Source organism: Humulus lupulus, chromosome 8, assembly GCF_963169125.1.
Source record: "Humulus lupulus chromosome 8, drHumLupu1.1, whole genome shotgun sequence".
In the NCBI taxonomy this organism is placed as follows: Eukaryota; Viridiplantae; Streptophyta; class Magnoliopsida; order Rosales; family Cannabaceae; genus Humulus; species Humulus lupulus.
The window spans coordinates 147,813,627-147,885,715 of record NC_084800.1 but is presented as its reverse complement, the minus strand read 5'-3'; the positions used below and the strand labels follow the sequence as shown (position 1 = coordinate 147,885,715).

Here is a 72,089-nt window from a genome sequence, read left to right as displayed (position 1 = left end):
ATTTATTTTTATAACCCGATAACCCAAATAAATATCTAATACCTAAAATACTCCTTGACTCGCCCCAAGTCATGTATTGGATCCCGTTGTGACTTTCCCGCTAACTGGCTCCCTAGGATTGCCTCAAGTCGCATGCTGCAAATTTATCCACATAATAATGTGGTCTCCAAAATTATAATATATAGTCACATAAGCATGCTTATCACAAAATCATGCATTAAAATCATTTAAATCACATATAAACCAATTATGCCCTCCCGACACACTAATCAAGGCCCTTAAGCCTTATTAGTGAATTTTGAGTCATTACATAAGTGGTGAATTACTAAGGAAACTGAGCATCAAAGCGGTGTTTGAGTCCATCAAGCTAATTTTATCTAAGAGTGGGGTCTTTATTGAAAAGGGATACTCTTGTGAGGGCATAATTAAATTGTGTATTCATGATAATATTTTTACTAATAATAGTACTTCTACTTCTTGCTATGTTGTCAATTCCAATTCTCCTTTATTATGGCATAATATACTTGCACATATAGACAATAGTACTATTAAAAGAATTGTTGGATTCGACATGTTAAATTGTGATGTTACCAATGTTGATAAATGTAAAGTATGTATCAAATCTAAAATAATCAAGAAACCTTTTCTTAGTTTTGATAGAAGTACATACTTTCTTCACTTAATTCATAATCATTCATGTGAATTGAATGTCATGTGTAACTAGAGGTGGAAATTTGTATTTCTTGACTTTTATAGATGATTGTTCTAGGTTCACGTATGCTTATATATATATTTAAGAGTAAGGATGAAAATTTTAATGCACTTAAGATATACAAAATCGAAAAAGAAAGTTAATTAGATTAGAAAATTCATGAAGTTAGAAGTGATAGAGGCGGTGAATATTTCTCAAAAGAATTTTATATGTTTTGTGAGGAACATGAAATTATTGATGAATGTTTAGCTCCACAGGCTTTACAGCAAAATGGTGTAGCTAAAAGAAAGAGTAGAAGTTTCCTTGAAATGGTTAATGCTATGCTATTACATGCTAAGTTGAATTATAATTTGTGGGGTGAGGCATTACTTGTGACGTGTTGTATCGCCCTACTACCCTAGATCCATTACCATGTTATTTGAAAATGTGTATTTGACTTGCTAATCGAGGTGTTAGACCCAAAAAGTGTAATTAAATTAAAACAAAGACTCATTTAATAAAGCTTTCATATTAAAAGATTTGTACTTCCATTATAATTGTAAAAGAGTTACATTGGGATCCCAAAATATTGTTTAAAATGTATTTATAATTCAAAGTTATTATACAGTTGACATAGGCGAGAAAATAAGACATTTATAATGTGGTCCTCAAAACTACCCCATACATGGCGGCCAGGTAGGCCAAACATGTATGCACCGCTCCATGCCCTCAAACTTATGCCTGGTCGGCTCTTCCCTTAACCTTACCTATACCATAGAGCACCTGTCATCCAAGGCCCAACAAAAAAACAACAAAAACATAGCATATAAAAACTAATTTCAGTAAATACATAACTAAATAAACACAATAGACAATTCACAGCAGCGACCTACGTCGATCAAGGTGCATTACCAGGCACTAGATTCACGGTCCTAACCGAGCTGATGAGTATGAAACCCTTGGATGGCCATGCCATGGCGGCTTGCATTCAACATGCTTAATGCAGATCCCAGTTCTTGCCGATCCCAGCCTTTACCGATCCTGACCTTTGTCGATCCTGACCTTTGCCGCTCTCAGCCTTTGTCGATCCATCACAAACACATACATGACATAATGCAAACATACCCTCAACAGGTCAAAAATTACAAATATGCCCCAATTTACAAAAATGGGCCTACATGCATATTTAATACACATAAACATGCATATCTAGTAACATTACAACACAAATCATTTATATTGCATAATTATACATATATTCAACTAATTCCACCTATAAATCTTATTATGCCTTCTTGGCACTGTAATCAAGGCATTCGACCTTAATAGCGATTTCGGGGCGTTACACATGTATTCGAATTCATAAGAAGAAAAATAACATCTCTCTATATGAGATGTGGGAAGGTAGAAAATCAAAGATTGGATATTAAAATGTATGAGGTGCCTTGCTTATTGTAAGAGCACGATTCCTAAAATGACCAAGTTGGGTCCAAGAGCCATAAAATGTGTTTGTATTGGTTATGCTTCCAATAACAAAGAATATATATTATTGGACCTAGAGTATAATGTAATCATAGAATTTAGAGAGGTGGAATTCATTGAGAATTTATTACATGAAGATAATAATTCTTAAGAACCCATCATGGTAGAAGAATCTCAAGCACAGACATCTTCAAGGGTTGTTGAGCAACCTATATTTCCAAGAAGAAGCCAATGACTTAAAGAGTTAGGATCAAGTGAGACTTGCTCTTAAGTGAATTATATCTACCTTGAAGAAGTCATTAGAAAAATTCCTATGGTTTTCAAGGTTAAGATGATCCTAAGACAACCAAGAACCTATGTCTTCAAGAGACTCTACATTTTGGAAAGAAGTGATAACAATGAAATAGATTTTATAATGGATACACTTGGAGATTAGTTAGCCTTCCACAATGTTCAAATAAAATATCACACCGGTGGCTCGCTACAAACTTCTAAGACTAGATTATTAACCAAGGGTTTTAAACAAAAGGAAGGAATCGATTACTTTGAAACTTATGCACTAGTTGCTAGGACAACCTCAATAAGAGTCCTATTTGCACTTTCATCAATATATCACCTTTATGTTAATAAAATGGATGTCAAGATGAAAACCTCAATAAGGAACAATCGATAGGTTTTTTTCTAAGAGGAAATGAACATAAGATGTGCAAGCTTGTTAAATAATTATATGGTTTAAAATAAGCACCCAAACAATGGCATGAGAAGTTTGATCCAGCCATTATTTCAAATGGGCTTGGACATAACAATAGAGACAAGTGCTTATATTCTAAGGCTTGTGATAAGATTATAATCTTACTATGTCTATATGTTGATTTTAAGCAATGACATGAAAAGCATCTTCGAAACAAAGAGGTTTCTTTCTTCCACATTTCAAAAGACCTTGGAGAGGTCGATACCATCTTAGGTATCAAAGTTGAAATAAGTAGTGGTGGTTGTGTCTTAAGTCATTCACACTATGTAGACAAGGTGCTTGACAAATTTAGTCATCTTAAAATCAAGAAAGCAAATAAACCATTCAATTCAAGTGTAAAACTTAAAAATAATAAAGGATGAATGATGGCTTAACTAGAGTGTGCAAGCGCAATTGGAAGCTTAATGTATGTCGCACATTGTACAAGAGTGGATATTAATCTATTACTCACTTTAGGATTAAGGTCAACTCTCAAACTGTTGGGATTTTGTGCTCTAATTAAAATCCAATTTCTTTGTAATCTTATTTATTATCAATAAAAGAATAAAAATTAATTTTTGACTTGGTCAATCACTTTAATCACATGTTTTATTTTCATGATTATTTGCTTAATATAAACTTCTATGAAATCCTAAGCATATAGCTAATCATATTTATAGTGACGTAATCACAGTGGAACATTAATATGATTATATGTTCACAAAATAAGTCAGTCCTAAGATTAGTCAGTGCATAGGATTTACATAGACTTGCCAATCTACGATATGATCAACTTACACATTGTAGAGTTATGTTCTTTCCAGAACATTAGCATATTAGATAAGATCGGATGTATTTGTTACATCGGACTGGACCAATATTGACTGTAGATGAGATAAGTTAACTTACCGTTATTATCTACTCTAGTCATATCATATAGTTGTCAATTCAATATCAATTCTGAGTGGTTATTATTCTAACTGATTGTATTATTTGAGTTCTTTGACTTGTTCGTTACCAGCTTACCCAACGGACTAGCCCATACTTACATCTTGGGAACTCGATACTATAATTGAGTGGGAGTGTTAATCATAGATATGGACATCTATAGCTTCAGATGAAGAAGTGAAACAATGGTTTCGTTTTAGTTTGGTTCAAGGTGCTAAATGATAGATATCTCATTTCAGTAATTAATATTAGTTTACTGAAATATCATTTACAAGGAACTAAGTCTTTTAAGGATAAAATATGAGGGGTAAAACGATATTTGAGTCCCATCTCATTGTAGACCGTCAATAGAGGATTGAGTGATAATTATGGTTGTAAAAATGGATAATAAATAACATATCTATATTGCATATAGAGCATTCTATGAATTCAAGAGTGTAATTCTGAGTCTTTAGTGGAGTCACGTGGAAATAATAAGTTAGTAAATTTATTTGTTAAATTTATGATAACTTATTGGAGCTTGATTTCATAGGCCCGTGGTCGCCAAGGTACCTTGGATAAAATCATCTAGATAGTCTCAATTAATTGATTTAATTATCAATTAGAATTATCAAAGTTTACTAGGTCAATTTTTGATAGTTTCACAGAGTTATGTAATTTAGAGAAGAAAAGAGAAATTAGAGCAGAATTATTAATTACGCTAAATTGGTGTCTAAATAAATAAATAAGTTTAAATCAAGGTTAAAATTATAAATAATTAATTTGATAAAAGTTTTAAATAATTATTTAATTAATTAATCAATAGAAAATAATACAGGTCTTGATTTTATGTCCAACAAGCTTATAATGAAATGAAAAATTTCACGGTCCTATGGCCCATGGGAATTTTGACCTAGGGCTGATAATTGGCTATTATTTTATTGATTTTTTAATTAAATAAGTAACCTAATTGAGCCTATAAAATAAATGTTAAGTGAGAGTTGAAAGCAGATGATCAAAAGACAATCTGAAAATCTATTTTTCATATTCTAGGGTTTTAGAATCTCTCTACCACAAAAAGTCTTTTTCTAAGCCTCAATATTCTCATCTCTTCTTCTTATTGTATCTATCTCATGTGTTGAGAATTTCCTACTCTAGTCTAGGTGATTCTAAGGATACTTTGGAAGGTTGTGAAGAAAATTGAAGAACGGTTCAGTTTCTTGGTGATACCGTGCGACAGAAAAGATACAAGGGTTAGAGAAAACTGAAGGAATGACTCAATCATTCTGCTGCACAATAATATAGATATGATTAGTTTGGTATTTTTTTGTCATATCTTACATATTTACGATATATGTTTTGTTATTTCTTGAAATTAAAGTGAATAGAAGTTCTATTGAGACAAGTGATTGATTTCTATTTTATTGATAATCGAGTGTTTTAAGTATGGTTGTGTCTACTCCAATCCTTTCTAAACTTTTGAAGGAGAAACTCACTGGAGAAAACTTTCTCAAGTGAAAGCAGAACATTAACATAGTGTTGATCGGTGACAACAACAAGTTCGTCATGACTGAGGAGTCCCCAGAAGTTCCAGCTGAAGGACCTACCAAGTCTGTAAGAGATAAATACGATAATTGGCAGGCGACTAATAAAAAGGAACGACACTACATGTTTACTAGTATGGTCCACACTCTCAAGACAAAGATGGAGAATGTTGAGACGACCTATGAAATCATGGATCAGTTCCAAGACCTATTCGGTGCAAAGTCTATGCAGACGCATTTTAAGGCCATCAAGAAATATGCCAATGCTCGGATGGCACCATCTCCTCACATTCGTGATCAACTCATCTATGGTGTGACGCAGCTCAAGAACGAGCTTCGAACTTTTGAGTCTATCATTGGTGGACCATGTGAGGGAGGAGAAAAGAAGACAACTAATACTACTACTGCTGATCCAGCTAAGGCTGAAGCTAACCTAGCTTCATCTTCAAAAGCTGTAAACAAGTGGAAAGGTGGACAAAACAACAACCCTAGGCCTGCAAAGACGCCTAAGGGGAAGAAAAAGAAGAACAAGAAAGGTAAAGATAAGTGATTTCACTACAATGAGAAGGAGCATTGGAAACAGGATTTCCCCAAGTTTCTAGTAGCAAAAAACAAAGGTAATAATTATAGTTCATTTATCTTAGAAACATGTGTTTTAGAGAATGATAAATCTGTTTGGAGTATTGATTCTGGATCTACTAACCATGTTTGTAGCTCTTTACACCTTCTTGAATCGTGGGAGGAAGTTGATGAAGGCGGCTTAAAGCTTAGAGTTAGCAATGGAGCGGTCGTTGCGGTCTAAGCTAGAGGAAAAGCTCACCTAAAGTTCAGAAATAAATTTTTAATTTTAAATGATTTATTTTTTATTCTAGATTTTAGTAGAAATTTAATTTCAGTTTCCATGTTGCAATCAGAATGATTTGTTATGACTTTCACCAGTTTAAATATATCTATTTCCTTCAATGGATCACAATTGTGTATTGCATGTTTGGAAAACAGGCTTTATATTCTGCGACCTAACCAACCCCTCGCGCTTAATAATGAATTATTCAAAATAGCTAAACCTAGGACCAATAAACTTCAAAAGACCGATAACGATAATATGACGTATTTATGGCACTTGAGACTAAGTCACATTGGCTATGATAGGATTCAAAGACTTACAAAGGACGGGCCTTTTGGGGGAACTCACCTTAGGTGAATTACCTATCTGTGAATCTTATCTAGAAGGCAAACAGACCAAGAGTCCATTCTCTACAAAGGGTGATAGGGCCAAAGAACCACTTGGACTTGTGCATTCAAATGCTTGTGGAACTTTTAATGTAGAAGCCAGGGGTGGTTTTGAGTAATTCATCACAGTCATTGACGATTACTCTAGATACTCATGTCCTTACCTAATGCATATGAAATCAGAAACATTTTCAAAGTTTCAGGAATTCCTAGTAATGGCTCAAAACCAATTAGGTAAAATATTAAAGATCTTGCGATCTGATAGGGGTAGAGAATGTTTGGATATGCAGTTCCAAGATCATTTAACTAAACTTGGGATTTTGTCACGACTTACTGGCTCGGGTACTCCGCAACAAAATGGTGTAGCGGAACGCCGAAACAGAACTTTATTAGAAATTGTTAAATGAATGTTTTGTTACTCAAGTCTACCAACTTCATTTTGGGGTCATGCAATTGAAACCGCGAATGGCATTCTCAATGTCGTTCTGTATAAATCAATCCCCAAAACACCCTTAGAACTCTGGAATGGTTGTGAACCTAGTTTACGCCACTATAGAATCTGGGGTTGTCCTCCCCACGTCCTGAGGAAAAAGAAGGGAAAGCAAGAATCACGAACTGAAGTTTCCATGTCTGTTGGCTATCCTAAAGGTACTGTTGGTGGACTTTTCTATAGTCATTAAGAAAAGAAAGTGTTTACTTCTACGAATGCTACTTTTATGAAAAATGACTATGTCCAAAACTTCAAACTGCGTAGCAAAGTAGTTTTAGAGGAGATGGTTAAATAATTAACTCCAAGCAATGTTCCATCGTCATCAATGTAAGTTGATGATGAAATTTACACTCTTCATGTCCATCCGATGCAAGTCAATTTAAATGAAAATGGTACCACTATTCCTGAGCAAACAATCATGGAGTCTCGTTGTAGTGGGAGGGTTTCAAGGAACCCATTTCTCTATGGTTTGGATGGTGAAACCAATATGGTTGTTGGTAACACTAGTGATTATGATTCATTGTATTTCCTACAGGCAATGGCTAGCCCTGAAAACGAACTATGGCTCGAAGCCATGAAACAGGAAATGGAGTCCATGTACTCAAATTCCATCTGGGATCTTGTGGAAGTACCTAGTGACTTTAGTGCCATTGGGTGCAAGTGGATCTACAATAAGAAACGAGGTGTTGATGGAAATATTGAGACTTATAAAGCTCTGTTGATGGTAAGAACTAGTCAACAATCTAAGGTTAGACAACTCAAATTATTCTACTAAAGATAGCTAGGAATAAGATGGAAAGAACTCGAATCAACAAAGAATATAGAACTACAATGTAACAAAGATCATATATTTCTTAAAACGTCTCCTCATACAATTAGTTTTCCAACCCCTTAACCTAAGGGGTCAGAACCTATTTATAGGTGGGCTCTATTGGCCCCTGATACAAGTAGGTCCTAAGGGACATGGACGTATGCAGGTATAGGGTCAAGGTATTGGCTTAGGACATAGTGATGTCTACCCTGACAATGCCCAAGTAGTCGTACAGGACATCGTACTGTGGACTCTAGAATATTGTCGGGGGTGCTCAGGTAGTGCCTCCACTCTCCGTACAAGTTCATAATACCACTACTCATCAGACGCGGATGACAGGGCCACACATCTGACCTCTTCATGATCATACATCCTACATCAGTGTATGTACCTTGTACCTAGTCTTCCTCATCAATTCATGTTTGGCACCTAATGATTATTTGAGATACCCGTTTGGTGTTTCCAAGCGTTCCTCGTGCATATATCGAGGAGGCTCCAAACTATACATGTCATGAGAAACCAAGGCGCAGGGGTGTTTGTGGCGGAACAAGGTTTACACATGAGAATGATAAATTCATTTGGATTATTGATTCTGGATCTACTAACCATGTTTGAAACTCTTTACAACTTCTTGAATCGTGGGAGGAAGTGGACGAAGGCAGATTAAAGCTTAGAGTTGGGAGTAGAGCGTTCGTTGCGGTCCAAGCTAGAAGTAGAGCTCGTTTGCAGTTTGGAAATAAATACTTAATTTAAAAGATGCATTTTTTATTCTGGATTTTAGTAGAAATTTAATTTCAGTTTCCATGTTGCAATTAGAACAATTTATTATGACTTTCATAAGTTCTGATATATCTATTTCCTTCAATGGATCACAATTGTGTATTGCATGTTTAGAAAATGGGCTTTATATTCTGCGACCTAATGAACCCCTCTCTCTTAACATTGATTTATTCAAAGTAGATAAACCTAGGACCAATAAACGTCAAAAGACCGATAACAACAACATGACATATTTATGGCATTTGAGACTAGGTCACATTTGCTATGATAGGATTCAAAGACTTACAAAGGATGAGCCTTTGAGGGAACTCACCTTAGGTGAATTACCTATCTTTGAATATTGTCTAGAAGGAAAACTGACTAAGCGTCCATTCTCAGCAAAGGGTGATAGGGCCAATGAACCACTTGGACTTATGCATTTAGATGTTTGTGGACCTTTGAATGTAAAAGCTAGGGGTGGTTATGAGTATGTCGTCACTTTCATTGATGATTACTCTAGATACTCATGTCTTTACCTAATGCATAATAAAAAACATTTTCAAAGTATTAAGAATTCTTAGCTATGGCTTAGAACCAATTAGGCAAAACGTTAAAGATCTTGCGATCTGGTAGGGATGGAGAATATTTGGATATGTAGTTCCAAGATCATTTAACTGAACTTGGGATTTATCACAACTTACTGCCCCGGGTACTCTACAAAAAATGGTGTAGTGGAATGCCAAAACAGAAGTTTATTGGAAATGGTTAGATGCATGCTTAGTTACTCAACTCTACCAACTTCGTTTGATGATGAAATTCCCACTCTTCATGTGCAACCGACGCAAGTCGATTTAAATGAAAAAAGTACCATTGTTCCTGAGCAAACAGTCATAGAGCCTCGTCGTAGTGGGAGGGTTTCTAGAAACCTAGTTCATTATGGTTTGCATGGTGAAACCAATATGGTTGTTGGTGACACTGGTGACGATGATGTGTTGTCTTTCATACAGTCAATGGCTAGCCCTGAAAAGGAACTATGGCTCGAAGCCATGAAACAGGAAATGGATTCCATGTACTCAAATTCCGTTTGGGATCTTGTGGAAGCACCTAGTGACTTTAGGGTCATTGGGTGCAAGTGGATCTACAAGAAGAAACGAGGTGTTGATGGAAAGATCGAAACTTATAAAGCTTGATTAGTAGAAAAGGGTTATACCCAAATAAAAGGTGTGGATTATGAGGAAACTTTTAGTCTGGTAGCCATGCTCAAGTCCATTTGCATCCTCCTATCCATAGCAGCCGCTCTTGACTATGAGATATGGCAAATGGACGTCTAGACAACTTTTCTTAATGGGAAGCTTGACAAAGTCATTTATATGGATTAGCCAGAAGGATTTAAAGTAGCTGGAAAAAAAAGAAAAGTTTGCAAGTTGAATAGGTCCATTTATGGACTTAAGCAAGCTTCTCGTTCCTGGAACCTTAGGTTTGTTGAAATAATCAAAACTTATGGCTTTGAACAAAATATTGATGAGCCTTATGCTTACCAACTGAAGGCAAATTAACTAGTGGTATTCCTGGTTCTTAATGTAGATGATATCTTACTCATTGGAAACAATGTTAAGAAATTATCAGATGTGAAGAATTGGCTGAGCACTCAATTCCAGATGAATGATTTGGGTGAAGCAATTTATGTTCTAGGTATCAAGATCATGAGAGATAGAAAGAACATGCTCTTAGCTCTATCTCAAGCAGCTTACATAGATAAAGTGCTTGAACTTTTCTCAATGACAAATTCCAAGAAAGTACGTCTACCGTCCCGCCATGGAATTCATCTTTCAAAGAAGCAGTCTCCTTAGACTCCTGAAGAGGAAGATGCAATGAGAAAAGTTCCTTACGCATTTGCAGTTGGAAGTCTGATGTATGCTATGTTGTGTACTAGACCATATATATGCTATGTAGTGGGACTAGTGAGCAAGTATCGGTCAAACCCAGGGTCGGGACATTGGATAGTAGTTAAGCATCTTCTGAAGTTTTTAAGGCAGACTAGGGATTATATGTTAGTCTATAAGGGTGGTGTTTTGAACCTTGTAGGCTACATCAATTCAGACTTTTAGACTAATGTCAATGACAGGAAGTCTACTTCTTGAATGGTGTTTACACTTGGGAATGGATCTGTGATATGGAGAAGCATAAAGCAGTCTGTAATCTCAGATTCCACCATGGAGGCTGAGTACATAGTTGCGTCTGAAGCAGGTAAGGAAATAGTGGCTAAAAAATTTCTATTTAGATCTTGGTGCTATTCCATATATGGATAAACCACTTGTGTTGTTTTGTGACAATACAAGAGCGATAGCCAATTCGAAAGAACCTCGAAGTCACAAGAGATGTAAGCATATAGAAAGAAAGTATCACATAATTTGAGAATATATGGCCAGGGGAGGTGTGAAGGTTATGAAGACTGCATCTGAAGACAATCTTGCAGATTGATTTACAAAGACACTACTAGAAGCTACATTTGATAAGTATATCAATGAAATGGGATCAGTAGATTTAAGGCATTAGTTTCAATTAGTGCAAGTGGGAGTTTGTTAGGATTTTGTGCCCTAATTAAAATCTAATTTCTTTGTAATCTCATTTATTATCAATAAAATAATAGAAATTAATTTTTAACTTGGTCAATCACTTTACTCACATGTTTTATTTTCATGATTATTTGTTTAATATAAACTTCTATGAAATCCTGAGCATATAGCTAATCATATTTATAGTGACGTAATCACAGTGGAATATTAATATGATTATATGTTAAGAAATAAGTCAGTCCTAAGATTAGTCAGTGCATAGGATTTACACAGACTTGCCAATCTACGATATGATCAACTTACACATTGTAGAGTTATGTTCTTCTTAGAACATTAGCATAGTAGATAAGATCGGATGTATTTGTTACATCGGACTAGACCGATATTGACAGTAGATGAGATAAGTTAACTTACCGTTATTATCTATTCTAGTCATATCATATAGTTGACCATAGGTCAATTCAATATCAATTCTGAGTGGTTATTATTCTAACTGATTGTATTATTTGAGTTCTTTGACTTGCTTGTTACCAACTTAACCAACGGACTAGCCCATACTTACATCTTGGGAACTCGATACTATAATTGAGTGGGAGTGTTAATCATAGATATGGACATTTATAGCTTCAGATGAAGAAGTGTAAGAATGGTTTCATTTTAGTTTGGTTCAAGGTGCTAAATGATAGAGATCTCATTTCAGTAATTAATATTAGTTAAGTAACTCAATTAAGCCTATGAAAGGTATGTTATTGATTTTTTAATTAATTAAGTAACCTAATTGAGCCTATGAACGGAATGTTAAGTGAGAGTTGAAAACAGATGATCAAAAGACGATATGAAAATCTATTTTTCACATTCTAGGGTTTTAGAATCTCTCTACAACAATTTTTTTTCTAAGCCTCAATATTCACATCTATTCTTCTTATTGTATCTATATCATGTGTTGAGAATTACCCACTCTAGTCTAAGCAATTCTAAGGATACTTTGGAAGGCTGTGAAGAAAATTGAAGAGCGGTTCAGTTTCTTGGTGATACCATAAGATGTAAGTGTTCTTGGTTTGATAAAATGAATAATAGGTCGTTAGAGGCCTTAAGTAAATTTGATAAACTGAATAAAGCATTTACATCAGAAAACTAGTTTGAACATATAGACGAGTTTGAGATCTCAGTAGTTAAAAATAAAAACACTATTGAAAATAGACTTAAAAGAGAGTATTTGGCCAAAGTGCCTTCTTGACCCAAACTTGAAGATAAGACATAAAAGACTTGACTTGACACTTAGAGGAAGACTTGAGGAAACCCTAACAACCCTACAGGTTGATTGAATCAAAGTATGCATACTTCAGACAAAATCCCCTCCATCTGCCAACACGACTACTAAATTTTTCCTTTACGTACACACACAAAGTAACTTGTAACACCCTACGACCTTAGAGTCATTACCATATGATTGATAAATGTGCCATTAGCTCGCTAGTAGAGGTTTTAGGTCAAAAAGTGTGATTTAATTGAAATAAAGACTCATTTGACCACATTGACTATAAAAGATTTGGACATTCATTAGAATCGTAAAAGTTATACACTTGGGATCCCAAAATATTGTTCAAAAATGTATTACAACTCAAAAATGTAGACACAGTCGACCTAAGCGACAAAATCAATTGTTACAGCACTTCCCACAAAACAACACCGATCGTGGCAGCCAGGTAGGCCGAACATGTACACGCCACTCCATGCTCTCCAACTCATGGTTGGTCGACCTTTCCCTTGCCCTTAGCTGCACCAGTACAAAATTCTCAAGTCTTGGCACATCTACGTTGTACCTACATGTAAGGAGTAGGGAGTAGTATGAGACTCATCTAAAATCTCTTCGGATACCGGAATCCATCAAAACGCAAATCCGACCCTTATACCTCAGTAAACCCATCTCTAAAATAGAATAGTCCTTAGCCACTTCAACCAAGACAACCTCCCTATGTTTCCTCATATGGGGATCCTTCTTACGCGCTTTCTTGATCCTCTCAAGGAGTGTGGATTAAAGAATGTTATTGGCTAGCTGATCAACTACCAATTCAATTCCTACTCTAGGCATCTCCTCAGCTAACTTTTAAGATATCTGCCTCGCACTAAATAATTGCCCTGGGGCCCTTCCGACTCAACGCGTTGGCCACCACATTGGCCTTCCTATAATGGTATAAAATGTCACCATCGTAGACTTTGACCAATTCTAGCCAATGCCTTTGGAACATAGTCAGATCCTTCTGAGTAATGAAATAATTTAAACTCGTATGGTAAGTGTATATTTCGAACTTCTCCCAATACAGATAATGCCTCCAAAACTATAGTGCAAATACCATCACTGCCAATTCTAGATCATGAGTTGGATATCTCTGCTCATAATCATTTAGTTTCTTGAGGCGTAGGCTACCACCTTTCCAACTTGCATCAATACACACCCCAAACCTTGCCTCGAAGCATCGTAGTATACTACAAACTTCTCATTGTCGGATGACAGGCTCAATACCGGAGTGGTGATCAGTCGCCGCTTCAAATCCTTGAAATTGTTCTCACATCTATCTGTCCAAACATACTTGGTCTTCTTATGCATCAGTTCAGTCAACGGTGTGGCTATTTTGGAGAATCCCTCAGCGAACCGCCAATAGTACCCTACTAATCCTATGAAACTCCTAACCTCTATTACACTACTCGGCCTGGGCCAATCTCTCACTGCCTCCATCTCGCTTGGGTCCACCAGAAACCTCTCCTTACTAACTATGTGGCCTGGAAATGTTACTTGGGGCAACCAAAACTCATATTTGCTGCTGGGGAATTCATAATGTCCATACCACGTGTGGAATGCAGTCTTTGGTATGTCCTCCTCTCGAATCCTTAACTGGTTGTAGTGAGACCGCAGTTCAATCTTAGAGAATACCGTCTTCCCCTGTAGCTAGTCAAAAAAGTCATCAACCATGGGCAATGGGTACCCCGTTCTTAATGGTCAACTTATTCAGCTCTCTGTAGTCAATGCACATCCTTAAGGATCCATCCTTCTTCTTGATGAAAAACAATAGAGCACCCACGGTGAAAAATTGGGTCTAATGAATCCTAAATCCAATAACTCCTGCAACTGAATCTTCAATTCTTTCAATCTTCTGGATCCATTCTATATGGTGTCCTAGATATTGGCTCTACCCCTGGCGCCAAATCTATGACGAGCTCAATTTCCTAGTGTGGTGGCAACCCTGGCAAGTTTGCTGGAAACACATCAGGAAACTCGCATACTAATCTGCTCTCATTCGGTCAAACTGAAACAATCCTCGAGGTATCCACTATGTTCGCAAGGAATCTTATGCAACCTGCTTGCATTAGGTCTCTAGCCTTCAGTGCACAAATCATAGGTACTCATGCCCCACTCGATGTCTCCACCAATACAAAGGGTACCTCCACTTTCAATAAAAAGGTCACCATTCTTCGCTTGCAGTCTATCGTTGCCCCGTACTTTGATTACCAATCAATTCGAAGAATCATATCAAAGTCATCCATTGCTAGCTTAATCAGGTCTAGAGACAACTCCGTACTGTCCAAGAGACTACTGATAATGTTCTAACCCATCTCTAAGAGACTACCAGTTCCCTTGTCGCAACCAAAGTCCTGAATCCCCTAACATACATATCGCAAAGTCTACACAAACAATCTATCACTCTAGCAGATATAAACGAATGAGTAGCTCCTAAATAAATCAATGCAGTAAATGAAGAACTGACACTAGAAATTTGACCTGTCATAATCTGTAATGTCCCAAATTCCCTAATGTTGCTTAATGCCTGGATTAGGGGGCCAGAAGGGCCATAATTAATTTAATTTGAAATTACGTGATTAGATGCATGATTATGTGAATTATATGATTATATGATGATAATTGCATGCATGTGGGCCTACTTCTCATTAGAAGGGTATTTTCATAATTTTGATCTATTAAGAGCATAATTGTATATTTATGTGCATGTTGGTGATTTATGGGTGAGAACACATCATAATGTGGATATGTTTGGTCTTTCATTGAATACAAATGAGTATCTATTAGAATAACCATCGTGACTAACATGTCTATCAAATTTCCATGGTCTTCCCGAAAGAATATGCCCTGCGTGCATTGGAACCACGTCACATAAAACCTGATCTTTGTATTTTCCAATTGAGAATGACACAAAAACTTGCTTGGTCACATTAACTTCTCCACAATAATTCAACCATTGGAACTTTTATGGCCTTATATGTTGCAAAGTTGGTAAATTCAATTTTTTCACCAAACTAGTTCTAGACACATTAGTACAACTTTCACCATCAATAATCATGCTAAATACCTTCTCCTTGACATGGCATCTGGTATGAAAAATATTTTCATGTTGTAGCTCCTCATCTTCCTTGAATTGTACATCTAGGGCTCTCCTTGCAACCAAAAGCTCCCCTTCAACTGGATACTCAACATCACTTGCATCATCCAATGGTGGCATAGATTCATTATCCGATTCACCATCAGTCTCAACACCACCATTTTCTTTCAAAATAATCACTCTTTTATTTGGACACTGATTAGCAATATGGCCCCTTGCTAAGCATTTAAAGCATTTAACATCTCTATTTCTAGAAGTTTGGGAATCAGTTTTACCTTGGTTATGGGTGCCTCCATTTGTGTTGTCTTTAGGATCAACATTGTTCTTGGAATGTGGTTTGTCACCTTTCTTGCTCCAATTTTGATTCCATGTTGAAGAAGAACGAGAACTTTGACCCATCTTTGTGGAACCTTTCCTTTTCAATTGACACTCCACTTTTATGGCCATATGTAGCATGCCATCCAACTTAACATAAATTGTACTTCCACCACGTTTGCAATGTCACGATTTAAACCAGCTAAGAACCTGGCCATAATATCTTCTATCCTCCTCCACGTTAGCCCTAATCATGCATATCTCCATCTCCTTGTGGTAATCTTCAACACTTCTAGACCCTTGAGTGAGGCTTTTCAACTTTTGAAATAAATCCATGTAGTAGAGACTTGGAATGAATCTCCTTCTCATAATAGCTCTCATTTCCTCCCAAGTCTCAATAGGTTTTTCAGAATTTCTTCTCCTGCCTAAAGTTAATTGATCCCACTAAATAATAGCATAGTCAGTGAATTAAATGGCCGCTAACTTTACCTTTTTCAACTCAGAATAGTTGTGACAATCAAACACCAAATCAATCTTCTTCTCCCACTCAAAATAAGCTTCAGGATCATTTCTCCTTAGAAGGATGGAATCCTCATTTTAATGTTTCCCAAATTGTTGTCAAATCAATCACTAGCTCTTCTACCTCCATTCCCATGCCCAAGTCTGCCCATGTTAACATTAGAGGCACAATCATCTTCATCCTCGTCATTTGCATAATAATCATCATAATCATATCTATGTTGACTCCTCTATCTTTGTTGCCCATTCGCAGCTATAGGAGGCTGCCCCCTTTATGATCTTTCTTCGACCCTATCCATCCTTTCATGTAGTTGTTCTAGTTCAGCTGTCATCATCAATCTCATCTCTCCCATTAATGCTTGCATTTGTAGATTTGGAGCAACATATTGTTGATCTTCTTCTTGATTTTGAGACATGATTACTGCCAACAAAAATTAAAAAGAAAATAGAACAATTTCTCACCACACTCTCTCACGTGTTTCACTCAAGAATGATAACACTCACACTCGTGTTTACTGAAACTTGACTTTTACCCTCTTATGATCTTACCCTATCTTGGCTTTTTCCACTCTTAAGTTCCCTCTTTTAGTTCTTTATTGAACTTAATGAACCCACACAAAAATAATCTTGTAACAATAAAACACAAAAAACTTGGAAGAATGAGAATTTAAAAGAGCAAAAGGAAAGAAGGAAAACTTTTAAGAACTAAAGAAAATTCAAAGATAAGATTGATACACACTTTTGAGGTATTGAAATTGGAATGATACCCTTATGCAAAAGAAATCAAGAATTTCAGCAATATTCCAAATGTGACTTCTAATCAGATTTTTTTTTCTTTTTTTTTTTTCAAATGCTGAAATGATAAGTATAAACAATGACTTCTGCCAAAGAAAAGAGAACAATTTTTTTCTTCTTCATTTTTTTAATGAAATTTCGATAAGATGAAATATAATGAAATGAACAACTATGAAATAAGAATAAGGATAGTTAATAACCTGATTTAAACACCTTATGCTCTGATACCAAATGATGTGATTCTAAATGATTTGAACCCCAATAAGAATAATAGGACCCAAAAAACAATTTAGAACAAGGAGGCCTTGGCTCGTTCTAAAATCAGATTCTATAAAAACAAAGAACCTTGACCCGTTATCTACAAAGAGGTAAGAACCAAAGGTATAAGAAAGATATGAGACGCTACACTCAAGAAATGAGAAGGATTGTGAGTGACAAGTCAAGGATTTAAACGCCACAAGAAAGATCTTTATAAGTTCTAAAAAGTTTTTTGAAGAGCCAAAGAGAAAACACTCTAAAAAATATATTAATTCCAAATCTGATTTGCAAACTTGTATCTCCCCCTATTTATACTTGGAACAACCCTCCAAGAATATGAAAGGTTACATTTAAAGCATTAAATTGATACATGCATTAATATAGACCAAAACCCTTCAATTCTAGACTATAAGGCTTCTAGAAAGTAGCTAAATAGTTGAATACAAAAAGTCTTATTTTAACCAATCAAAATATAACTAAATGGCATTAATAAAGCATAAATATATGCCCATAACTCCTCTAAACTAAAAGGCCACGTTTTGGGAGGTTAACCAGCCATTTAAATTGCCTCAATAACATTAACTAGGCATTGAACTCCATTTTGAGTGAGTTCTAACTTTATCTTTCCATATTCAGCCCATATTCTTAGAGTAGCCCATTAAGTGCTTCTTTGAACCTTCTAGCTCTTGCTCTTGTAATTGGCCCAATTGGAACTTGCATTGACTCTTTTAGCGTTGCTCCTTTATTCTCATCACTAAGGAAGAAGTTGGAGGATGTCGAAACTTCCTATGAAATCATGGAGTAGCTTCAGGAACTATTCAGACACAAATATGGACAATCTTGTTTCGAGGCAATGATGAAGTATGCTAATGCCAGGATGGCGCCTAGAATGCATGTTCGTGTTCACTTCATCAAGGTGACGAACTACTTTCAGGAGGCAGAATTATACAGAGCCACCACAGGCGAGGAAACTCAAGAGGGGCTTATTCTGAATATTCTTGCTCCCAGTTTTCTTCCATTCACCACCAACTACTTACTAAATAAACTGAAGTACGAAATGACTCAACTCATGAACGAGCTTCAAATGTTTGATGGTATCAATGGTGGGCCAAGAAAGGGACATGACAAGAAGACTACTGTTGCTACTGAGGTTGCTCTTGGAGAAGCTAACTTAGCTTCAATCTCGAAGAACAACAAGAGGAATAAGAGAAATAACAAGAAGGGCAAGACCATAACTACTGCAAAACCAGCTGGCGGTGCTGCAAAATCTACTGGGTAAAAACCCGCTGCTAAGAAAGCCAAAGGAGAATGTTTCCACTGTGAGGAGGCTGGGCATTGGAAAAAGGAGTGATCAACTCTAAAGGCTAGAGCAACCCAAGGTAATTGTGAATCTTTAATCTTGGATGCAGGTGTTTTGGAAGATGATAATTCTGTATGGATTATATATTCTGGATCCACTAACCATGTACGCACTTCTTTGCAACTACTTAGTAATTGGACACTTGTAAAGGAAGGTGACTAAAGCTTAAAGTAAAAAATGGAGCATTCGTGAACGTTGAAGCAACAGCACAAGCTCATCTAAATTTAGGAAATAAATATTTAGTTTTAAATAATGTTTATTTTTTTTCCAAACATTAGACAGAGTTTAATTTCAATTTCTTTATTACATTAACAACATTTTGCTGTAACTTTCACAAGTTTTAATATATCAATTTCGTTGATTGAATATTATTTGTGTGTTGGATGTATGGAAAACAGGCTATACCTTGTATGACCTATCTAACCGTCCACTTTTAATAATGAGTTATTTAAGGTAGCTAAATCTAGGATCGCCAAACGATAAAAGATCGATAGTGATAACAAGACGTACCTTTGGCATCTCTGACTTGGTCATATTAACTATGATAGGACCAAAAGAATAACAAAGGTTGGGCCTTTGAGGGAACTCACAATGGGTGACCTACCTGTCTCGAGTGTAAAACGATCAAGCATCCATTATTTGCTAATGGAGAAAGGTCCATAGAACAACTAGGGCTTAATCATTCAAATGTTTATGGACCGCTGAATGTTCATTCGAGGGGTTGTTATGAGTATTTCGTCACTTCCATTGACGACTACTCGAGATTCTAACATCTTTACCTAATAGATAGGAACTCTGAAACATTTGAGTAGTTTAAAGAATTTATTTAATGGCTCAAAACAAATTAGGTAAGACGTTAAAGATCTTGCAATCTAATAAGGGTGTATAATACATAAATATGCAGTTCCTGTTGGGAATTGTGACCTGAAAGTATATGTAGTAGATATTGTTTTTAAGAAATAAATAAATAAATTGAATTTGTTATGCGTATATTTTATGGTCTATATTATTCTGTGATAATATTATGTAAATATCCGAAAAATTCCTAAGTTCATTTATGTAATCTCAAAAACATATTGGTACGCGGAGATTGTGTTTGAGATAAATGAACTTGAATAAGTTCACAGTAAAATAAATTTATGAAATATTTAGATTAATTACTGCAAGTACGGTCCACTAGTATTATGAATACATGTGATCTAGATCCGGATCACTAGTGTAGTAGGACACTTTAGTGGAGGTACTTTACATATTAGAGAATATATAGAACTGGACCAGATATGTTTATTAATACTTAGTTAAATACCGGTTCGAAGTATGAATTAAATATATCAACTGATGATCATATACAAATAGATCTTAATCCTGAAGTTACTATGAACTCTTGTTTATGTTATATGAGTTATTTGATTCAGTCGTTAGAGTCTGTCAGAATGATCAGGCTAGAAACTTTTATTTTGGGAACTCATTAATGTAAATGGCTGGGGACATGGTACACAAATATGGAATCTATACCTTCTCGTAAGAGATTGAATAATGGTTTTCTTAAGGGTTGACTTTTGGGACTGAAAAGGTTACTGATCTCAAATTCATAATTTAGTTATGAATTAACCTTCACTAGTAAAGTCAATGGTACTTAAGGAAGTAAGATATAATTAAAAGGGTAAATCGGTAATTTTATTCTCAATTAATTATGAACTATTATTAGAGGGTTAATTTGTATGTAATGATTATATCAATGGACGCTTTATTTTATAAAGTACTCAGTAAATGAAAGTCTCATATTTATAGCGGAATAATCATGGGATAAATAAATTAAGATTATTTAATTAAAGATTTTAATATTGGAGCATAGAATTATAGGTCCATAGGTCCCAACAACTGCTCTATCAACACTATTAAAGACAAGAGTAGATATAAAAGGAAAAATGGTTGAAAGATATATTTAAGAAGAAATTTGTTCTTCGGGCCAAGTATGCAATTTTGTGATAATAGTGATTAAGTAATTAATTACAAATTAATTGTAATTAACAAAATCAATTAATATGTAATTATTTTGTAATTTTTGAAATTATATTAAATAATTAAACTAATTTTTGAAATTATATTAAATAATTAATTAATTATAATTTTCGGAATTATAATAAATTAAATATTTAATTTCGAATTTTATATTGGTTTTAATTAATTGGTGGAATTAATTACATATCTTTATTTAAGTGGGAGATAATAACCTGATAAGTTCAAATTAGATTGGAATTTAATTAGTTCAAATAATTAATTTTATTTGATAATTAGTTAAAAAGATATTTAATTCAAATTTGAATTAGTTATGAGGTTGTTAGATTTTTATCTGACAAAGTAGTTTGAATAAAAATAATAAATAAAAATAGAAAAATTAAATGCCCCTAAAATATAGGGTGGTACACGACCACACACAGTCCATGGAGTGTACTGCATAATTTTCAGGGATAGATTTTTCAATTTTATTTAATTAATTAATTAATTAATGGAAAATTCAAAAATTAGTTTTTGGATATTTTAATTAATAAGATAATAAATTAATTAAAAGATAAATTGTAAGTTGGTTACAGATTTATTTTTTAAATATAAATATATTCTATTTAAGTTAGACTTATAAGAAAATAATTAGAAGACAATTATAAGCTCTGTGAAAAAGAACGATACTTTTCTATCTCTCCCTGAAAAGATACAAAACCAATTTCAGGCCTTATTCTCTTGATCTCATGTGTTGAGTACATCAAGTAGAATCATAAATTAACCATCATTTATTCTCTAAGTGGTCACACACTTCTTGAGGTGTAGAGAACATTGTGGAAGATCTTGGTGTGAGTACTTGGGAGTAACTTGGATTGGATGTTCGTTCAAATTATGAAAAGATATCAAGGACACTTAATAGGCATCAAAAAGTTCTATTCTGATATGGAAGTAGTGCCAGATGTGGATAAGCCACTAGTCCTATACTATGATAACAATGGGGCAGTAGCTAACTCAAAGGAACCACAAAGTCACAAGAGGGGAAAGCACATGAAGAGGAAGTATCACTTGCTTAGAGAGATAGTTCATCGAGGAGATGTTGTAGTTATGAAGATAGCTTCAGAGCATAATCTTGTAGATCCTTTCACAAAGACTTTATCCGTGAGATCTTGTAAGGAGCATGTAAGAAACATGGGAATGAGAGAGATGGCTTATTTGCTTTAGGGAAAGTGGGACGTTGTTGAGAATTGTGCCCTAAAAGCATATGTAGTAGACATTGTTTTTAAGAAAAAAATAAATAAATTGAATTTTTTATGCATATATTTTATGGTCTATATTATTCTGTGATAATATTATGTAAATATCAGAAAAATTCCTAAGTTCATTTATGTAATCTCAAACACGTATTGGTACGCGGAGATTGTGTTTGAGATAAATGAACTTGAATAAGTTCACAGTAAAATAAATTTATGAAATATTTAGATTAATTACTGCAAGTACGGTCCACTAGTATTATGAATACATGTGATCTAGATCCGGATCACTAGTGTAGTAGGACACTTTAGTGGATGTACTTTACATATTAGAGAATATATAGAACTGGACCAGATATGTTTATTAATACTTAGTTAAATACCGGTTCGAAGTATGAATTAAATATATCAACTGATGATCATATACAAATAGATCTTAATCCTGAAGTTACTATGAACTCTTGTTTATGTTATATGAGTTATTTGATTCAGTCGTTAGAGTCTGTCAGAATGATCAGGCTAGAAACTTTTATTTTGGGAACTCATTAATGTAAATGGCTGGGGACATGGTACACAAATATGGAATCTATACCTTCTCGTAAGAGATTGAATAATGGTTTTCTTAAGTGTTGACTTTTGGGACTGAAAAGGTTACTGATCTCAAATTCATAATTTAGTTATGAATTAACCTTCACTAGTAAAGTCAATGGTACTTAAGGAAGTAAGATATAATTAAAAGGGTAAATCGGTAATTTTATTCTCAATTAATTATGAACTATTATTAGAGGGTTAATTTGTATGTAATGATTATATCAATGGACGCTTTATTTTATAAAGTACTCAGTAAATGAAAGTCTCATATTTATAGCGGAATAATCATGGGATAAATAAATTAAGATTATTTAATTAAAGATTTTAATATTGGAGCATAGAATTATAGGTCCATAGGTCCCAACAACTGCTCTATCAACACTATTAAAGACAAGAGTTGATAGAAAAGGAAAAATGGTTGAAAGATATATTTAAGAAGAAATTTGTTCTTCGGGCCAAGTATGCAATTTTGTGATAATAGTGATTAAGTAATTAATTACAAATTAATTGTAATTAACAAAATCAATTAATATGTAATTATTTTGTAATTTTTGAAATTATATTAAATAATTAAACTAATTTTTGAAATTATATTAAATAATTAATTAATTATAATTTTCGGAATTATAATAAATTAAATATTTAATTTCGAATTTTATATTGGTTTTAATTAATTGGTGGAATTAATTACATATCTTTATTTAAGTGGGAGATAATAACCTGATAAGTTCAAATTAGATTGGAATTTAATTAGTTCAAATAATTAATTTTATTTGATAATTAGTTAAAAAGATATTTAATTCAAATTTGAATTAGTTATGAGGTTGTTAGATTTTTATCTGACAAAGTAGTTTGAATAAAAATAATAAATAAAAATAGAAAAATTAAATGCCCCTAAAATATAGGGTGGTACACGACCACACACAGTCCATGGAGTGTACTGCATAATTTTCAGGGATAGATTTTTCAATTTTATTTAATTAATTAATTAATTAATGGAAAATTCAAAAATTAGTTTTTGGATATTTTAATTAATAAGATAATAAATTAATTAAAAGATAAATTGTAAGTTGGTTACAGATTTATTTTTTAAATATAAATATATTCTATTTAAGTTAGACTTATAAGAAAATAATTAGAAGACAATTATAAGCTCTGTGAAAAAGAACGATACTTTTCTATCTCTCCCTGAAAAGATACAAAACCAATTTCAGGCCTTATTCTCTTGATCTCATGTGTTGAGTACATCAAGTAGAATCATAAATTAACCATCATTTATTCTCTAAGTGGTCACACACTTCTTGAGGTGTAGAGAACATTGTGGAAGATCTTGGTGTGAGTACTTGGGAGTAACTTGGATTGGATGTTCGTTCAAATTATGAAAAGATATCAAGGACACTTAATAGGCATCAAAAAGTTCTATTCTGATATGGAAGTAGTGCCAGATGTGGATAAGCCACTAGTCCTATACTATGATAACAATGGGGCAGTAGCTAACTCAAAGGAACCACAAAGTCACAAGAGGGGAAAGCACATGAAGAGGAAGTATCACTTGCTTAGAGAGATAGTTCATCGAGGAGATGTTGTAGTTATGAAGATAGCTTCAGAGCATAATCTTGTAGATCCTTTCACAAAGACTTTATCCGTGAGATCTTGTAAGGAGCATGTAAGAAACATGGGAATGAGAGAGATGGCTTATTTGCTTTAGGGAAAGTGGGACGTTGTTGAGAATTGTGCCCTAAAAGCATATGTAGTAGACATTGTTTTTAAGAAACAAATAAATAAATTGAATTTTTTATGCATATATTTTATGGTCTATATTATTCTGTGATAATATTATGTAAATATCAGAAAAATTCCTAAGTTCATTTATGTAATCTCAAACACGTATTGGTACGCGGAGATTGTGTTTGAGATAAATGAACTTGAATAAGTTCACAGTAAAATAAATTTATGAAATATTTAGATTAATTACTGCAAGTACGGTCCACTAGTATTATGAATACATGTGATCTAGATCCGGATCACTAGTGTAGTAGGACACTTTAGTGGATGTACTTTACATATTAGAGAATATATAGAACTGGACCAGATATGTTTATTAATACTTAGTTAAATACCGGTTCGAAGTATGAATTAAATATATCAACTGATGATCATATACAAATAGATCTTAATCCTGAAGTTACTATGAACTCTTGTTTATGTTATATGAGTTATTTGATTCAGTCGTTAGAGTCTGTCAGAATGATCAGGCTAGAAACTTTTATTTTGGGAACTCATTAATGTAAATGGCTGGGGACATGGTACACAAATATGGAATCTATACCTTCTCGTAAGAGATTGAATAATGGTTTTCTTAAGTGTTGACTTTTGGGACTGAAAAGGTTACTGATCTCAAATTCATAATTTAGTTATGAATTAACCTTCACTAGTAAAGTCAATGGTACTTAAGGAAGTAAGATATAATTAAAAGGGTAAATCGGTAATTTTATTCTCAATTAATTATGAACTATTATTAGAGGGTTAATTTGTATGTAATGATTATATCAATGGACGCTTTATTTTATAAAGTACTCAGTAAATGAAAGTCTCATATTTATAGCGGAATAATCATGGGATAAATAAATTAAGATTATTTAATTAAAGATTTTAATATTGGAGTATAGAATTATAGGTCCATAGGTCCCAACAACTGCTCTATCAACACTATTAAAGACAAGAGTTGATAGAAAAGGAAAAATGGTTGAAAGATATATTTAAGAAGAAATTTGTTCTTCGGGCCAAGTATGCAATTTTGTGATAATAGTGATTAAGTAATTAATTACAAATTAATTGTAATTAACAAAATCAATTAATATGTAATTATTTTGAAATTTTTGAAATTATATTAAATAATTAAACTAATTTATGAAATTATATTAAATAATTAATTAATTATAATTTTCGGAATTATAATAAATTAAATATTTAATTTCGAATTTTATATTGGTTTTAATTAATTGGTGGAATTAATTACATATCTTTATTTAAGTGGGAGATAATAACCTGATAAGTTCAAATTAGATTGGAATTTAATTAGTTCAAATAATTAATTTTATTTGATAATTAGTTAAAAAGATATTTAATTCAAATTTGAATTAGTTATGAGGTTGTTAGATTTTTATCTGACAAAGTAGTTTGAATAAAAATAATAAATAAAAATAGAAAAATTAAATGCCCCTAAAATATAGGGTGGTACACGACCACACACAGTCCATGGAGTGTACTGCATAATTTTCAGGGATAGATTTTTCAATTTTATTTAATTAATTAATTAATTAATGGAAAATTCAAAAATTAGTTTTTGGATATTTTAATTAATAAGATAATAAATTAATTAAAAGATAAATTGTAAGTTGGTTACAGATTTATTTTTTAAATATAAATATATTCTATTTAAGTTAGACTTATAAGAAAATAATTAGAAGACAATTATAAGCTCTGTGAAAAAGAACGATACTTTTCTATCTCTCCCTGAAAAGATACAAAACCAATTTCAGGCCTTATTCTCTTGATCTCATGTGTTGAGTACATCAAGTAGAATCATAAATTAACCATCATTTATTCTCTAAGTGGTCACACACTTCTTGAGGTGTAGAGAACATTGTGGAAGATCTTGGTGTGAGTACTTGGGAGTAACTTGGATTGGATGTTCGTTCAAATTATGAAAAGATATCAAGGACACTTAATAGGCATCAAAAAGTTCTATTCTGATATGGAAGTAGTGCCAGATGTGGATAAGCCACTAGTCCTATACTATGATAACAATGGGGCAGTAGCTAACTCAAAGGAACCACAAAGTCACAAGAGGGGAAAGCACATGAAGAGGAAGTATCACTTGCTTAGAGAGATAGTTCATCGAGGAGATGTTGTAGTTATGAAGATAGCTTCAGAGCATAATCTTGTAGATCCTTTCACAAAGACTTTATCCGTGAGATCTTGTAAGGAGCATGTAAGAAACATGGGAATGAGAGAGATGGCTTATTTGCTTTAGGGAAAGTGGGACGTTGTTGAGAATTGTGCCCTAAAAGCATATGTAGTAGACATTGTTTTTAAGAAACAAATAAATAAATTGAATTTTTTATGCATATATTTTATGGTCTATATTATTCTGTGATAATATTATGTAAATATCAGAAAAATTCCTAAGTTCATATATGTAATCTCAAACACGTATTGGTACGGGAGGATTGTGTTTGAGATAAATGAACTTGATTAAGTTTGAAGTAAAATAAAGTTATGGAATCTTTAGATTAATTACTGCAAGTATGGTCCACTAGTATTATGAATACATGTGATCTAGATCCGGATCACTAGTGTAGTAGGACACTTTAGTGGAGGTACTTTATATATTAGAGAATATATAGAATTAGACCAGATATGTTTATTAATACTTAGTTAAATACCGCTTCGAAGTATTAATTAAATATATCAACTGATGATCATATACAAATAGATCTTAATCCTGAAGTTACAATGAACTCCTGTTTATGTTATATGAGTTCTTTGATTCAGTCGTTAGGGTTTGTCAGAATGATTAGGCTAGAAACTTTTGTTTTGGAAACTTATTAATGTAAATGGCTGGGGACATGGTACACAGATATGGAATCTATACCTTATCATCAGAGATTGAATAATGGTTCTCTTAAGGGTTGAATTTTAGGACTGAAAAAGTTATTGAGCTCAAATTCATAATTTAGTTATGAATTAACCTTCACTAGTAAAGTCAATGATACTTAAGGAAACAAGATATAATTAAAAGGGTAAAACGATAATTTTATTCCCGATTAATTATGAACCAGTATTAGAGGGTTAATTTGTACGTAATGATTATATCAATGAACGCTTTATTTTATAAAGTACTTAGTAAATGAAATGTCTATAATTAAAAGAGTGCAGTCTCATATTTATAGTGGAATAATCATGAGATTAATAAATTAAGATTATTTATTTAAAGAGTTTAATTAATAATCTGATATTTATTGGAGCTTAGAATTATAGGTCCATAGGTCCCACAACGGCTCTATCAACACTATTCAAGACAAGAGTTAATATAAAAGGAAAAATGGTTGAAAGACATATTTAAGAAGAAATTTGTTCTTTGGGCCAAATATGCAGTTATGTGATAATAGTGATTAATTAATTAATTAGAAATTAATTGTAATTAACAAAATTAATTAATATTTAATTATTATGTAATTATGTTAAATAATTAAATTAATTTTTGAAATTATATTAAATAATTAATTAATTATAATTTTCGAAATTATAATAAATTAAATATTTAATTTTGAATTTTATATTGGTTCTAATTAATTGGTAGAATTAATTAAATATCTTTATTTGAGTGGGAGATAATAATCTGATAAGTTCAAATTAGATGTGAATTTAAAAGATTGATATTTATTCAAATAATTAATTATATTTGATAATTAGTTTAAAAGATATTTAATTCTAATTTGAATTAGTTATCAGGCTGTTAGATTTTTATCTGACAAAATAGTTTGTATAAATAATTAAATAAAAATAAAAAAATCAAATACCCTTAAAATATAGGGTGGTACTCGACCACACACAGTCCATGGCCTGTGTATGGCGTGTATTGCATTATTTTCAGGGATAGATTTTTCAATTTTATATAATTAATTAATAGAAAATTCAAAAATTAGTTTTAAGATATTTTCATTAATATGATAATTAGTTAATTAAAAGATAAATTGTAAGTTGGTTACAGATTTATGTTTTAAATATAAATATTTTCTATTTAAGTTAGACTTATAAGAAAATAATTAGAAGACAATTATTCGCTCTGTGAAAAAGAACGATACTTTTCTATCTCTTCCTGAAAAGATACAGAACAAATTTTAGGTCTTATTCTCTTGATCTCATGTGTTGAGTACATCAAGTAGAATCAGAAATTAACCATCTTTTATTCTCTAAGTGGCCACACACTTCTTGAGGTGTAGAGAACGTTGTGGAAGATCTTGGTGTGAGAACTTGGGATCAGCTTGGATAGGAAGTTCGTTCAAATTCCGAAAAGAGAGTAAGGACACTTGATAGGCATCAAGAGGTATTGTAATGCCCCAAATTTCCAAATAAGGTTTAGGACCTTGATGAGGAGGCCGTGAGGGTCATAATTGATTTATTATGTTATTAAATGATAATGTGCATGTTTAGCTGTACTAAATATGCATGTGAACCCATTTCTGATTAATTGGGTGATTTTCATAGTTTGGTCATTTCGGGCATATTTGGCACATATGTGATATATGTGTGTGGTGCTTTATTTTTATTTGGTTATGCTAGGGTTACCCAGCACGAGACGATCATAGGAGGTAAGCTAGTGGGAAAGTCACAACGGGATTTATTCTTGACTCGGAGTAAGTCAAGGGGTATTTAGCATTACCAGATTATTGGGTAATGGGAATCAATATTTGATGATAAATTGGGAATTAGTAAGATCAGGGGGAAATTCAGGAGGTTTTTACTATTTTGCTCCCGGAGGCATTTTCGGGACCCCGAGTGTAACGCCCTATACCTTAGAGTTGTTACTAAGTGAGTTCAAATCGTGCAATTAACTCGCTAAACGAGATTCTTAGAACAAAAGTGTGACTAAGCTAAACTCAAAGTCATAATCTTTGAAAATAACCTCATTTCATTGAAAATTATAAAAGTTTAACATTTGAGATCCCAAAATACAGTTTAGAAATATTTACAACTCAAAATATAATCACAGTCGACTAAACGAAAAAATCCAGTTTTATACATTCATCACCCAAAAATGCCCCTGACCGTGGCAATCAGGCTGACCAAACATGTACACACCGCTTCACGCTCGCCATACTAATGATTGGTTGACTTCCTCCTTGCCCTTACCTGCACCACAGAGCACCCGTGAGCCGTAGCCCAACAAGAAAACTCACAAACAAATAGCATATGTATATCAAACACTTATCAGTTAAACAAGCCATCAACAGGCTAAACACATACGGCCATGCCGTCCCAGGCGCTTTACCATGCCCTGGATTCGCGGTCCATACCGTGAGGATATCCTAGGTATCCTTTAGGATCTATCCTAGCAACTCGCACTCTGCGTGCTAAACGCTGCTTCCGGCCTTGGCCCCTTGCCGCACACGACCTTGCACTCCACGTGCCTATCGCCGTTCCCGGCCCATTGCCGTTCTCGGCCTTTGCCGTTATCGGTCCTCACCGTTCACGGCTCATGCCGTACAATCATCACATTCACATATGATAAAGCTAATCAACAAGCTAAACATACATAAACTCAATCAAAGGGTCAAACCCCACAACACAGTCATATAGGGCCGAGCCCTGCAACTCATGCTCTACGGGAAACAGTAGTTTTCTTACCTGTGTCCCGAGCTTCTTATGCACCAAAGTCACGAGCACGGTCCTCTAACCCGAGCCTCTCTGAAAACCTAGTCAAAACACATTTAAAACACTTTTTAATACTAACCAATCCAAAACCATTTCCCGGGACCAATCCTATACTCTTGGGACCTCCAATTTCCCAAAACAAAGTAGCAGAAACATCCCCCGAGCCCCCTGGGCAAAAGCCCTAAAATGGAAAATTTCCCCTGCCCAAAAATAGCCTAGGGCCGCGGCACTACCCATTGAGGGCAGCGGCGTCCAGAAGGGCTCCTGATGCCTGATGCTGCCTTGCGCCGCGACACCAAAGAACAGGGCCGTGGCGCCCATACGCGAACCCAGAATTCTAGGTTTTCCCCTGCATTTTCCTCAAGCCATAACACTCCCAATTCAACCCCAATGCATACCTAAACCCCAAAATCACTCCAAAACCTCAAATAAACCATCTAGCAACCTATAAACACCAACAACAAGTACAAACACATAATCACACCCATAATTCACACTTTGGTTCCAAACTTCAAAAGTTTAAACCAGTAAACTAGGAACTTAAACCAAGGCTTATAAAACTTAAACCATGCTTCAAAATTCTTAAACCACACCAGAAACAAACCTCATAATTACATAGAATTCTTACCTCAAGTGGAGAATTCGACCTTAAGCTTGCTTTAATTCCAGCTTCAAGCTAAATCCTCTTGTTTCTCCAACTGAATTCCCACACAAACCAGCCACAAACCAACTTTCAATTTTCATGCTCACACTCTAAAAATCAAGCTTAGAAACTTAACAAAACAGAGTTAAATTCTTACCTCTGAGAAAATCTTGGCCTATACTTGGTTTTAGTTGCCTCAAGCCACTTTGATTCTCCTCCTAAGCCTCACTACCAGCTCCCTTCCTTTTCCACTTTTCCTTCTAGGTTCTTAGTTTTTCCTTCTCTTTAAGCCAAAACAGAATTTGCCTAAGTATAAAAACATGAATGACTTTTTCCCTCAGCCAAACTTATCCCAATCCCTGCCAAAAGACCATTTTACCCTTCCATCTAATTCCCTTTTCCAACTAAACCTCAAGGGCATCCTAGACATTTCACATCCCTTACAAATATACCATTTTATCACTTAGGGTAGTTATCCTCACTGGTTACCAATGGTTACTCAAACCACTAAAATACCATTAACCATTACTTACAAATTCCCAATCTCAAGTTATAGTATTCCCAAAATACCCCTAGGCTCCTCCCGAGCCAGGTATTTAATCTCGTTGTGACTTTTAAACTAATTAGCTCCCTAGGATCGTCTTGGAACGTGCATCACAATTATATCACCATTATACCATAAATTTCACATATATTACATTTATGCCCTCATCAGGCTAAAATTACCAATTTACCCCTAACAATCAAACGGGGCCACTCATTAGTCTTCTATACAGAGTGTGACTCATTAGTCACCTATACAAGGTATGACTCATTAGTCATCTATACAGAGTGTGACTCATTAGTCACCTAGACAGAGATGCACTCATTAGTCATCTACATAGTGATAGACTCATTAGTCTTCTATACAGAGTGTGACTCATTAGTCACCTATGTAGGGTGTGACTCATTAGTCACCCACTCTGAGATTGACTTACTAGTCATCTATTCAAGAAGCAGGTCCCCAGAGATTGACTCATTAGTCATCTATTCAGATGCAGGACCCCATAATCATTTGTTTGCACCTACTTGCATGCATGAGGAAGGCTATTATTGCTAGGCATGCACATTATGATTTGATGACATGTTATTACTGTTCATGAGCATATTGAGTTTTCTTGCTGGGCTTCGTCTCACGGGTGCGATGTGGTGCAGGTAAAGGAAAAAGAAAGCTGGAACATTCTTGAGTTGGAGAGCTTAGGTGGCGATGTGTACATATGCGGCTGCTTGATCGCCACGGCCGAGGGTTGAAAGAGAAACTAGGGTTAAAGCCTGTTTTGTCGCTTAGATCGGCTAGTTGTAAATATTTTCTTGTAATTGACCTTTAAATTATATTTTTTGGAATCCCGATTTATACAGTAAACGTTCTAGTGAAACGTTATATATTAACCAAAATTTGTAATCCCTAAACCACAAATCATACTTAGCTACACGATTATGGCCAAACGACTCGATTATCGAGTTTATCACTGTTTAAAATGTGCACCGTAATGGTCCCTAGAGTTTAGGACGTTACAGGTATGCTTTCTATTTACTTGTTTATGATTAATGTATGTATATTAATGGATCCGCATATTTAAAGGTAGTTTAAATATGCTACAAAATTTTTGTTGTACACTGGGCCAACCCACCACCATTCCACTGCGTATTAGGAAACTCGTTCCTAACAGTTCCAAGATCATTTAGCTAAACTTGGGGAATGATTAGGACACCAAGACTAAAGATCCAAGTCAAGTTCCAGTTGATCCAAGTCAAGAGGGGGGGAATGATGAGGACACCAGTTTAGGAGCTTGATCAATATTTTGTAATGAGTCTTATTGGATTTTGGCATCTTGTATTTTTATTTTAATCAGTCACTTAATCACGTTTTATTTAGTCTTTGTTTTTATCTTGTGAAAAGTCAAACACTTGACTTGTGTGAGTCCAAGAGTCTTTTTTTTGTGATTGTTAGGGTTTTCATTAGGAAGACAAAGGGGCTTTTCTTTCATGTAATTTCGGCCATAAGAGGGCTTGAAAACGTTTGGAAAAATCAGATTATGATGAAATGAAATTTGTGAGTTTTTCTTCTTAAGTTCTTGAAGAAACTATTAGAACTTATCAAGGGGTTCCTTGTGGCATTCAACCTGACTTATCAAACGGATTCCCATCCCCGTTTGTGGCGTCTTCCTCATACCAAGGTTCATGCTTGGCTAAGAATTGGGTCACGGTTCTTCATTCCAATTTCGTGTGTTCTTGGTGGCTGCCATATTTGGTGTCGGGTTTCACCACAATCGTTGGTGTGGTTCGTATCAGTTGGTATCAGAGATTAGGAACATTCAGTTTGGCCTATCCTTTTTCATTTTTTTTCTATTCAATTCGTGTTCTTATATTCAATTCCTGTTCCTGTTCCTATATTCAATTCGTGTTCATCTAGTCGTGTTTTTCTATTCTAGAGCTTGTTAATTTCCTTGTTTCAATTGTTTCCTTGTTTCCCTTATTTCTTGTGAAATCTGAAACTATTCTAGAGCTTGTTAATTTCCTTATTTCATTTGTTTCCTTGTTTCAATTGTTTCCTTTTTTTCTTTCTTTCAAAGTTTCCCTTATTTGTTGTGAAATCTGAGCCACAAATCTTTTTTCATAGAGTTCTTTATTCAATTGGTGCGTTTGAATTAGGGTTGTTGAAAATCTATCTAAATTTTTTTTCTCTCTGAAATCATGAATTAGGGTTCTTAACGTGACTTAGGGCTTTGAGTTTTCTCTTGTTCTAATTGTGGAATCTGAATTTGCATTGGTTTTCTCTAGTTCTTATTGTGAAATCCAAATTTTCATTGAGTTTCTCTTGCTTTTCTTTTGAAATCCGAATTTTTCCTTGGGTTTCTCTTGTTTTTATTGTGAAATCTGAATTGGGATTGAGTTTCTCTTGTTCTTATTGTGCAATCTGAATTTTTCCTTGAGTCTCTATTGTTCTTATTGTGAAATCTGATTTGGCATCGAGTTTTTCATGTTTTATTGTGAAATCTGAATTGACAGTGAGTTTCTCTTGTTTTTCATTGTGAAAATCCGAATTTACATTGAGATTCTCTTGCTCTTTTGTGAAATCCGAGTTGTTTTCGAATCCAAGTCTGATTTTTTTGTCTTGTACCTGTCTTAAAATTTTTTGTTCTTTTCTTGTTCCCTATGGTCTAGGGGCCTTTTTGCCAAAACCCCACACAAGTGTTCCAAAAATCATCAGTTTTCGCCAATTTTTCATCGGTGTTCGTTTGGTTTGTTTGGTAGGATTTGCTGCTTGAACCTCTATATTACCGTTTGATTAGTTTTCAAAGGGCTTAAAGAAGAATATGAGTGGAAAAAGGCAGAGTTGTGAGATTATTTGATGGTAAAAGCCATCAAAGTTGAGTGAAACACGAGTGGACTTAAGTGACAATTTTTGAGTGAAAACACGTGAGGAAGTGTGGTGAGGTATTTTTCTATAACTTCTCTAACCTTATTTTTTGCAGATTTTCAATCATGTCACAAAATACCGAAAGAAATGCAGGCAATGACACTCCACCACCTACAATTCCAAATCTACAAATTGAAGCTTTAATGGGGGAGATGAGGAGGATGTTGAGGGAGGAGTGTGAACAAATACATGAGAGGTTGGATAGGGTAGAAGAGGGAACACAACGGAGGCCACGGAGGAATAGGGTGTACCAAAGGGAGGATGCGAATGAAGGGGATTTGGAAGGGGTATTTTCTGATGAAGAGTTTGATAGGATGTCGGCAGGTAACCATAGCAGGTATGGTTGGGATAGAGAAGCTAGGAACCAGGTAGATAATTATTTAGGAAATATCAAGATGAGAATTCCAGCATTTCAGGGGAAGAGTGATCCTGAAGCATACCTTGAGTGGGAGAAGAAGATGGAGTTGGTTTTTGATTGTCACAACTACTCTGACATGAAGAAGGTAAAACTAGCTGCCATAGAATTTACTGATTATGCTATTGTTTGGTGGGATCAGTTGTGCATCAACAGGAGGCGAAATGGAGATCGTGCCATTGACACTTGGGAGGCTATGAAGAGGGTGATGAGGCGACGGTTTGTACCATCTCATTATTATCGAGATCTATACCTTAAGTTGCAAGGTCTTCGTCAAGGTTACAAGAGTGTTGATGAGTATTACAAGGAGATGGAGATGGCTATGATTAGAGCCAATGTGGAAGAGGATCGAGAGGCAACAATGGCAAGGTTTTTGAATGGGTTGAACCGAGAGATTGCTAATCCAATTGGGCTACACCATTATGTGGAATTGGAAGATTTGGTGCATATGGCAATCAAAGTTGAGAGGCAGCTCAAGAAGGGTAGTACAAGTTCAAAACCAAGACCGAGCCCACACGATCAAAGTACAACACCTTGGAGGTTGAACTATCCAAGGAAAGAAGACCAACCTACTTCATCCTTTACACCAAAAATAGCCACAATAGCCACAACCCCTCAAGGTAAAACAGCCCCTACTTCGTCCCGTTCTAGTGAGATAAAATGTTTCAAATGTCAGGGGTGAGGACACATAGCTAGCCAATGTCCAAACAAGCGAGTTATGGTAATTCGGGATAATGGGGAGATAGATTCCGAAGAGGAAGATAATCTTGATGACATGCCACCATTGGAGGACGCTTCTATGGGTGGTGAGGAGTTTGGGGCAGAATCTGGTGAGATGCTTGCACTAGTCACACGACGAGCCTTAAATTTGCAAGCAAAAGAAGAGGAAGAAGAGGTGCAGCGGGAGAACATCTTTCACATTCGTTGTCATGTGAAAGACAAGGTATGCAGTGTTATTATTGATGGTGGTAGTTGCACTAACGTTGCTAGTTCTTCCATGGTTGAAAAGCTAGGGCTCCCAACGCTTAAACATCGTCGTCCATACAAGTTGCAGTGGTTGAATGATAGTGGTGAAGTGAGGGTTACAAAACAGGTTATGGTATCATTTCGAATTGGAAAATATGAGGATGAGGTATTGTGCGATGTGGTTCCAATGCAAGCTGGACACCTCCTTCTAGGAAGGCCTTGGCTATTTGATCGGCGAGTCCAGCATGATGGCTTCACCAACAAGTACTCATTCACGTTCCGTCAACGAAAAATCACTCTAGCTCCATTGACGCCAAAGCAAGTATATGAAGACCAAGTGAGGTTGCAAAAAATGAGTGATAAAAAAAAATTGAGTGAGCAAAAGAAGGAGAGTGAAAAGATGAATGAGAGTGAGAAAAAAGAGAGACAAAGAGAGAAAAGGGTCGAATCAAGTGAGAGAGAAAAGAAAGAGAAGAGGTCGGTCAATGAGGGAAAATGAGAGGAAAAAAAAAAAAATTTTATGCAAAAAAAAGTGAGGTTAAGCGAGCATTGCGTACAAAACAGCCAAAGAATTTACTCATGTACAAGGAGGCTCTTTTAAACACTAACCAACTTGATGCTAACAAGGGTCGTCACAAGCAGGTTTTTGATCCTGGTGATTGGGTATGGTTACACATGAGGAAAGAGAGATTCCCAGCACAAAGACGTTCCAAATTGCTACCTCGAGGAGATGGGCCGTTTCAAGTGCTAGAAAGGATCAATGACAATGCCTACAGACTCGATTTACCAGGTGAGTATACTGTTAGTGCTATTTTTAATGTTTCTGATTTGAGTCCTTTTGATGCAGGTAACGATTTGAGGTCAAATCTTTCTCAAGAGGAGGGGAATGATGAGGACACCAAGACTAAAGATCCAAGTCAAGTTCCAGTTGATCCAAGTCAAGAGGGGGGGAATGATGAGGACACCAGTTTAGGAGCTTGATCAATATTTTGTAACGAGTCTTATTGGATTTTGGCATCTTGTATTTTTATTTTAATCAGTCACTTAATCACGTTTTATTTAGTCTTTGTTTTTATCTTGTGAAAAGTCAAACACTTGACTTGTGTGAGTCCAAGAGTCTTTTTTTTGTGATTGTTAGGGTTTTCATTAGGAAGACAAAGGGGCTTTTCTTTCATGTAATTTCGGCCATAAGAGGGCTTGAAAACGTTTGGAAAAATCAGATTATGATGAAATGAAATTTGTGAGTTTTTCTTCTTAAGTTCTTGAAGAAACTATTAGAACTTATCAAGGGGTTCCTTGTGGTGTTCAACCTGACTTATCAAACGGATACCCATCCCCATTTGTGACGTCTTCCTCATGCCAAGGTTCGTGCTTGGCAAAGCATTGGGTCGCGGTTCTTCATTCCAATTTCGTGTGTTCTTGGTGGCTGCCATATTTGGTGTCGGGTTTCACCACAATCGTTGGTGTGGTTCGTATCAGTTTGTTTCTACAAACGCTACTTTTCTTAAAGAATACTACATGTCTAATTTCAAACCTCGTAGCAAAGTAGTCTTCGCCGAATTGAAATCTAACTTAGCTATTTCTACTATTCTGATTCCATAAACGGAAGTTGACGAAAACAAAAATATTCCTATTGATCTTCCTTAAGTGATTCAATTCAAGATTAACAAGGAAAAACAAGAAACCATGGTTTCGATTCAGAAATTAGAATCCGCTATTGTATGGATGGTGAAACCAACATGGTCATTGAAGACACACGTGGTGATGATCTGTTATCTTTCAAATAGGCAACGGGTAGTGCTTGTAATGCCCCGAATTCTCCGATGTATTTAACGGCGTGAACAGTAGGCCGGGAGGGCCATACTAGCTTAATTATGTTATTAATTTATTAAATGCATGTATATGTTGATTATATTATGATATGATGTGAAATGCATGCATGTGAGTCCATATTTCTTATTATAGGGGTGTGATGGTAATTTGGCCCGTTGAGGGTAAATTGATTAATTGTTCACATGTTGGTGATATAATTTGAGACCACATTAAGATGTGGGTTTGTTCGAGCCATTTGGCATGAGACGATCAAGGAATGTTTAATGTCGGTTTGGTCATAACGGGCTTAAGCTCGGGGCTCGGGGTGAGTCTTGGGGTGCTTTTAATGTTTAGAGTGTTACCAGGTATTAAAGGGTAACGGGAGGTGAAATATTGGTGTTTGAGAATATTGAGATTAGCGGGAATTGGGAAGCGTTAATTATCATTAACGGTGTAGGTGGAAAATGTCAAAATTACCCTTGAAGTGGTTGTAGGAGCTTTATTATACCTAGGGGTATAATGGTCTTTTGTGTTATGGATATATATGATGTATGGATGGCTGTAAAACAGAACCCAAAACAGAGTTTGCTTCATCCTTCCCGTACCTTCCCTTCCCTTCATTTTCTTTGCTTCTCCTTTGGAGATTTTGGGCTCAAGGGGTGGAACTAAGCTATGAAATCACGGGGCTTAAGCTATAGTCTTGGTTCAGCCATTGGAGAGGGTTCAATACCAAGTTTGAGGTAAGCTTTGATCATTACTTTTCTGGTTTTTCCCTGTTTTAATGATAAGTTTCAGCTTGTGTTTTTATGGAGGATTGTTGGAATTGATGGATGTTTTAGGGGTTTGTCTTGGGTTATGATGAGGGAGAGTTTTGAGTGTTGTTTAGGGGTTTAAATGGGTGTTTGAGAGAGGTTTGGGTGGTGTTTAAGTTGGGTTTGAAGGGTTGGTTCTAAGTGAAATCGTAGAGGAAGAAAAACAGGGGTTTTGGCTGAACTGGGCGTTGCGCCGCGGCATGGCCAGGGTGAGTCGCGGCCCTTGGGAGCTGCTGGGTTCAGGCGCCTCTGTCTGAGGGGCGGGCCGCGGCATGGCCAAGGAGGGTCGCGACCCTTAAGGCATTTTTGGGCAAAGTGAGCTTTTTAGCATGGGGATTCAAGTCTAAGGCCTCGGGGTTGAACCTACTACCCGTTTGGGTAGTGTTTGAGGTCCCGGAGGTTAGGTTTTGGTTTGAGAACCTTTTATTATTTATTTTATTGATGGAATCCCGTAATTTTGGTTATGGCCAGGTAACCGCTAAAGGACCAAAAAGGTCGATCGTTCTCAGGGTCACTTTTCTATTTGTTCTTGCTTGAACCGGAGGTAAGAAAACTGCACCCCAAGTGTGACATGCGTGGATATTTGTGAGGCATGTTGGTTATGTAATATGGACATGGTTTGAACATGGAATGCTTAGCATATGTTGTTCATTTGAGCATAGCACTGACTAATTAGTCAGGCTTGGCAAAGGGGCTAGTATCAACTGTGAAGCTGTGACTGATTAGTCAGGTTCGGCAGTGGTACTGGGCACTGGTCACGTTGTACTGACTTGTCAGTCAGAATTGGCAAAGGTGTTAGTGTCAGCTGTGAAGCTGTGACTTATTAGTCAAGTTCGGCGGTGATACTGGACACTGGTCACTTAGCGCTGACTTATTAGTCAAGGATGGACTTAGCGTGGTTCACGCAAGCCAACGGAGGTTAGATCTAATCGACCATTAGCATTGAATGGCTCAAAGAGCATTAATGCCTGACCGACACTGAGGGTTGATGAACAAACAGAGCTTGGAGGCTAGTGGCTTACTTAACAGCCACTCTCCCGCTAGAAAAGAGAGCTTGGAGGCTAGTGGCTTACTTAACAGCCACTCTCCCGCTAAAATCATGTGATGTTCATTTGCTTGTTGAAAGCTTTATGTTCAGTATGATTATAATGATAATCATTTGATAATGTTATTGAAAAATGTTATGTTTTCTTGCTGGGCCTTGGCTCATGGGTGCTATGTGGTGCAGGTAAAGGGAAAGAAAAGCTCACCTAGCCTTGAGTGGAGAGCTGATGTGGTGGTGTGTACATATGCGGCCGCTTGACCGCCACGATCATGGTGTTCTCAGAGGAACTAGGGGGTTTACCCTATTTTTGCCGCTTAGGTCGGTGGGATTGTAAATTTAAAACTGTAATGACCATTTTGTACTGAGAACCACTTGTAAATGTTTTGTTTAGCTCTACAGAGTTGTTTGTAATAAATCTTCATTTACTTTTTATTGGTTTTATACCTTAACCTGTTAATTACACCTAGAGCACGTTTTTGACCAAAGGACTCAGGTAAGGAGTCAAATTTCCGGTCCACCGTTCACCGTAACTGTTCTGGGGTAGCCAGGGCGTTACAACTTGGTATCAGAGCAATGCCAAGGTTAAGGTTCCTGTAGACTGGCTGGGCATGTACACACATCACTGAAGTCAAGCTCGACTCTTGGTTTGGTAACTCTTTATGTAGTTATGTGCATAACTGCCTAAATGTGGTGCAAATGCTTTACCTGTATGCATGGGATATTATGAACTGTTATGTGATACATGCTGAGTGCTGAGTGCCATAAACATGTTTCTGTTTGTGCATATTGAATGACTGTGGAATATGATAACTGTCTGCTTGTTCTTGGACCGTGAGGCGGCAAGGGGTTTGGTTATTACTACCTGACTGGCCGTATTGATTATTGTTTCAGTAAGGTATCAGTGACAGGATGAACCCAGAACAGACAGACACTACAGCTGGCCAGAGTGGTCAGGGTCAGAATAATGACAATAGTCAGGGTCAAGAGAATGACCAATCCTACATTCCACAGCCAGCACCTGCAAACTGGCAACAATTGTTTAGTGATTTGCAGGCTATAGTGTTGAAGCAGGAAGAGGAGCTTCGTCTCCTGAGGCAGCAACAAGTGCCTGCAGTGGTTAATGTACCAGAGGCACCTTCTGTGTCAGTGCCAGTTATTGGGCAGCAGCCTGGGGTTGAAAACAGATTGGAACCTCTTTATGAGCGGTTCAGGAAACAGCAACCTCCAGTTTTTGAAGGCAGCGCTGATCCTATCAAAGCTGAACAATGGATGAGCATGCTTAACACTATCCTTGACTTTATGAAGGTAGTGGGTAGTGAGAGGGTGGCCTGTGCTGCCTATATGTTTCGGGAAGATGCCCGGATATGGTGGGAAGTGGTTGGTCAGACCAAGGATGTTAATCTCCTGAGCTGGGAGGAATTTCAGACCTTGTTTAATGAGAAGTACTATAACGATGATATAAGAGCGGCGAAGGCCGATGAGTTTATGAGGCTACTTCAGGGAAGCTTATCAGTTACTGAATATGGCTTAAGGTTTGATCGTTTGGCAAAGTTTTCCAAAGAGCTGGTGCCCACTGATGGCACCAGGAGAGAGAGATTCCTCCAGGGGCTACAGCCCAGGTTAGCTCGTGACGTTCGCATCACCACTGTGGCGGGAGTCACTACTTATGCACAGATGGTGGAGAAGGCACTCACAGCTGAGAGTGCAGAGATTAAGATCTGGCATGAGAATGCAGCCAGAAGGGATTTCAGGAGGCCAGGTCCTCCATTTGTTGGTTCTGGTAGGGGTGTTGGCCCCAGTGATCAGAAGAGGAAGGTTCCTGATACCTTCCCAGTTCCAGGTCTTGACAGGAGACCTCGTGGTGTTACAATAGGTCGTCCTGGGAGCAATGAAGCCTGGAAGGCTCGTCCTGAATGCCCTAGGTGCAAGAGGCGCCATTTGGGAGAATGTAGGGAAAAGGCCTGCTTTCTGTGTGGAGTAGTGGGTCACCTTAAGAAAGATTGCCCTCAGATAGGGAAAGAGGAACCCAGAAAGGTGGACAGCTCGGCCCCAGCTCGAGTGTTCACGTTGACTCAAGCAGAAGCTGAGGCTTCCCCCTCAGTTGTTACAGGTCAGCTTCTTAGTGCAGGAACCCCTTATCATGTGTTAATTGATTCTGGTGCTACACATTCCTTTGTTGCTAGTAGCGTTATTGATAGGTTGTGTAGACCCTGTGATTTTTATGCTGTGGGGTTTGGTACTTTGTTACCCACTGGGGAGATAGTGGTATCCAGAAGATGGGTCAGATCTTTGCCAGTGACAGTAGAGGGCAGAGAGTTGTCAGTGGATTTGATAGAGTTAGTTATGACTGACTTTGATATGATACTGGGTATGGATTGGTTGGCAAAGTATGGGGCAACTATTGACTGCAGAAGGAAGATGGTCACCTTTGAGCCTGAAGGTGAGGATCCTTTTGTGTTTGTTGGTACTGTGCATGGACCTCGTGTACCTATGATTTATGTGTTGAGGGCCAGGGATCTTTTGCAGAGAGGATTCATTGGATTCTTAGCCAGTGTGGTTGATACCACCCAGGTCATGCCAGTGAGACCAGAGGATACTAGACTTGTATGTGAGTTTCTGGATGTGTTTCCAGAGGATTTGCCAGGGTTGCCACCACACAGAGAGATTGAGTTCGTTATAGAACTGGCACCAGGGACGGAGCCAGTGTCTAGAGCACCGTACAGAATGGCTCCAGCTGAGTTGAAAGAATTGAAAGTGCAGTTGCAAGAGCTGCTGGATATGGGTTTCATCAGACCTAGTTTCTCACCCTGGGGTGCGCCAGTTCTGTTTGTAAAGAAGAAAGATGGTTCACTGAGAATGTGTATAGATTACAGGGAACTGAATAAGTTGACAATTAAGAATCGATATCCTTTGCCAAGGATAGATGATCTGTTCGATGAACTGCAAGGTATGAAGGTATTCTCTAAGATCGACCTTCGTTCTGGTTATCATCAGTTGAGGGTCAAGGAGGGAGATATACCGAAGACTGCTTTTCGTACCAGGTATGGGCATTATGAGTTTCTAGTTATGTCATTTGGATTGACTAATGCCCCTGCTGCTTTCATGGATATGATGAACAGAGTGTTCAAGGATTACTTAGACCAGTTTGTGATCGTCTTCATCGATGATATTCTGGTGTATTCTCAAACTGAGTTGGAACATGAGCAGCATCTGAGGTTGGTTCTACAGAGACTGAGAGAACATAGATTGTTTGCTAAATTCAAGAAGTGTGAGTTCTGGTTGTCTCAGGTATCCTTTCTTGGACACATTGTCAGTAAGGAGGGGATTAAGGTAGATTCAGCAAAGATCGAAGCGGTCAGAGATTGGCCAAGGCCAAAGAATGCTTCTGAGGTTAGAAGTTTCCTTGGATTGGCAGGTTATTACAGACGGTTCGTGGAAGGGTTCTCAAAGATTGCTAGTGCTTTGACTGAGCTGACACGCAAGAGCCAGAAATTTCTGTGGTCAGATAGGTGTGAGAACAGCTTCCAGGAACTGAAGCAGAGGTTGATTACAGCTCCGATTCTGAGTCTTCCGACAGACCAGGAGAAGTTTGTGATTTACTGTGACGCTTCTCATCAGGGTTTGGGCTGTGTTCTGATGCAATCAGAGAGGGTTATTGCCTATGCTTCTCGTCAGCTGAAGGAGTATGAAAAGAGGTATCCTACTCATGATCTGGAGTTGGCAGCGGTGGTTTTTGCTTTAAAGATATGGAGGCATTATCTTTATGGGGAGAAATGTGAGATCTATACAAACCACAAGAGCCTGAAATACTTCTTCACCCAGAAAGACCTGAATATGAGGCAAAGGCGTTGGATGGAGTTAGTGAAGGACTATGATTGTGAAATTTTGTATCACCCAGGGAAAGCCAACGTGGTAGCTGATGCTTTGAGCCGGAAGGGTCCGGGGCAGATTCATGGTATGAGGCTGATAGCCAGAGAGTTAGCAGATGATATGACCAGAGCTGGTATAGAGTTGCTGGTGGGCTAGTTGGCTAACATTACGCTACAGTCTACACTGTTAGAGAGGATCAGAGAAGGTCAGTTAAGTGATCTTCAGCTGATTAAGATCAGGGAAGATATTTTGGCTGGAGCATCCAGGGATTATACAGTGTCTGAGGTAGGCTTGTTGAGATACAAAGGGCGGATATGTGTTCCGTTACACACTGCATTGAGGCGAGAGATTCTGGATGAATCTCATACTACACCTTACTCTTAACATCCAGGCACCACGAAGATGTACCAGGATGTGAGATCGTTATATTGGTGGCCGGGGATGAAGAGAGATGTAGTAGAGTATGTGGCTAAGTGCTTGACATGTCAACAAGTCAAGGCTGAGCATCAGAGGCCGGCAGGGTCACTGCAGCCTCTGGGTATTCCTGAGTGGAAGTGGGAAGACATCACGATGGATTTTGCGGTGGGCTTGCCCAGGACTACTGGTCAGCATGATTCCGTTTGGGTGATAGTGGATCGCTACACAAAATCAGCTCACTTCTTGCCAGTGAGGACTACATATACAGTTGATCAGTATGCAGATCTCTATGTGAGAGAGATCGTGCGGCTCCATGGTGCACCTACGTCGATCGTGTCAGATCGGGACCCCACTTTTACTTCCAAGTTTTGGGGGAGTTTGCAGAAAGCCATGGGGACAAAGTGGAAGATCAGTACAGCTTATCATCCTCAGACAGATGGGCAATCTGAGAGGACGATCCATATTTTGGAGGACATGCTGAGAGCATGTGTACTGGATTTCAGTGGATCTTGGAGTAAATATCTGCCTTTGATAGAATTCTCCTACAACAACAGTTACCAGTCTACCATTGGAGTAGCACCTTATGAGATGCTATATGGTAGGAAGTGCAGATCTCCCATTCATTGGGATGAGACAGGAGAAAGGAGATACTTAGGTCCTGATGTAGTTCAGAGGACCAGTGAGGCTATTGAGAAGATTAGAGCTAGAATGCTTGCTTCTCAGAGTAGACAGAAGAGCTATGCTGATCCCAAGCGCAGGAACGTGGAATTCCAGGTAGGAGACTATGTTTTCCTCAGAGTCTCACCATGGAAAGGGGTGAGAAGGTTTGGAAAGAAAGGCAAGCTGAGTCCTAGATTTGTAGGTCCATTTGAGATCCTAGAGAGGATTGGTCAGGTGGCTTACAGATTGGCTTTGCCTTTGGCGTTGTCTGCCGTGCATAATGTGTTTCATGTATCAGCTCTTCGGAGGTATGTATCTGATGTGGGCCATATTCTGAGTTATGAAGATCTGGAGCTTGAGCCAGATCTCTCCTTTGAGGAGCAGCCAGTTCAGATACTTGATAGAAAGGACAAGGTCCTCAGGAATAAGACAATACCTTTGGTTAAGGTATTGTGGAGGAACAGCAAGGTCGAGGAGGCGACCTGGGAGCTGGAATCAGATATGCAGAGTCAGTATCCTGAGCTGTTCAAGTAAATTTCGGGGACGAAATTTCAGTAAGGAGGGGATAGTTGTAATGCCCCGAATTCTCCGATGTATTTAACGGCGTGAACAGTAGGCCGGGAGGGCCATACTTGCTTAATTATGTTATTAATTTATTAAATGCATGTATATGTTGATTATATTATGATATGATGTGAAATGCATGCATGTGAGTCCATATTTCTTATTACAGGGGGGTGATGGTAATTTGGCCCGTTGAGGGTAAATTGATTAATTGTTCACATGTTGGGGATATAATTTGAGACCACATTAAGATGTGAGTTTGTTCGAGCCATTTGGCATGAGACGATCAAGGAATGTTTAATGTCGGTTTGGTCATAACGGGCTTAAGCTCGGGGCTCGGGGTAAGTCTCGGGGTGCTTTTAATGTTTAGAGTGTTACCGGGTATTAAAGGGTAACGGGAGGTGAAATATTGGTGTTTGAGAATATTGAGATTAGCGGGAATTGGGAAGCGTTAATTATCATTAACGGTGTAGGTGGAAAATGTCAAAATTACCCTTGAAGTGGTTATAGGAGCTTTATTATACCTAGGGGTATAATGGTCTTTTGTGTTATGGATATATATGATGTATGGATGGCTGTAAAACAGAACCCAAAACAGAGTTTGCTTCATCCTTCCCGTACCTTCCCTTCCCTTCATTTTCTTTGCTTCTCCTTTGGAGATTTTGGGCTCAAGGGGTGGAACTAAGCTATGAAATCACGGGGCTTAAGCTATAGTCTTGGTTCAGCCATTGGAGAGGGTTCAATACCAAGTTTGAGGTAAGCTTTGATCATTACTTTTCTGGTTTTTCCCTGTTTTAATGATAAGTTTCAGCTTGTGTTTTTATGGAGGATTGTTGGAATTGATGGATGTTTTAGGGGGTTGTCTTGGGTTATGATGAGGGAGAGTTTTGAGTTTTGTTTAGGGGTTGAAATGGGTGTTTGAGAGAGGTTTGGGTGGTGTTTAAGTTGGGTTTGAAGGGTTGGTTCTAAGTGAAATCGTAGAGGAAGAAAAACAGGGGTTTTGGCTGAACTGGGCGTTGCGCCGCGGCATGGCCAGGGTGAGCTGCGGCCCTTGGGAGCTGCTGGGTTCAGGCGCCTCTGTCTGAGGGGCGGGCCGCGGCATGGCCAAGGAGGGTCGCGGCCCTTAAGGCATTTTTGGGCAAAGTGAGCTTTTTAGCATGGGGATTCAAGTCTAAGGCCTCGGGGTTGAACCTACTACCCGTTTGGGTAGTGTTTGAGGTCCCGGAGGTTAGGTTTTGGTTTGAGAACCTTTTATTATTTATTTTATTGACGGAATCCCATAATTTTGGTTATGGCCAGGTAACCGCTAAAGGACCAAAAAGGTCGATCGTTCTCAGGGCCACTTTTCTATTTGTTCTTGCTTGAACCGGAGGTAAGAAAACTGCACCCCAAGTGTGACATGCGTGGATATTTGTGAGGCATGTTGGTTATGTAATATGGACATGGTTTGAACATGGAATGCTTAGCATATGTTGTTCATTTGAGCATAGCACTGACTAATTAATCAGGCTTGGCAAAGGGGCTAGTATCAACTGTGAAGCTGTGACTGATTAGTCAGGTTCGGCAGTGGTACTGGGCACTGGTCACGTTGTACTGACTTGTCAGTCAGAATTGGCAAAGGTGTTAGTGTCAGCTGTGAAGCTGTGACTTATTAGTCAAGTTCGGCGGTGATACTGGACACTGGTCACTTAGCGCTGACTTATTAGTCAAGGATGGACTTAGCGTGGTTCACGCAAGCCAACGGAGGTTAGATCTAATCGACCATTAGCATTGAATGGCTCAAAGAGCATTAATGCCTGACCGACACTGAGGGTTGATGAACAAACAGAGCTTGGAGGCTAGTGGCTTACTTAACAGCCACTCTCCCGCTAGAAAAGAGAGCTTGGAGGCTAGTGGCTTACTTAACAGCCACTCTCCTGCTAAAATCATGTGATGTTCATTTGCTTGTTGAAAGCTTTATGTTCAGTATGATTATAATGATAATCATTTGATAATGTTATTGAAAAATGTTATGTTTTCTTGCTGGGCCTTGGCTCATGGGTGCTATGTGGTGCAGGTAAAGGGAAAGAAAAGCTCACCTAGCCTTGAGTGGAGAGCTGATGTGGTGGTGTGTACATATGCGGCCGCTTGACCGCCACGGTCATGGTGTTCTCAGAGGAACTAGGGGGTTTACCCTATTTTTGCCGCTTAGGTCGGCGGGATTGTAAATTTAAAACTGTAATGACCATTTTGTACTGAGAACCACTTGTAAATGTTTTGTTTAGCTCTACAGAGCTGTTTGTAATAAATCTTCATTTCCTTTTTATTGGTTTTATACCTTAACCTGTTAATTACACCTAGAGCACGTTTTTGACCAAAGGACTCAGGTAAGGAGTCAAATTTCCGGTCCACCGTTCACCGTAACTGTTCTGGGGTAGCCAGGGCGTTACAGTGCTGATAAGGATCTTTGGCTTGAAGCCATGAAACAGGAAATTGAGTCCATGTATTGTAATTCTTTATGGCATCTTCTAGAATCACCTAGTGACTTTAGGGCCATTGGGTGCAAGGGGATCTAAAAGAAGAAGAGAGGAGCTGATGGAAAGGTAAAAACTTACAAGGCATGACTTGATGGAAAGGTAAGACAAGGTTTCTTAACGAGAACCTAAATGAAACCATTTATATGGATCAACCAGAAGGGTTTAAAGTAACTAGACAAGAAAAGAAAGTGTGGAAGTTAAATATATGCATTTATTGACTTAAGCAAGCTTCACGTTCCTGGAATCTAAGGTTTAATGAAATCATTAAAACTTATTGTTTTGAGCAGATAGTTGATGAGCCCTACGTATACCAACTCAAGGAAAACAACATTGTGGTATTCTTGATTCTCCATGTTGATGATATCTTGCTCATTGGAAACAATGTCAAGATAGAATTAGACATAAAGAACTAGCTCGGAACTCAATTCCAGATGAAGGACTTGGGTGAAGCAAGTTATGTTCTTGATATCCAGATTTTGAGGGTTAGAAAGAACAAAACTTTGGCTCTATCTCAAGTAGCTTACATAGATAAGGTGCTTGAGTGTTTCTCTACGAAAGATTCAAAGGAAGGATGTTTACCTTACTGACATGGAATCCACTTTTTTAAAAGCAGTCTCCATTTTAAGTTGTGCACTAGACCGAACATCTGACATGTAGTGGGAGTTGTGAGCACATACCAGTCAAACCCAGTAAGAGAACATTGGATAGTGGTCAAGCACATACTGAAATATCTTTGACGAACCAAGGATTATATGCAAGTCTACTTGGGTGGAGTTCTGAACTTGTTAGGCAACATCGATTCAGATTTTCAGATTGATGCCGATGATAAAAAGTAAACTTCTAGAATGGTGTTTACTCTTGGGGGTGGAGCTGCGATATGGAGAAGCGTTAAGCAATCCACGATCTCAGATTCTACCATGGAGGCTGAGTACATAGTTTCTTTTTCAGGTAGCTAAGGAAATAGCCTAGCTAAGGAAGTTTTATTTAAAATGTTGGTGTTATTACAAAAATGGATAAACCCCTCATTTTTTATTGTGACAATGATGGGGCGATACAACATTCTAAAGAACCTTGGAGCCACAAAAGAGTGAAGCATATAGAGAAGAAGTATCACATCATCGGAGAATACTTGGCAAGGGGAGAAGTGAAGGTCATGAAGATTTCATCTGAGGACAAAGTCACTTGGAGACAAAACTTTTACAAAGCATATAGAGGGAATGGGATTGAGAGAAATGTCGCATTTGTTTTAAAAGTTCAAGTGGGAGTTTGTTGGGTTTTATGTCCTTATAAAACCACATTTCTTATGTAATTAATTCATTATCAATAAAGTAGTATAAATCATTTTATTAATCAAATTGCATTTTTTTACATGTTTTATTACATGATTAATTATTATTAATACAAATGCTTATAAAATCTCAAACATATGTATAGTTACAATTATAGTGACTCGGTTGAAGTGGATTATAATTGTGATTATATGCTCTAAAGTATTTTGTCCTAAGATTAAATAAGTACACTGCATTTTTACTGATTGGGTAATCTACGATAAGATCTACTTACACATCTGGTGTGATGTCCTATAAAGGACATTGGCCAAGTAGATAAGACCATATGTATTTTGTTACATTGGACTAGGCTGATATTGATTATTGAAAAGATAAGTAAGTGTAACATCCTAAATTTACAGGCTTAGTGCCCTAATTAGTGTGCCAAGAGGGCAAAACTATATTTTATGTGTTAATGTGATTTAATTAGGATTATATATGTGAATTTAATTGACTACATGTGTGATTACGTGAAATATATGATTTGTATGATGATATGACTATCTATGCATGTTTAGGGGTATCAATAATGCTTATAGGCCCATTTATGTTAATAGGGTTTTTTTCGTAATTTTCAAGCTGAGCCTAAGGGTATTTTAGTAATTTGATGAGTTAGCGGGGATATTAGAGTATGAATTGTTGTTGGGGGAAATTATAAGTGTTTGGAAGATTAGTGGGACTAATTAGGAATCTAATAAGAGTATTTTGGACATTATATTTGTTATCCTTTCGCACTTAGATAATGTTAATTTCAAATGTTTTTAGGTGTTCTTAGCTTTGTTTTACGAGTCTTTGATTTTTAAGCCATAAAATACTTTCTAAGGTATTATTGATGAGTTTGATATATTTTTGTGGTTAGGAATGGATGTGCATTGATAGGACTTGAGAAAATGAAGTTTGGAACAAGTTTGAAGTGTTTTAAAGTGGAAGTTCAAGCATAAAGTTGAAGATTACGAAGAAAAAGCACGCGAGCAAATTTTGGGCGGTCGCCGCGGCCTGAGAGTTAGAGAGTAGTGGTCGCAGCTATGCCAATCTCCTGGTCACGACCTTCATGCGAAGCTTGCCCAGAAAAACCTCATGGTCGCGGCCACCAGGAATCAGTGGTCGAGGCCGTGAGACAACATTTTCTTAAAATTTCAATTTGAAATGTTATTTTTGGTGGGATATAAAAGGGATTAGGGTTAACTTTGAATAAAACTTTGGATTGTGAATTATAGAGGCTAGAGCAGGAGAGGATGGGAAAAGACTTTAGCATAAACATTCTTCAATCTAGTTTTTCTTTCTTCTCAAAACTCTTTTATTTTCATTTAATTTTTATGTTTGTGAATATGAATATGATTATGGAGTAGTTTTCTTTATAGTTGAGAGTTATTTCAAATCCTAGACATGAGATCTTGAATGCATTGATGGATTTTATTTCTTCTATTCCCTTATATTAAATTGCTTTTATTTTTCCATTTGAATGTCATGGATCTTGTTTTGACGGTCGCTAATTAGGGTTTTTCATTATTCTACTATCATCTTAGGATTGATATTCACCTAATAGTTTAGAATTCTACGTAGAGTAATATATTACAATTAGGATATTGTGACACGTATTTTAATTGTCGTGAAAAATAGAACCTAGGTTAAATGAATTGCATGCTTAGTGAATTTGTTCCGTAGATTAACATGTTTCTATTGAGTGTAATGCTTTTAGTAGATCAAATAGATCACATGCTTAATGGGTTTATTTAGGGTAAAAAAGGTTAGTTAAGAGAGCATAGCTTTAATTAAGTATAATAGGGAAACTGAGATAATTGACTGCTTAAGTGTTATCTGCCAGGTTAATATTTTTATTGGGAATAGAGAATATAATTCGTCATTATTGACAGATTGATTGTCGAATGTGGAGAGTTATTCTTGACCAGTTTTTAATATCCTTATATCCTTAGTTATTTAGTCTTTGATATTTATTTCATTTTATGTTTTTCTTTTTTCTAACTAAAATCCCTTTCTAATTTCGGTTTAGTTCTTATTTTGAATAATAATTGGATCATAGTCCTTGTGAGTTCGACCCTTATTTACTGTTGTACTAACGTAGTTGGTATAAGTGAATAAAAAAAATATAATTAAATTTCATATGGCATATGACACCCGTCAAATTTTTGGCACCGTTGTCGGGGACTATTATAAGTTTTGTTTTTATTATTGAATTTAATTAACTACATACTCACTAGTATAAATTTTTTGATTGCAGGTGTATACGTCTAGCGACGATACTCAAGAAAGACTACAGGGCATAAAGTAATAACTTGAGACATCGTCGTCCCGATCTTCAAGGACTATCATTGACAATCCACTCATTCAACCTTCGAAGAGAGTCAATCCAGTACAAATATTGTAACACCCTACTTCCTTAGAGCCGTTACCAAGTGATTTATAAATGTGCCATTAGCTCACTAATCGAGGTTTAAGATTTAAAAAGTGTGTTTTGGATAAAAATAAAGACTCATTTAATAAACATTAAGTATAAAAAATAGGCCTTTCATTGAAAGTCATAAAAATATTCCATTGGGATCCCAAAACACTTTTTGAAATACATTTAAAATCCAAAGGTACAGTACAGTCGACCTAAGCGACAAAACCGAACGTTGACCACGTGTTTCTTAAAATAACCCCAGACGTGGCGGCCAGGTAGGCCAAACATGTACGCACCGCTCCATGCCCTCCAACTCATGGTTGTAAGATCCATCATCCTTGGTCTTATCTGCACCACAGAGCACCCGTGAGCCGAGGCCTAGCAAGAGAACTTCAAGCATAGTATGCAATAAAAATATTTCTCAACAATTCATATTAATATATATGACATAGCAAACATAAACAATACATATAGTATAACACCACATAGATCTACGGGTACAAATAGTTCTCTTACCTGGTGTCCCAAGCTGACAATCCAAAACAATCCCCAGCACGATCCTAATCCTGGGCCTGAGCAGTAAGACCTAGTCACAACGTATTAATAAAAATACATTATGATCTAAATTAATTAAAAGCATTTGGAATTACATACTAGCCTCTGGGACCTTGGATTCTATCAAACCGGGTAGTAAAATCCGTCCTGAGCCTTAACGTTTGAGTTCTTAAACCTAAAACCCTAAAATGGCCAACATTGAGAGCTTGGGCCACGCAGCACCTTAAGTCAGACGCATAAAGCCTCCATGATGAGAGACACGGGCCGCGGCGCGCCTAGAGACATAGGTTTTCCAGCCTCTTCGAACACAGGGGCCGCGACGCCTAAAGAACAGGGCTGCGACTCAAGCCTGAAACCTAGAAATTCCACCATTTTCTACTTTTTTCCTGAACTCAATTCACCAAAATTCCACCCTAAACATGAACTACAGCCATAACTAAGTCTCTCAAGTATTCCCAAGTATGTTAAACAACACCACCACAGTAGTAGCTAAACCAAAACTCCATTACAGCCCAAAATTCAAACCTTGAGTTTGAAACTAAAAAACATCAATATCAAACTCATAATTCAACAAAGAAGCATAAGAATTCACTTATCCCTTCTGCAAATGAAAACCCTGAAGCAATCCTAGCTTGATTCCTCAGTCTCTAGGCTTTTACACCTTCAATTCTCAGCCAGTTCCTCAAAGAAATCCCCCCTTAGCTCCAAGAACACCAAAGCGAGAGGAAGGAAAACGTGTAGGGAGAGAGAGGGAGAGAGTTCTTTCTACTTCTGGTGGGTTCTACTATCTAAGGCCATCCAAACCTGTTCCCATCTGAAAAGTCTAAAATTCCCTCTAGACATAACCCTATATTTTAACAGCCCCAAGGGCTAAATCGTCATTTTCCACATCCCAATAGTTCCTAATAAATTCCAATTTAATACCGACACGTCCAAACCATTACTAGACTACCACCCATTACTCGGTCATCCCCAAACACATATAACATACCCAAAATACCCCTGGGCTCCTCCTGAGCCGGGTATTTGACCCCGTTGTGACTATTCCGCTAATTTGCTCCCTAGAATCGTCTCGGATCACACATCTCAAATATATCCCCATAACATTGTGTTCTCACTCAAAATTACAAACAAGCCCCTAATCACAGAAATGGGGCCACATGCATATTTAATACACACATTCATGCATGTTTAATCACATTACCACATAATTCATATACTATCATAATTAAATCCATTATTGCCCTCTCGGCATGCTAATCAAGACCTTAAGCCTTATTAGAAAATTTCGGAGGCTACAACTATCCCTTCCTTATCAGAATTTCGTCCTCGAAGTTATTCACATACATCGGAACACTAATCCTACAAACCTGACTATAATCCCAGATTCAGTTCTTTTACTTAGTCATTACTTGCAACATTCTCACAAGAACATTAGTCTTAATTAGTAAGACATTCTTTCTTTTATTCAGAATTTCACTGGCTTTTCCTTACATAGTAAGTTCCACTAAGTTTCCAGGGTCTCCTTACACAATCAGGGGTTGTACTTGTCACCCCTTCAACATTGGCACCAGTAACATTTCGTAAGCCTCTACCTGCACTGGGGTAAGGCCAAATTATAGGTGTAACGCCCTGGCTACCCCAGAACAGTTACGGAGAACGGTGAACCGGAAATTTGACCCGTTACCCGAGTCCTTTGGCTAAAACGTGATCTAAGTGTTGTTAACAGGTTAAGGTGTAAAACCAGTCAAAAGGAAAGGGCACTTTTCATTAACTAAATAAACTGCTCATGAGCCTTTTCAAAATGTTTACAGGTAGTTCATGTTACAAAAGAGTTGCTACAGTTCCAAATATACAGTCCCCGCCGGCCTAAGCGACAAAAATAGGGTAAACCCCTAGTCCCTCTAAGAACTCCTTGACCGTGGCAGTCAAGCGGCCCTGTATGTACATCACACCGCCCAAGCTCTCCACTCAAGGCTGGCCAAGCTTTTCCTTTCCTTTACCTGCACCACATAGCACCCATGAGCCAAGGCCTAGCAAGAAAACATAGTAAAACATGATATAATATCAACAACGATCATAATAACCATTCAGGACTATCAGTCCAACAACTAGGTGACAACAGCCAAAAGTCACAATAATGAGCATCGCTCCCTCTAGCCATGTGACGATAGGGTCACCAGGGCTTAACTGAGAAATGAATCTTTCATAAGTTGTTTAGGACAGGTGTATGGTGATTGGTCACCAACATAACCTTCCACACGACTCTGGAGTCGAAACTATGGACAACGTCCCTTAGCCATGTGACAAACAGTCACCGGGGTCATATACCTTGGCTATAATCATCTGGTTGTAAGCCAGGCAAGCGCTTGTAAGTTTCTCGACCCTAGGGTCGGTCAGGCATTAATGCTATAGAGCCATTCAATGCATGATTCTCGACTTTAGAGTCGGTCCCTGACTAGTCAGTGTCTCAAGCAGGTAATCATCGTTCACTAGCATTTAATATGCAATCCATGTCCACATATATCAACCAGCATGCCTCAAATATCAAATCATACATGCCATATACCTGTACAGGGTGCAACTATATTCATACACTGTTTTCTTACCTCTGGTTCGAGTGAGAATAATTATACGAACGACCCCTGAGAACGATCAACCTTTAAATTCCTCGATGGTCACCTGGTCATAACCAGAATATAGGATTCATCAATAAAAATGATAACCGGGGTTTCCCAAACCAAATCCCAGCCCCCGAGACATCAAAAACTACCCAACCGGGTACTAGGTCCAACCCCGAGGCCTATGGTTTGAATCCCTAAACTAAAACCCATTTTCTAGAAAATTTGGCCTCTTGGGCCGCGGCCCCAAAAATCCGTGCCGCTTTACACCCTTAAGCCTCATCTGCCAGACGCACCTGGGCCGCGGCACACAAAAGCCGTGCCGCGGCACCCAGCCCAGAAAAGCAAGAATGCCCAACACGAACCAGTTTTCAACCCTGCGTTTTCCCTCTCAAACCAGACCCTCAAACCATCTTAAAACCTTCTCCAAACATGTAATTGAACCCCCAAACCTTACCTATAACACCTCCTCACCAAAACCCAATCATCTAACACCAAAAACTCCCTTTAATCCTCACTCCCCACATCAAAATCCATGAGTTAAAAACCAGAACGAAAACAGAGTACTAACTGAAATTAATGGCCAAAACTCACCTTGAGACTAGCTTAAACCTCCCACACAGGCTAACACAAGTGCTCCAACCCAGCCTTGAGTTCCTCTAGCTTGAATTATCACCAAGAACACAAAACTCTCAAAGAAGCAATGAAGAAGATGAAGCTATGGGAAGGTACGGGAAGAGAAGAATCTAACCCCTGTTTTTCTCAGTTTTATTCCACAGCCTTCAGCCACTAAACCTTATATATATCCTCCTTAAAAAGACCAAAATGCCCCTCATGTCATCTTAAGTCTCCAAAGCCACCCCAAGGGAAAAATTGGTACATTCCGCTAAACCCGTTAATTATAATTAACGCTTCCCAATTCCCACTAATCTCAATATCCTCAAACACCAATATTTCATAACTCGTTACCCTAAAATCCTCGGTAACGCTATAACCTTTAATGTCACCCCGAGACTCACCCCGAGCCCCGAGCTCAAACCTGTTATGACAAAACCGATAAATCTCGTTTAAAGATCGTCTCATGTCGAAATACTCGAACCAATCCACATTATAATGTGGTCTCACAATATATCATTATCGCACATACAAATATACAAATATACCCTCAACGGGCCAAATTACCATAATACCCCTGTAAACAAATGTGGACTCACATGCATGCATTTAACATTATATTATAATATAATTCTCTTAAACATGCATAAACACATTTAAATGGCATAATTAAACAGTTATGGCCCTCCCGGCCTACTAAACCAGCCATTAACCATAATAGGGAATCCGGGGCATTACAATAGGCCCCTGGCCTAATCCCTATTAGGATCTATCAAACATAAGCCAACTCTAGAGTCAAAACCTCTTTTCCTTCCTGAACCATCGTACTCTTGTTAGTCCATAACACACAGAGGACACAAAGTTCACAATCCTGGAACTCCATGTTCCCACATCTAGACTTGCAAATTCTCATGTCCTTGCAATAATGTAGACACTCCTGACCTTAACGTTTCTTAATAATTTCACTGTTCCTTGAGCCATTTATGATGTAGGGTACTTCCTGTCCCTAAGTTCACTTTATGAAGTAAGCACTTCTCATTCCCTGTCTCACAATATTCTACTTGGAGTCACTCTACGACCCTTTTTTTTTCCAGAACCTGGAAGTCCATGGATTCCAATCTGACACTATCACCCTTGGTGCCCAATGGAGACGTGTGGTCTCCTCTCGTACCCATTCTCTCTTTTGATACCCCACTCACACCAACCATGGTGTGTCAACAAAATAGGTCAAACCACAACTTTCGTATTTACTTACCTCATCTGTGACCTAAGGTGGTCCACCCCTAGGGTTCATAATCATATCCTTTTATACCAACTTCGGGATAAAATAGAATCCTAGTAGCCCTTATGGACTCTGATTATTACCTCTTATTTAATAACGATTAGGTCGTGCACCTCCCAAGATACAAAGTGTAGTTTCAGCATCCATTCAATTTCCTGGATGTAATAACCGTAAGGGGTAACTTAAGGTTCATCCCACATCTTCCCCTCAATGCCAGTATCATTCGAATCACTCATCTGATCTGCATAGTTGAACTCATCTATTCCAAAGTAGCAGGATTCTTATCCTTTCCTACAAGATCATCTTCCTGCGTTTCACTATTCATTCATAGGAATATATTTACCAACTATCAACCACTAGTTCCAAAGAAAAATCAGTCATTACTTCATTATAAACATGGTTAACTAGCATGACTATCAGCTTTCCATCCACTGTGAGGTGCCAAGGATCACTCTTTCAATTACACACGACGCCCCTTAACTCATAGCATACTGCACCGGAACTCCACACTCTAAGCAAGGACGATGTCTCTCACATCGTTCTCATGTACCCGTCCATACATACAAACTTTAATACCGTGATATGTGAATCAATATTTATACCAACTTTTGAAAATCAAGTATGCAACCATCCATTCAGATCCACTTTATGTTCTCATGTTACCTTACTCAAAGTATGGATGTCCTCGAACATGCCTCATACAGTAGTAGATGTGTCCCTCTGGTTTCACTATGCTCTTCGCCCCTATGGCGTTCCTTTAGTAATTCCCTTATGGTTTCCATCTTAATTACATTATACATGATCCCATTACCTCCCATAACATGACCTTGAACATCTTCTGGAGAAATCAGAACTTGTCCCTCTTGGAACCTTACCTGTAACCTTGTTTCCTTAACCTTGGTACTATCAATAAAGGTGTTATTCGGGTTCTGCTTCTAGCTAGGAGTAGTCTGAAACATCCTTCATCAATATGAATATGACTCATCAACATTATCCCTGTACTCTCTACTTAACGAACTTACCTGAGCCGCTGATGCATTGGTAAATTTAAAAGCCTTTACCAAGACTCCATCATACCCTACGTAGTACAAGAGGAAATTCTTGAAACGCCACTTGCCTTGATCCTTAACTGGGTAATTCTTGTAAACATTATCCTATCCTGGTAGACTTGGCCCTTTTCTTGTCAAACTGTATTGACATGTCCCATAATAAGATGCTCCATCTGATCAACCCTCATGTCAAACACTTCTTCAACTGAACGTTAATTCTTTTCGCTGAGCTAGTGCTATACTTCATAATGTCTCAGATACTGCTTCTGTCTCTGCCTTAATTCTGTTACACGCTCTTTTCCCTAAATGAGGCAATTATCCCACAGAATGCTCATGAACCCATCTGAAACCTTATTCACTGATTCGATATTCGTCTGGTCTATCTGATATAACCTCAGTGGTATCTTCCTCAACAACTAGGCACCCAGCAACTGCAACCAGGTCCTTTCCTTTTAACCTCAGAATTCACCATCTTCTTCTTCAATCCATGGTTGTCCCTTATTTAACCGGCAAATATACATTCTGTAAAATCCTTTATTGGTATATTTGACAATAATGACAAAATTAATTAAAAGGGTATTTTCGAAATTAGTAGTTTCCTGTTTTGTAATATTTTGGTACATTTCGAAAATAGTTAGTTTCCTGTTTTGTGTGATATAAATCAGATTATTCTATATATGATTATAAAATAAATATATAATATCTTTTCTTGAAATTGGTTTATATGGAAATTATTAGTATTTATTTTCATTTATCTGATTTGGTTGCCCAGAAATCGTGTGCAGCTTGCAATAATAAAGGATATATTGTTTCCTTATTTATTTAAGGAAACTGGGTTGAAAAACTGTCCAGATTCAATGAATCTGTTTGAACGGATTGCCAGTCTGTTTGAACAGATTCTGACTTTCCTGTTTTGGAAGATTTTCCATTTATTGGCTGTTTGATTTCTGATTTGTTTTCCACGACCTAAAGGGATTCTAAAATGTATATAATCATCCTTAGGTCGTTGGTTTTTGATCATCTCTCTTGGTGTATTGTTTTCCAAATATTTTTCAAGTTTTAGAGAGACTTTTTATTATGTGAAGAACTTGAGTCCAGCAAGTTCTTAGTGGTTTATTACAGTGTACTTCTATATTGTTTTCTTTGTGTTAATTGTGCAGGTTGAACACACTTGGACATTGGTCATCAAGCTTCGGGAGAAGTCTTGTTCGTGAGTCACTTTTCGGGAGGAAAACTGCAAGTGTTATGATTTGAAGGGAGTTCAAGATCTTAGCACTTCAAAAATTTGATTAGGAGTTTAGATTACAACAGTTGCGAAAAATTCAAGAGGGAGTCTTTATTTGTATAAGTCAATTTGGTTTTGTAATCATTTAGATATTCTTCTAATAAATTTCATTCTCTGGGCGTGGCCTCGTGGACTAGTAGCAATCTGCAAAGATTGCTGATACCACGTAAAAATTCGTGTGTTCTTTACTTTATGTTCGTTTTTATCTTCTGGTCACAAACTGTTTAAACATATCTGGTTTCTGTTCAAACAGTCTTGGTATCTGTTTAAACATTTCTGTAACATTTCAACAATTAATTTTTTAATTTAAATAATTAAGTTGGTAATCATAAAAAATGAAATTTCAATTGGTATCAGAGCGGTTCACTAAACTCTTAGTGATATCTTGTGGTTATTTTTCCGTTTGATTTGTTTTGTGTGAAATTTCTTTCTTTGCAGAAGGTAGTTCCGTGTCTCGACCTCCATTGCTAAATGACTCAAACTATCCATACTGTAAAGTTAGGATGAGAGCTTTCATAAAAGCTCAAAATGAGAAAGCATGGAGAGAAATTTTGTTTGGATGGTCACCTCCTACTGAAAAAGGTGAAGATGGAAGCACAATTGTAAGATCTGAACTTGTTTGGGACATAGAAGAAGAAAAATTATCCAGCTATAAAGCTCTTCACGCCATATTTAATGGTGCTGGAGAAAGTTTTATAAAACTTGTTTCCACATGTGTCTCAGCTAAAGATGCTTGGATAATTCTTCAAACTCAGTTCGAAGGAACTGTAGATGTTAAAAGGTCTAGATTTATCATGTTACAAACCAGGTTTGATGACCTTAGAATGTCTGATTCTGAAACATTATCTGAATTTTATGAGAGATTATCTGATATTTCTAATGAGTATTTTGCACTTGGTGAAAAACTTGATGATTCTGTTCTTGTTAGAAAAATCATTCGAGTTCTTCCTGACAGGTTCAATGTTAAGCTCACTGCTATGGAAGAGGCAAAAAATTTCAGTACTATGAAGGTAGAAGAACTGATGGAGTCACTTCGTACCTTTGAGTTAAATCAAAAGATTCGTCAAATAGACAAGCCAAGTACTTCCAAAGAAAAGGAGAAAACCATAGCTTTCAAGAGCACTGAAAAGGAAGTCTCAGATGATGAAGATGGTGATAATGAAATGGCAATGCTTGCAAAGAATTTTCGAAAATATATGAATAAGATAGGAAACAAGAAATTCAATGGCAAGATGTCAAAAGGTAATCCTTCTTCTCTTAAACCTTTTCAAACTAATAAAAAGGGTATTCAGTGCAGGGAATGTGAGGGATTTGGTCACATCCAGTCTGAATGTGCAAATACTTTGAAAAAGAACAAAAAAGGTATGATTGCTACTTGGAGTGATAATGACTCTGAAAGTAGTGAAGATGAGGAAGGTAATGTCGCTCTCACTTCTATTTTATATGTTTTTAAATCTGAAAATGAAAAAATTGTTTGCTTGAATAATGTTTCAAAAGATGAAGAAAATTCTGATAGTGATGAATCTGAATTGAATGATGAGTCTTTGAGTGAATCTTACAAAAATATGTATGGTTCATGGGTGAAAGTGTGTTCTGAAAATCGGTCATTGGTAAGCAAAAATAAAGATTTATTCCTTGAAATTAAACAACTTACTGATCTGAATGAAAATTTGGAAAAAGAAATAATTTCAAAAAATGTTGAAATTAATAAGTTGTCTAAAGATTTGGATACTCTTGAGAAAAATGTTAGAATGCTTAACCCCGGTTCAACTATTTTTGAGAATATACAGAATTCAGGTCAAAGAAGTCATGTGGGACTGGGTGCTTCAAGTTCTCAAAAATCAAAGAAAACTGTCTTTATCTCGGCTGGGATGTTAACGTCTGATGTTCCTGTGTCATCCTCAGTGAAATCTGTTGTATCCAGTACTCGGATTGTTCCAACAGAAAGGACACAGTCAGCAGGTAAATCCAATGGTAAATTCAAAAAATTCATTCCAATCTGCCATTTCTGTGGTAGGAAGGGTCATATTCGTCCTAAGTGTTTTACTCTTATGAATTTTGCTAAAAATAAATTATTTTGAAAAATTCAATTATTTTGATGATTTCAAAAGAGTAAAAAAGGAAAATGTTCAATCAAAGAAAATATGGATCAAAAAGAATAATTGTTTAGCTGGTTTTACTAGTGAATATGATAGATCTGCTTCTTCATATTTTTGGTATTTTGACAGTGGTTGTTCAAAACATATGACAGGTGACAAGTCTATTCTTACAGACATAAAACCTATGCATTGTGGGTCTGTTACTTTTGGCAATGGAATTGAAGGTAATGTTCTTGGTATGGGTACTCTTAACTTTGAAGGGTTGCCTAGAATCAAAAGAGTGTTACTTGTGGAAGGTCTTAAAGCTAATCTTCTAAGCATAAGTCAAATTTGTGATCAAGGTTATACTGTTAACTTTGATAAAGAGAATTGTTTTGTTTTAAACAAGAATGGTGAGAATGTTCTTGAAGGTTATAGATCTAATTACAATTGCTACACTCTTCTGCCATCTTTTATGTGTCAATCTGTTGTGAGTAATAACACTGATATGTGGCATGCTAAACTTGGCCACATAAATTTCAAAACCTTGAAAAAATTGTCACATGCAGGGAGTGTTCGTGGTTTACCTAAGCTAGGTAAAGAATCTGATGGTAAGTGCAAGAGTTGTCAACTTGGTAAGCAATTGAAAATTACACATAACAGTGTTTCTGACATAAACACTTCGAAAGTTTTAGAATTGCTTCACATGGATCTTATGGGTCCAATTCAAATTGAGAGTTTAAATGGGAAAAGGAAAATTTTATTTGTGTGGATGATTTTTCTAGATATACTTGGGTTGATTTCTTGAATGAAAAATCTGACACTTTTGATGCCTTTAAAACTCTTTGCTTTAAATTAAAAGTTGAAAAAGATTGCAATATTGGAAAAATTGTTCGTATAAGAAGTGATCATGGTAAAGAATTTGAGAATTCTATCTATGATGATTTTTGTAAGTCTGCAGGTATCTCTCATGAGTTTTCAGCTCCCAAAACTTTTCAACAGAATGGAGTTGTAGAGAGGAAAAACTGCACTTTTCAAGAAATGGCTAGAGTGATGCTAAACAGCAAAAAATTGACCAAACGGTTATGGGCAGAAGCAATTAACACTGCTTGCTATATCATAAATCGTGTTTTTCTTCGTCCAGGTACATCTAAAACATCTTATGAAATTTGGAATGGTAAGAAGCCAAGTGTGGCTTACTTTCATGTTTTTGGATGTGTTTGTTACATTTTGAGAGATTGAGAAAATCTTGGTAAATTTGATGCTAAGAGTGATGAAGGTGTTTTTATTGGATACACCACTAACAGCAGGGCCTATCGTGTGTATAACATGAGAACCCAAACTGTAATGGAGTCGGCTAACGTTGTTATTGATGATTCCAGGGATTTTTCTGAGTTTTCTACTGAGGAAGAAATTGAAAGGTTTATTGATGAACCTACTGAAAAACACAAAGAAGCTTGTGTCAGTGATACTACTGTTGCAACGTCTGGTCCATCTGTTCCAACAAATCGCGAATCCAATGAAACAGATTCTGAACAGACAGAAAAGGAATTTCCAGATATTATTTTGGATGAAGTCCAAAAGGAGCCATCAACCAGAGTTAAGTTAAATCATCCAGCAAATTTAATACTTGGAAATCCAAAAGATAGTATGGTAACACGAAGAAGGTTTAGTAATGCTGTTCAATTTGTTTGTTTCTTATCTCTAATTGAGCCTAAAAATGTGAAAGAAGCTTTAACTGATGAAAATTGGATTAAAGCTATGCAGGAGGAATTGGAACAATTTTTTAGAAACAAAGTGTGGATCCTTGTGCCAAGACCGTTGCATACTAATATTATTGGCACAAAATGGATTTTCAAAAATAAATCTGATGAATTTGATACAATCGTGCGAAATAAAGCAAGATTAGTGGCACAAGGGTACACACAAGTGGAAGGAATAGACTTTGATGAAACATTTGCACCTGTTGCAAGACTTGAATCAATTAGATTATTATTGTCTATTGCTTGCTTGATTGGTTTCAGGTTGTTCCAAATGGATGTCAAATCCGCATTTCTCAATGGGATCTTGAATGAAGAAGTATATGTTGAACAACCCAAAGGGTTTGAGGATCCCCATGCCCCTAATCATGTTTACAAATTGGAGAAAGCTCTATATGGTTTAAAGCAAGCCCCTCGGGCTTGGTATGAGAGACTCTCTCAATTTCTTGTTTCTCATGGATACAAAAGGGGTGGAGTAGATAAAACTCTGTTTATCAAAAATATTAAATCTAACATAATTATTGCTCAGATTTATGTCGATGATATTGTGTTTGGTTCTACTTCTGACAATGAGGTGTAGGTATTTGTGAAGAAAATGAAAGAGGAATTTGAAATGAGCATGGTGGGAGAATTGACCTATTTCTTAGGTTTGCAAGGCAAGCAATTAAATGAAGGTACATTTATTTCTCAAAGCAAATATGCTAAGAACTTGGTGAAAAAGTTTGGACTTGAAAGTTCAAAGATTGCCAAAACACCAATGGGAACTACTGTGAAGCTATCCAAAGATGAAAATGGTGTCAAAGTGGATCCTACACTGTACAGGAGCATGATTGGTAGTCTTCTTTACCTCACTGCTAGTCGACCTGATTTGAGTTATAGTGTTGGTGTGTGTGCCAGGTACCAAGGAAATCCCATGGAGTCTCATGTTGTAGCTGTCAAAAGAATCATTCGATATGTTCATGGGACTGCTGATTATGGTATTTGGTATTCAAATGAAACTAACCCTAATCTAGTGTGTTTTAGTGATGCTGATTGGACATGTAACACTGATGACAGAAAAAGCACTAGTGGAGGATGTTTCTTCTTGGGAAATAATCTTGTCTCTTGGCACATGAAGAAATAGAATTCTATTTCTCTCTCAACAGCTGACGCCGAATACATTGCAGCAGGAAGTTGTTGTGCACAACTTTTGTGGATGAAGCAAATGATGATGGATTATGGGATTGATCTTGACACTTTAACTATTTTTTGTGATAATACAAGTGTATGATCTTAAAATTTAAATCTAGATGCATGCTTCCTATTATTTTTCCAAACACATAATAGAAACATAGAATAACACGACATACATATGAACATTAGATTCGTAAATTAACATAAATACAATGATGTAGAAACTTACGAATACGCAGCGGAACTGGAACAACTCCTTCCTTCAATCTCTCTAACTCTTGATTCCTTTCTGTAGTAGAGTATTATCAAGAGATTGAACTAGATCAGCAACACAGTCTTCCTCACCAAGCCTTTGATCAATCTAGAACTAGTGTGGGCTGGTTCTCAACACATGAGAAAGAGATCTAGAAAAGAAGAAGAGAAAGTGGCTAAGAAAGGATTAGAGTGTCTAGGTTTTCACTTACCAATGAATTAACTGATACTGACTTATGAAAACCCTAGATATCATATTCCTTATATAGACAACTTAATGGGCTTTATTTAAATTTAAATTTAAAATTAAATTTTGAATTAATTAAACTAATAAACAAAAAGATAAAAGCCTTGGGCTCCCACAAATGGACTTGGGCCCAATACTTTTATTTTGAATTTAAATCCCAATTGGGCCTAAATTCAAAACCTTTTATTTATTTATTTATTTTAATTAATTAACTAAATCCTTATTCAAATTAACTAATTATAATTTGAAACTTGATTTAATTTTTATTTATTTATATTGATACCAATTTATCAATATTAATAAATTTACCCAAAGATTCTCTTTTATTCTCTAAATCTCATATCTTTATAAATTTTCCAAAATTGACCTAGTCAACTTTAAAAAAAAATCCTAATTGATAATTAAATCAATTAATTGAGACATTCTAGATGATTTACTCAAAGGTGATGCGGGGACCATGGATCCATGAAATCAAGCTCCAATAAGTTACAGTGAATTTATTTACGAATAATTTCACTACCTTATTAATTCCTCGTGACTCCACTATAGACTTGGAATTGAACTCTTGAATTCATAGAACGTATTTTCCAAAGCATAAATACGTTATCCATTGTTATAACCATTACAGTTAGTCAATCCTCTATCAATGACTTACTAACAAGCTGGGTGAAAATTACCGTTTTACCCCTCATCAGTATTTTATCCTTAACTCCCACTAAGTTCCTTATAAATGATATTTCCGTGAACTTAATCACAGAAATGAGATCTCAATCATTTAACCTTTTGAACAAAGCAATTAAGGAAATCATCTTTTCACTTCTCATACAGAAGTTATAGATTTCATATCTATGAATAATACTCCCACTCAATTTCATTACTAAATCTCCAAGATGTAAGTATGGGCTAGACCGTAGGGTAAGCTGGTAACGAACAAGTCAAAAGATTTAAATAATATAATTAGCAGAATATTATCACTCAGAATTAAGATCGACTTAACCTATGGTCAACGTTGTGATATTGATTAGATTCGATAACAACGATACTTATTTATCAATCAATAATCAATAGCGGTCCTAGTCCGATGTAACCAAATACATCCGATCATATCTACTTGGTCAATGCCTTGGACAAGACATCACACTCCTAATGTGTAAGTAGATCATATCGTAGATTTCCTAATCAGTGAAAATCCAATGCACTGATCTAATCTAGGACTTGTTCTTTTGAACATATAATTACAACTATAATCCACTGTGACCTAGTCACCATAATTGTAACTATCCATATGTTCAGGATTTTATGAATGTTTGTATTAATTGAATAAACATGTAATAAAACAAGCGAACAATGCAATTGAATAAACAAAATGATTTCTACTTCTTTTATTGATAATAATAACGTGTTACATAAGAAAAATGGTTTTATTAAGGGCATAAAACCCAACAACAAGTGCAATTAATATTTCAAAAAATCCTGTGCAACATTCCCGTACTTAACATATTGATATTCGTCATCATTTCATAAGAGAATTAGTTGAAATTAAAGTTCTTGTCTTGGAATATATTGAAACACATAAACAAATTGTAGATATTTTCACTAAAGCTCTTGATTCGGTTCGCTTTGATTTCCTCTGAAAATATTTGGGGGTTTGTTCTCTTTAAATTCTCTTGTTATGGTGTTGTCCGCTTGATCTAATGTGTGTTATTTTTGGTTAAGAAAATTGTCAATCAATTTGAAAAATTTTGTTGTGTGTCAAGCTGGATAATCTGTATTGTGTTTATGAATCTTTGGTTGTATATTCTTGAGAGAAATTTAATCTATTCCTCCAAGGCATATTCGAGTAAATTAATCAATGTTTAATGTTTGAGCTTCCTTTTGTGTAGCATTGTTTCAAGCTCCTGTGAAAGAATAGAGCTACCTACATCAGTGTGTGAAAGCCGTCTTTTGAGTAAGTTGGAACTTTGTAATTCGGAGTTATGAAGAGGAGACGCTACCATAGAAAAGGGCTACCACTGGTGTAGTGTGACAGCGTCTTCATGGGTTACAATTATTTTAATTTCGAAAAAGACTTATTTGTCATTGGGCAATGTTCCCTTGCATACACTGACACACACTTATGCTTGAAACAATGCAATAAAAATTGTACATAGTTTATAAAAAAAAATGTGTGTAAGACTCATACATTTTGATTGATTCACTTAAGAATATGTGCTTGTGACTGAATTGTGCTTTATTATTCTCGAATATTCTTTCTATTTTTTCATTTTCACAAGTGTTCTTATCTATGGTTTACACTAACAATTATTTTCATTTCCTTGATTTTATTCTTATCAGGATGACTCTCTTTGATCAAAGCAGATTTTTTAGGGTGGAGTTTTTATTTTTGTTCATATATATAAAATAATAAAAAATAAAAAAAAATAATTTGATATGGAAATTCTTGGTGGACCGAATCATTGTGGTGATTATGTGAAATTATGCATTTAATTGTGTGATTTAATATATTCTTTGTCTCCAATGAATTTATTTTTGTCTTCTTTCTCATTATGGAATATCATGATTTATATCTTTATTGTCTTATACTTTGTTTAGGATTTTTTAAAAAAAAAATGGAAAAAGTTAATAAAAAGATCGTGTGGGGTATTTATTTCTCGTTACCTTTTTTGGATTGGGTTTTTATACATATTACATTTTTTATAAACAGATTTTTAAAAAAAAAAAAAAAAAGAGGTAAGTTGTATGATGATCGGATGTTTTAAAGGTTGTTTCCTTTTATTGGTTAAATTACAATTTTTTTTTAAAAAAAAGGGAAACCTTTTATTGCCGTGGTGTCCATTTTGGGTAAGTGTTCTATTTAAAAAGGGCATGCCATTACCCTATTTCTTCTCACCCACGATTTCACTCAGTTATTTCTTCTCCTTCTAATTTTTTTTTTCTCTCATTTTCCTGTAAGTGTTTCTGTTTTTCAGAGAAAAAATGGTGAGAACTCGTGGTGCATCCTCCATGAAGATCCCTGTTTCTCAATCCTGAAAGGTGCCATCTCCTTCGCCTCCTCTGTCTGTGTCAACGACACCTCTTTCTGATCCAGCAGCTGCCACATCTGTTGGAAAGTCCTGCAAATCTAAGGCATGCAAGAAGGTGTTTTCGCTCTCTCATGAACATCCTATGGTGTTTCCAGATATCTCTGCTGACATAGTTGCACCACCATCTGAAGTGGTGGTGCCCTCTCGATCCAAGGACCATTCTCCTCTTCCTTTTGATTCGTCTTTGGAGGCTAGGGCAAAATCGAAATCTGTTTCATCCTCTTCCAAAGTTGCTGCTGCTGGGCTACTCAAATTGCCCTTGAAGCCGAGTCAGTCCAAGAAAAACTCTGTGACTCCCAAAAGGAAATTGGGGTCGGACGCATCTCTTTCTCCCTTGTCTGCTGCCAAGAAAAAATTGAAAGCTCATCCCCCTTCATTGTCTTCCTCCGAATCTGATCCTGAGGAAGAAAAGTCAGAATCTGAAGCAACCCATGATACCACATTGTCTGATGAAACGCTTCCTGAAAATGCAGAATCAGAGGCTGAGTCTGATGAGCCCGAAGAAGAAGACATTGTCCCCTCTGAACAAGAAGCCGAATCTGACTCAGAAAAAATTGCATCTCCTTTGACATCCAAAGCTAAAGGGAAGAAACCTATTTCTGGTTCTACACCTTCTCCAAAACGTTCAGGTGTAAATTTCAAACCTTATTCTTCCATTTTTTGCTATAATGATAATGCACGTGATATGGTTCTATATGCTCAAAGGAAATTTATCATTGAAAGAAATTATGTCTTAAGTGATCATCGTCCTTTTGGTGTGCTAACAATGCTTCAAGATCGACAATGGACAGGTTCTTTGGTTAAATTTTCTGGTTTTGTGGATAGAATAGTCAAGGAATTCTATGCCAATCTTACTAATGAAATTATTGAACCTTCATCTCCTCTGTATAACAAAGTGTTTGTTAGGGGCCATTGGTTCTCTTTTTCTCCTCAAGACATTGCTCTTGCTTTGCATCTTCCCCTTGATGTCAAGGATGATGTTGATGGTGCCTCTCTTAACAAGGACATGGTTATCACTGAGTTGGTAGGTCAAAAAATGGTATGGCCATCTAATACAGTCATCTCGGTCTCCAATCTCACCTACACTTATGCTGTTCTCCATAAGTTTGCCACAACAAATTGGAAGCCCACTTCTCACACCGCCACTATCTCTATTGATATGGCATCATTTTTGTACAAGGTGGGGACCGGCATTGGTATAAATTTGGCTTCGGTTATTCATGATCAAATCATTGGGTTTCGCAAAGGTAACAGGTAAACTTGAATTTCCCTTTTCCTCAAGTTATTTATAAAGTGTTGAGTAGGCAGAAAAAAGATCTCCAACGTGATCAAGAAGACTTGGTGGCACCCACTACTGCTGCTTCCTACAAGGCCTCTGCCCCTCCTACTGAAGCCACTGCTGCTCCGTCCTCCAAGAAAGTCAAGCCCCAATCTCTGAAGATTGCCTCGGATGACATTCCTCATGCCTCCTCCTCTGTTGCCACAGATTCAGGACTTGTTGCAACAGAAATAGCTGCTGTTCGAGCCTCTATTGATTCTTTGACTACTCGAGTGATGTCAATTGAAGGACTGCAACGTTTTGTGTTGGAGGTTGTTCAATCTCTGTCCAAAGATCCAGTTGTTTAGTTTTATTTTAGTTTTTGTCCATTATACATTGATACTCTTTTTTGTTTTATGGTTCTTTGGTTTCTTTGAAAGACACAAAGGGGGAGAGTAGTATTTCAAAAACCTGGTTGTTTGTTGTTTTATTTAACTCTGGACCTTCTTATTTTGAGGGGGAGTTAAGTCTAGTTTATTTACATGTTTGTTATAAGTTCATGCATGTTTGCAGGGGGAGTTCTCTTTACTTATCACTAACATTTGTGTTGCAGGTTTTTGAATTAATTTTGTCTATCAAATTGCCAAAGGGGGAGATTGTAAAATCCTTTATTGGCATATTTGACAATAATGAAAAAATTAATTAAAAGGGTATTTTTGAAATTAGTAGTTTCCTGTTTTGTAATATTTTGGTACATTTCGAAAATAGTTAGTTTCCTGTTTTGTGTGATATAAATCAAATTATTCTATATATGATTATAAAATAAATATATAATATCTTTTCTTGAAATTGGTTTATATGGAAATTATTAGTATTTATTTTCATTTATCTGATTTGGTTGCCCATAAATCGTGTACAGCTTGCAATAATAAAGGATATATTGTTTCCTTATTTATTTAAGGAAACTGGGTTGAAAAACTGTCCAGATTCAATGAATCTGTTTGAACGGATTGCCAGTCTGTTTGAACAGATTCTGACTTTCTTGTTTTGGAAGATTTTCCATTTATTGGCTGTTTGATTTCTGATTTGTTTTCCACGACCTAAAGGGATTCTAAAATGTATATAATCATCCTTAGGTCGTTGGTTTTTGATCATCTCTCTTGGTGTATTGTTTTCCAAATATTTTTCAAGTTTTAGAGAGACTTTTTATTATGTGAAGAACTTGAGTCCAGCAAGTTCTTAGTGGTTTATTACAGTGTACTTCTATATTGTTTTCTTTGTGTTAATTGTGCAGGTTGAACACACTTGGACATTGGTCATCAAGCTTCGGGAGAAGTCTTGTTCGTGAGTCACTTTTCGGGAGGAAAACTGCAAGTGTTATGATTTGAAGGGAGTTCAAGATCTTAGCACTTCAGAAATTTAATTAGGAGTTTAGATTACAACAGTTGCGACAAATTCAAGAGGGAGTCTTTATTTGTATAAGTCAATTTGGTTTTGTAATCATTTAGATATTCTTCTAATAAATTTCATTCTCTGGGCGTGGCCTCGTGGACTAGTAGCAATCTGCAAAGATTGCTGATACCACGTAAAAATTCGTGTGTTCTTTACTTTATGTTCGTTTTTATCTTCTGGTCACAAACTGTTTAAACATATCTGGTTTCTATTCAAACAGTCTTGGTATCTGTTTAAACATTTCTGTAACAGTTCAACAATTAATTATTTAATTTAAATAATTAAGTTGGTAATCATAAAAAACAGAATTTCACATTCAAGATCACCTCATATACCTCATAAAACCAACTTAATCAATTCGATTTATAAACAGAAACAAGAAATAGAGCCAACTAGTCACCTCTGAGGACTAACCTCAGACTCTAACCATATCAAAATGTTCATTCGAGCTGGAGTAGAGTTATCTATACTCTTTAGTTCTTTTGTCTATGTCTTCAGGCAACTCTCCTTGATGAGCCCTACGATTCCTCACTAATAACATGCCTGCACTCAACACTCACTCAAATGATGTCTCCTGCGCCCAGTGCATACCATGTAACCCCTCCGCACCTCATTGTCGTCCTAACAACCATCCTGAACACTATGAACTCTCCTGTCAGGACCAGGAGTAATAGAACCATCAAAGGTCTTTCTTTTCTGGTTACTGGGCCTCTACCTCTACTTGCTTCCGAAAATGAGGATACCTTTGGCCAAGCTTTTTTTCCATCCGCACTCTTACTTCATATCCCGACTCCTGCGTCCTCTATAACAAGGGCCCTCCCTACTGCCCAAGCGTAGGTAAAAATGTCCTTCGCTAGAGCGATCCTAACACACTGGCCATCCTAGGGTTCAATCCTCAAGTGGATCGCTCTTTTCGGGTCACATCCGTTGGTACCAAACAAAACACAGATTTGACCAATCTACAAAGCTTACTAACATACCCTGTCACTGTCATACCCTGAACCGAGCTCATAAAATTATCTGTCCTTGCAACTCAAACTTCGTCACTGCAGTGCCTCTCATTGAATCATTGTCTAAATTTCCTTCCAACCCACCATGACAATATTCCAGGTCTAGGATATAACTTCCCACCACGTTCGGGCATCCTCCTGCAACACGTAGGTGGCACAAGCCATTCCATCATTGCCTTTCACTCCTATTTAGCCGAAGACGGGGCTAACCATGCTCGCCCGCTGTTCAAATTTAAATGGGTCCAAGCCTCCTTCAAATAATGGAGGTTAACCCTTCTAAGAACCTTTCATGTAGTAATTCCCATCTATTTCCACCATTAGGTTAAGTCGTAACTAATGCCACTGTTGCCAACCTTCACAAGGAAACATTCCTCGATGGAACCCACTGTCTCAATCACCTAATCTCTTCCTCTTATCCTTACAATCCTGTCTGTATGTCAGCAAGCACCTACTGCCAATCCCAGGGCCGACGGACGATTCTGGCCTCAACTGCCATCATCCACATTGCCTGATCCAATTGACTGCCTTGGATACAAAACTTCCAAATCTATCTACAACTATCAACCTGGCCTTCTAGCCCTAATACTCTCATACAACGATAAACCATAGCAAGGCCAATCAACACAATAGCCATATAATACACATACTACATTACAAAAACGTAATGCTCAAGCATAAATAATCAAACCTCATTCCCATAATTCACATACATATTCATCATGTTCCCCATTCTAGTAGATAAGGAAACTCACATAAGTAGTTACACAAATATTTCATTTAATACCAACTCTAAGTCGAGCTTGTCTCTGGCAGCGAGTGTACATGTTCGGTCAATCTCCAAGAACCATAAACCTTGGAACGCTTTGATACCAAGTTGTAACGCCCTACTTCCTTAGAGCTGTTACCAAGTGATTTATAAATGTGCCATTACCTTGTTAATCGAGGTTTAAGATTTAAAAAGTGTGTTTGAATAAAAATAAAGACTCATTTAATAAACACTAAGTATAAAAAGTTGTTCTTTCATTGAAATTCGTAAAAATATTACATTGGGATCCCAAAACACTATTTGGAAATACATTTACAATCCAAAGATACAATACAATCGACCTAAACAAAAAAACCGAATGTTTACCTTGTGTTCCTTAAAATAACCCCAGACGTGGTGGCTAGGTAGGCCCCACATGTACACATCGCTCAATGCCCTCAAACTCATGGATGTAAGATCCAGCTTCCTTGCTCTTACCTGCACCACAAAGCACCCATGAGTCGAGGCCCAACAAGAGAACTTCAAGCACAG

The 72,089-nt window shown here is 36.7% G+C and overlaps 1 protein-coding gene across 1 annotated transcript; it reads left to right on the top strand.

Annotated features, from left to right (window-relative positions):
- The first annotated feature begins 18,398 nt into the window (after positions 1-18,398).
- Positions 18,399-68,698, top strand: LOC133796141 (uncharacterized). The gene is made up of 4 exons (XM_062233623.1): positions 18,399-18,796; positions 66,959-66,968; positions 67,023-68,326; positions 68,377-68,698. Exons 1-4 carry the CDS (start codon positions 18,399-18,401, stop codon positions 68,696-68,698), a joined length of 2,034 nt encoding a protein of 677 aa, XP_062089607.1.
- The last annotated feature ends 3,391 nt before the right edge of the window (positions 68,699-72,089 follow it).

Excerpts from the sequence above, each read along its gene's own strand:
- LOC133796141 (XM_062233623.1), top strand. The coding sequence starts at position 18,399 with ATGGCGCCTAGAATGCATGTTCGTGTTCACTTCATCAAGGTGACGAAC. Across the intron at positions 68,327-68,376 it reads GGGTTTCGCAAAGGTAACAG|GCAGAAAAAAGATCTCCAAC; the intron begins GTAAACTTGAAT and ends AGTGTTGAGTAG.